Raw genomic sequence first — 72,089 nt, 5'->3', positions numbered from 1 at the left:
GCAAACAGGGTGAAGTGACTTGCTAGGAAGTATCTGAAGCTAGATATGAAATCAGGAAAATGAGTCTTCCTGATTCCAGGCCTGGTGCTCTATCCGCTGTGCCACCTAGCTTCCCTTAGGAATTATTAAGGAAATACTAAAGATTTTTAAGTAAAAGAACAAAGGGATCAAATCTCTATATATAAAAGCGGGAACTCTCAGGTTACCTAGTTGCCTGTCCAGTTTTCCTTTTACCTTACCAAATTGCCTCTCAATATTTTCTTACCTCCAGAGGTCCTTGTCCCTGGAACAAGTTCACTTATTCTTTCCCAGGACCATGTTCACTTAACCAGTTGCGGAGCAGTGGTGTGGAAGATTTTTCTTCATAATGTTAAGTTTTATTACAGGTTAGGAACTGCAGGTCCCACACCTTTGCTCCTGAGTCTGCCTGGCACCCAAGTTGTCACCTAGTTGAATGTCCACAAACTAATTTTTCTGTGTCCTTTCCAGGGTATAGGGTTATGACCATTTCTGTGTTCTTACACCCCAGGTAAACTACTTAGCACTCCTACTCCTACCCAAGCCAGTATCTACCAGCTAGGGCCAGGCTTATGCATAGGTAGGTGGCAGCTGCCAACATATTATGATTTCTGAGATTTCAGGAAATCCTTCATACCCCTCAAATTCCTCTCTCACCAGAGACAGCACTTAAAAGCAGGCAATTTAGCTCATTGCCTTTAGAGGGGCAGTGTGACAAAAATCTACTGGATGTAGATAGAGTCAAGGAGACCTAAGTTGGAATCCCATCTTAGATACTTACTGCTTACTTAGCCTCCATGAGCCATATTCTTCATTTATAAAAGGGGGACAATAATAGGACTTACCTCATGAGGTTTTTGTCAAGTTCAAATCAGCTATCATTTGTAGGAAGTTGTATACATAACACATTTTGTAAAACTTTAAAGTATATAAATGTGAACTATTTTTGTTACTTAAGGTGCACTGCACAGAGGGGGCATGATGGATGTTTTTTATATGTCCTGTTATTTAGTCATTTCATTCATGTCCAATTCTTTGTGACCTCATTTGGGGTTTTCTTGAAACAGATACTGGAGTGGCTTGCTATTTCTTTCTCCAGTTCATTTTACAGATGAGGATGCGAAGCCAACAGAGTTAAGTGACTTACCCAGGGTCACACAGCTAGTAAGTGTCTTGAGGCCAGATTTGAACTCAGGAAGATGAGTCTTTCTGACTCCAGGTCACGATTTTCAGACATTGCTTTCAAACCCTAAAATAGCTTAAACTCAACATGTCCCAAATTAAACTTACCTTTCCCTTCAACTCTCCTCTCTTCCTTAATTTCCCATTGTTTTCAAGAGAAACCACATCTTCCCAGGCACCCATCTTCCCAATTGAGGTGTCCTTCTTGACTCCTTACTCCTTTTCACTGCCCCATATCCAATCTGTCACCCAGAGCTTTGCAACGTCTCTCATTCATGTCACCTTCTGTCTTCTGACACTACCATGACCCTGGTGCCTGAACTATTGCAAATAGGCTACTGGTTGGTCTCCCTGTCTCAAGGCTCTCCCCTACTCCAGTACACCCTCTGCTCAGTTTTCGAATTGATCCATGGTCTGACCATGTCATTCTGTATCATGACCACCCTCAACCCCCCATTCAATAAACTCCAGTTTGTTCAATAAATTCCAGCCTCTCCAATGGTTCCATATTTTGTTCAAGATCAAATACAAAATACTGTTTGTCTTTTAAATACTTTCATAACCTGGCCCCTTCCTACCTCTCTAGTCTTTTTTACACTTTTCTCCCCTCCATGTACTCTCTGATTCAGTCACACTAGCTTCCTCAACGTTCCTTACACAAGACACTCCATCTCCTGACTATGTATTTTTACTAAATGTCTGCCATACCTGGAATGTTCTCATCCCTATCTCTTGCCTTCCTTTAAGTCTCAGCTAATGCCCCACTTTCTAATGATCCCTCTGAGACCATCTCCAACTTATCCTGTATATATTTTGGTTTTATGTAGTTGTTTGCATGTTGTCTAGCCCATCATTTTGTAAGCTCCCCTAAGGAAGGGGCTATTTTTTACCTTTCTTTGTAACCCAATGCTTAGCACAGTGCCTGGCACATGTAGGTGTAAATAAGTATTTGCTGACATGTTGACATTAATTCAGGACACACAACTAGCTTATTCAGACTCTATCCACCCCTTCTTTCCCCAGCACTAACCAACGCTTACAACTTCCAATGGTATAGCTTTATCCTGTTTCTTCCTGGGTTTCTTTCTCTGTCAAATAAAATTAATAACATCTGCCCTACTAATGGGATTACTAATGCCTATTATGCCTACCCCAGGATATTCTCAACAAATGAGAACTAGAAAGCATCCCTACCTCCCAGTAAACATAAGATGAAAAAGTAGTTTACCTAAAGATAGCTTTAATTCTAGTTAAAATGCAAATACCCCCTCCCTACTCCCAAAGAGATTGATTTAAGTTTTTCTTAACTCAATTAGCTTAAAAGGGCCAAGATCTCCCTCTGCAGCCTGGGCATCTCCAGTCGTCCTGATCTATATCTTACCACTGGACCCAGATGGCTCTGGAGGAGACAATGAGGCTGGTGATTTTGGACAGCCCTCCCCCACTCAAATCCAATTCAGTTGAAGTCATGTCATCATCTTCCTCATGACATGGGTCCTCTCCAAGAATGAAGGACAAACCATGTCTATTAGTGTGAATATATATCTCAGACATTTTCTGGAGAAAGGATTTCTGAGAGGACAGGAGAAAGCCTCAGCCACTGGATCTGTTGAATAAGAAGTAGGGGAGAGGGGCTAGTTGAGATGCTAGATTCATTGGCTCACTTTCTTAGTTTTTCCAGGGTCTTGCTGATAACTACTTTGTCCCTATGATATGGAAGAACTGAATCCTGGGATTATTTAGATATTAAAGTCTCCTAGAGGTCCTAGGGAAAGCATTCTAGGCCCTATCTGTTCCCCTTTCTTAAATAAGTTAAAAATAATAGCCACATGTACATCTCCCCACTGGTAATTTAATAGGTGCAGCATATGCACCTTTTTCCATTGAGGTGGCAGGCACTCCCTTTTTCTGCAGGCCAGCCTTCAACTTAGCAAACCCTGACACATACAATTGCTACCAAGAGCTTCACATCCTGTCACCCATCTTTTACTAAGATGAAATCAGCCTCCAACCTTTGCAGAGCCCTGGCTGTAAATTATTTGGCACATAAGCAATATGTCCTTTGTAACAAATCCCTGAGCTGGTTAATTTGATTAATAAACAATCAGAACTGCTTCTGGTTGCAATAAATTAAAACTTCATCCTTATTCACGACTGCCACCTATCACCATCACAGGCTTCCCCTGGCCCCTACAGTCACTGACAAAGGCTCATACATCCCCTATCACCCAGTGCTGGTGAATTTCAGGGGGCATTTATTTGGTAGATAAAGGAAAAGCCAAGTCCGATTCTAAACATGGGCAGAGAAGACCATCCATGTGGCATATCATGAGCTATGTCTAAAAGGCTCCTCTGCCTCCGAAATCTTTACTTCCACTTACCTTGCTGGGATGCTTGCAATTTCCAACCATTTGGTCATATGTAGTATGTATCCCGAAGACCCCAGTTACAATGCATATAAAGTGAGATAAGATCACTGAAGGGTGTTAGCAGGCAGAGAGCTGACCTCTGTCAGGAAGAGTCAGAAAGACTTGGGTTCAAGTCTGGCTTTTGCCACATACTGGCTGTGTGACCCTGGGCAAGTCACTTAAACTCTCAGGGATCTATCCAGGCAGTTTTCTAAGATTATAAATTGCAGAGAAGAGGCAGATCTGCATTGGTAAAGGTATAGTGAACAAAATGGAAACCTGGATTCAAATCTCTGCTCTGACACATGGTACTTGCATGACCCTTCTGAAAGTCATCTAATTTGTACAAGCCTCAATTTAATCATCTATGAAATAATGATAGTATATTCACTATTACATACCTTGGAAGGCTGTTGTAAGGATATTGCTTTTGCAAACTTTAAAGCCCTGAGTCAATGTGAGCTGTTATTAAGCTCATTATTATTAATTATTATGAAGTTAAGCCAAATTTTTTTTGGCTTTTCAACTTAATTTTTTTTTTTTTACTAAATTAAGTCACCAGCAAAGAAAAACCCACTAACACGCTCCCATTGATCTCTTTAATCAGAACGGCTAGCTGTCACCTTGGAGAGCAAAGATCGGGACTCTGAAGGAACTGGACACAATCAAGGAAAAAGTGAGCATATACAAGGCAGGGAAATTTGGAGAGTGGGAAAGGAGGGAAGGATCTCCAATGTGAGGCCTCCTCTGGTTGCCCTGGATGCTAGCACCTTCTCCTCTCACGTTACTGCGCAAAAATATCTTGTGCCTGACACATGGTAGAAGCTTAAAAAATACTAGTTGATTGATTGTAATTCTTGTTTTCTGGAGGGGGGAAGGCAGGGCAATTGGGGTTAAGTGACTTGCCCAAGGTCACACAGCTAGTAAGCGTGTCAAGTGCCTGAGGCTGGTTTTGAACTAAGGTCCTCCTGAATCCAGGGCCAGTGCTCTACTCACTGCGCCATCTAGCTGCCCCTGTAATTCTTTATGTAAGAGTTTTTCCCCTATTAGAATGTAAGCTCCTTGAGGGCAGGACCTGTTTTTCCCTTTATTTATAGCCCCAGCACTTAGGCCAGTGACTGGCACTTAATACTTCCTTAATAAATGCTTGTTGATTGATTACTCTGAAAAATGGGATTGGTAATACAGAGTTGTTCTGGTTGAGCTTACCTTTCCTCTCCTCAGGCTCCTGGTCAGATCCACGTGATGTGGTGGAGTTTTCCCCTGGGCTATATCTTCCATGTCTATGGAATGGCTTCTCATCCTTTGCCCTTTCAGGTATTCCTTCAGCAGCCAATCTGGAGGGGCTGGTCTCTGAGTTTCTGCTTTCTGTGACTTCAGCCCAGCCGGACAGGATTGAGCCCGAGGAACCACTGGCTCGGTGAGAACTGCAGCTGCATTCAGGATGCTGCCCACCCCCACCCCCCAGCCCCCCCAAGATATGATCACATCTGGGGGCCAAGGAACGTCAGCCCTGTCTCTCTCACCCCGATCCAAAATTGAGTATCATGTGAGGTCTTTCCTGATTCTCCCAGATGTTAGTGTTATCCACAAGCCTCTAAATTACTTTGTATTTATTGGTATATATTTACCTGTGTACCTGTTCACCCTCCCCATCCCACCCCTCCCCACCCCCATTTAAAATGGAAGGTCCCTGAGGGCATAGACTTTCATTTTATTTTTCTGTCTTCACTGCCTAGCGCAGTACCTGACACTTAGGAGGAGCTCAGGAAATGCTCATTGAATGGAGGCAATACCATTCCACTGGACAGCTGACCAGAATGACCAATCCAAGATCATTTTTGGGGGCAGCCAGAGAGTGATCCGGCTGCCCCGGATGAAGACAGCTGACATCAAGGTGGACACAGAAGGCTAAATACTGAGGAAATCATCCAATTTATACTTCCTTCTCAGCAACCCGCCTCAGGTGAAAAGAACTCAGACCATAGGAGCGCTAGCACCCTAAGCTTTTCATCTCCTACTGGGCATAACGTATCCCCTGAGGAAAGACTGCTAGTGGCCAAGCCGGGCATCTTTCTCTACTCCAAAGCAACCACTTCCATCTGTACTAGTACAAGGCATCTTCCACCTCCTGCTGCCAGCTGAATCTCCCAGCTGGCATACAGAGAACTTTCAGTGAAAAAAAGAACAACCCTCCCTTTGACTGCAGGCCTCCCATCTCCTGTGGCATCTGTCATTTGAGAGTAGATCATTATTCAATGCTGAACATTCTCATACCTGATCATACCCTTCACACCCCAGTGACTGAACTACAGATCATTAGCTAAACCCTACTCCTCAACCCCTACCACCTGATTCCTCATTCTCACCCCTCCCACACCTCAAATTTCATCCTAACTCCACCCAGCCTTTCACCTTGCCCTCTGGAATGCCTATTCCATATGCAACAAACTTCCCTTAAAATCTTTTTCTGTCCCATACCTTCCATCTACTAGCTGTTACTGACACTTGGCTTCCTCCTGATGACACAGATTCCCTGGTCACTCTTTCAAGTACAGGCTGTACTTTCACTCACTCTCCTTGGCTCACCGGTTGAGGTAGGGGAGTTGGAATACTCCTTGCTTTGCATTGCCATTTCCAGGTTCTCCCCCATCCTCCATCACTCAGTAACCTTTCTTCCTGTGAGGTTCATGCTATTTATATCTACCACCCAATCAAAATCCCAATAGCTGTTGTCTGCAGACTCACAGGTCACTCTCCTTCCTTCCTCAATGGATTTGATAAAAAAGATAGATTTCTAGGGGGGTGCTGAGTAATATTTTTTAAAAGGGCGCAGGCCAAATAAGTTTGAAAACCTCTGCCAATAAATTCCAGTGGCTACTGACTCCAGGAGCAAATACAAAATGCTCTGTTTGGCATTCAAAGCCTTTCATAACCTATAGCCTTCCTGCTTTTCCAGTCTAAGTACTGTTTGATCCAGTGACATGGGCCTCCTGGTCTTTCTCCGTGCCTAGAACACTCTCTTTCCCTGTGGTGCTAATCGTGATTAAAGATCTTTCTCCAACCCCCCACCCCGACCACACACGACCACACACCACCCCACCCCCCCCAACCCCCTCCACCCCCACCCCACCTCCCCCCCCTTGCCCCCCACCCCCAGCCCATTTAATAGGCCTCAGGTGGATCTAGTTGAGGTAAGCTTGATTAGGGGAGGCTTGTTTGTAGGCAGGCCCATACCCTTTGCTGATTAGGTGCTAAACTCCAGGCCCCTACCCTTTTGCTAAGTAGGTACTAACTCTCAGGGCCCTAAACAGGGTATATATACCCTGAGGGTAGCCATTAAGCTCAGACTAGAGACTAGAGAGCTTCAGAGACTAGAGACGGAGGAGGAGGAGAAAAGAACTGCGAGACAGGATGGAGAAGGAGAGACGAAAGACAGAGAGAGAACTAGAAGGGCTCTGAGAACTGCAAGGGCTTTCAGAACTTCAAGAGGAGAGAATGCAGGCAAGCAGACAGTTAGGATTCATCAGTGAGTGTTGATGGGAAGGCCCTAGTTTAGGGGAAGGTTACAGGACAGCTTGGCCCCTTGCTGTGATACTGTTTTAATTTCCTTGTTCTTATAGTGAAGTGGACTTACTGGTTTTGGAATACAATTGTTGCTATGTTGAATTGGGGTTATTGGTTTTGGAATTTGATCCTCTGGTGTCTGAACAAATGTTTTACTTCTTCTGTCTTCTATACAGAGAGTCTCTTATACTTTGCTACTCTGAACTATACAAGCATGTTTATGGCCACCATCTTGCTTTACTGATACACTCCTCCACTGATAACACTGAATCTTGCTTTACTGATACACTACTCTACTCTGCCTATTGACCTCACTTGCTTCTTTTAAGTCCCAATTTAAATTCCACCTGCTACAGGACGCCTTCCCCAACTTCTAATTCTTGTGCATTCCTTTTGTTAATTATTTCCTATTTATCTTGTATATAGCTTGTTGTGTGCATATGTATTACACACACACACACACACACACACATATGCATATATTTGCATGTTGTCTACCTCATTATTAGATTGTAAGTGCCTTGAGAACAAGGACTGTCTTTTGCCTCTTTTTGTATCCTCAGTTCTTTAGCACAATGCCTGGCACATAGCAGGCACTTAAATATTTGTTGATTGATTGATTTCTTTTAAAAAGCACTTAGCACAGTGCTTGGCATGTAGTAGGCACTATAAAAATGCTTCTTCCTTCTGCCTTTCCTCTTCCCCCCTCCCTTGACTTCTGTTGTTCTTTGTATAACCTAAGGAACAATTTAAATTTTTTCTTTTAAATAATAAAAATCTGCTTTCTTTAAGTTTAGATGATAGGAGTTTCAAGGGAAAATGGTTCTAAATAAACCAGAGTTTTTCTGATTTCAGCTCCTTCCTAAACCCATCCCTCCTTTACAAAATTTCTCTTACAATCAGTACCAGCCTTTACACAGGTTCAAAACCTAAAAATAATTTTTAACTCTTTCCTCTTACCTTCTGCCCCCATATCTAACCAGTCACCAACTGTAAATTTTACCTCCAAAGAATCCTATACCTGTACTCTTTTCTCCATTCACTGATATCATAGTTCAGGACCTTATCAGCTCTTGCCTGAACTATTGTAATAACATTTTTATGGCTCTTCCTATCTCTTCACTTCTTCTCCAATATATCCCTTACGCAGGTGCTAAAATAGTTTTCCTGAGGTACTCATCACGTCACCTCCCTGCTCAAAAACCTTCAATGGCTCCCTGTTGCTTCTTGGACAAAGTACAAGTTCAGCTTAGTTTTTAAGACCCTCCACAATTGAGTTCCAACCTGTCCTTTTAGACTTGTTTCACATTATCCCTCTTTGCCAAGTTGAATTGCTAGCTGTCTGCTGAACTTGGCATTCCATTTTCAGCCTCTGTGTACTTGCACAAATGGGCTTGAACAGTAGTCTCTAAGGACCCTCCCAGTCGGTCAACAAGTATTAATTGCTTATTATTCCAGTTCTAAATCTATGCTCCTATGCTCATCCTCTATAAACTAGGTCAGCTACCAAATCACTGGATCCTAGGATTTGCACCTAAAAGGACCTTAAAAGTCACCTAGACCTTTCTAATGTCTCTCCAACCCCACTTGCCTCAGTCTCTCCTCACTCTAGTCTAAACCTTAACCTAGACTCTCATCCCCTGATTGCACCAGCATCTCAGCTGTTCTCCCTGAGTCTAGTGTCTCTTATCAATTCCATATTCCATTTTGACCACTTAAACACTGGTTTCACCTGTTTCTCTGCTCAGAAATGGCTCCCTATTGTCTATTTGTCCACTAGATTTGAAGAGCGTATGAAGAGCAGGTAGAAAGCTGGCCTTGGGATCCAACCTCAGACATCTCCTAGCACTATGACTCTGGGCAAAGTTAATCTAATTTCTTGAAACTTTGTTTTCTCTTTTGAAAAATGGGGATAATAACATTTCCTTACATATATCTTACCTCAAAATGCTGTACAAATGCTATTGTTACTAAGTTGTAGCATGGTGGAAAGAGAATTTGGCTAGATGTCAGCCTAGAACTGGGATCTCATTTTGTCTCTACTGCTATTTGGTTATGCGGACAAATCATTTAATTCTCTGGGCTTCTGTTTTCTCACTTAAAAGGTGAGCTTTAAGAGGCAGTTGTGGCACAGTGGATAGAAAGCCTGCCTAAAAGTCAGAAAGACCTGCTTTCAAGTTTTGGCTCTGACACCTGATACCATTAGCATTATACCAAAAGTTGCTTAACCCTTCAATGCCCCAGGAAACATAAATTGTACATCAGGTGCTGACAGTATTGGGAAAAAGGGGCTTCTTCACCGGGTCTCCTTTAAATCCCTAAAATCATGGATCTAGTCCAAAGTTGGGTCTAAGGTAACCTTCTGTTCTATAATGCTAAATGCTTCTTCTGCCATGTTTGAAGACCCTGAATCATCTGCTGTACCCTACATCGAAGGTGGACATTAAGGAAACTGTTCTCTAGCACTGACTTTAACTATAGCTAGACAAATCTTGACTTTGAATTGTATCCATACCATGTTCATTATTCCTGCCTCTGTGTCTTTGTTCATGAGAGTGGTGACCTTGCCCAAGAATAACTTCCTGGTTGTACATGCCAGCAAACTGAAGGGGCGGGGGAGTGGGGGAGGCATTACTAGCCAAAGGGAACATGGCAGAGGTGGGTTTAGAATCAAGGTCTCCTTTCTCCTGATTCAGTGTACTCTTCTTTAGGGGCTCTGGAAAGAGCCTTGAATTTGGAAGGAGGAATTTAGAATCACAGGACTTGACTCTACTACTTACCACTTGTGTGGCCTTGGCCAAGTCCCCTAACTTCCTGGGCTTCAGCTTTCTCCTCTAAAACATAAGAGTGCTGGATTATATGACCTCTAAAGTCTTTTCCAGCTCTAGATCTATGATTGTATGTTCAGGGGCATATTTGTCTCTGTTAAGGGAAGTCTCGCCTATCAAGAAATGGCATTTTCATGATCCATTAAAATTAGATTTCTACAGAACATGGATAATTCCATAAGCCTGGGAATCAGGCCCCCTTAGCAATAAGTATAGATTTATACAATGTAATAAAAAAATAGCAACATGTACCTCTTCTATGCAAATAAGGCAACAAAATAAGGGGGGTGATTTCAGACAGCATTTAACCCAAACCATCACTTAAGTAGAGAGCAGAGCATAGATCAGGATGGAAGGCTCTAGAGTCTTCCTTCCCTTGGATTCGGCCTGATTGCAAGGTTGGGCAACGTCATCCCCATATTTCAGATCACAAGCTGGTATGCTCTCGTTGCCCATGGCAACCCAGCTGCACCAGAACGTTAGCATTTGTAAACGTGTGGAGGCTTAAAATTATATTGTTGATTCCGTCTGGAGGGCGATAGTCTGATTTGTACACAGCTCTGAATAAATTACTCATTATCCTTTACAACCATCGAGAGAGAGAGAGAGAGAGAGAAGGAGGGAGGGAGAGGAGCGGAGTGAGGGAGAGGAGGGAGGGAGCTCTTCTTTCTCCTTTCTCTTCCTCTCTTTTTTTTAGAGACAGCAAATTGTGTCAGCAGGTGTGAAATGAATGTTAACCATAACAACCAGACCTGAGTAATCAACATCCCTGCGACTAGCCTGAGAAACATACAGAATATCACTGAAGAACACAGGAGACAGGCAGGCAAAGTCTAACATCAGATGGATTATTCCAAGAAGAACATTAGGAATAGTGGTTGAATTAATAATAATTGCTCCCATTTACATAGGGCTTTGCAATTGGCAGAGTGCTTTCCTCCCAGTACCTCTATGGGGTAGTACAAGTCTTATTATCCTTAGTCCAATGATAAGGAAACTGATGTTTATAGGATTGGAGAATTAGGGATGGAAAGGACCCTAGAAATCACTGGTGTGATATATGGGTTATATATCTATTAGCATTTACCATATTATGAATTAAAATGTTTTAATATTATCATGAAAATAGTTTTGGCCTCAAGGAGCCCCTAAAAGGTTTCAAGGACTCCTGGGGGTTTCCAGATCACTCTTTGAAGAACCAGTGCTCTAAACAAAATTTAGCATTTTCTTCAATTAGGAATATAGGCAGTAAACCACAGCAGTGTCAGGCTTCCCCAGATTTCCAAAGAGGCTGCATGACACAAAGAGTTTCAGAACCACTGGACTAGATGAACTATGTATAAAGTCCCTTCTGTGGGCCTATAATCATTTGGAAGAGTGATTATACTTGTTCTGTTTTACTTCAGAGTGCAGACTAGAATGGGTTGGCTTAAACATGAGCTTCAGGTCCCTGAAGGTCTTTACAAAAGCTGTACAATTAGTTCTCAGAAATGCTATACAAAGAATAACCCCTGAGGACCCTTCCAGCTCTAGAGTTCTATAAGCCTAAATTCTGTGGAGTATCATGGGATTCATTTGGAGTCAGATATTTCAAAACACCCAGGTTTACTACAAGAACTTCCTCCAAGATGTTTACAGAATCAATCAACTAACAAGCATTTATTAAGCACCTACTATATGCAAGATACTATGTTAAATGCTGGGGATATGAAGGCTTAGGGTTTGGGATTGGACCTGTGATTTCATTGATATAGGCAATTTCCAGATGAGGAAATTCCATTCACCAGTGCAGATTGGCATTTTCTTTGAAACTTGTTATTTTTGAGTATCTTTTCTGCAACTCGGAGGCAACCAGGTGGCTGGAGGCAGCTGGGTGACACAGTGGACAGAGGAGTCAGGAAGATTTGAGTTAAAATCAGGCCTCAGACACTTACTCACTATATTACCCTGGGCAAGTCACTCAACCTTTATTTTGCCTTAATCTACTGGAGAAGGAAATGGCAAACCACTCCTGTATCTTTCCCAAGAAAATTCCATGGACAGTAGGGTCCGTGGGGTTATGAAGACTCATACATGACTCAATGACTGAACAACAAGGACAACATGCAACTTATCATCTTTGAGATTTACTTAGAGCACTGAGAAGTTAAGTGACTTGTCTACGCTCACATAGCCAGTTATGTGCCAGAGGAGGGATTCAACCCAAGTCTTCCCGGATAGTTTTCTATCAACTATGCCACGCTGCTTGTCAGCTATAAAAAGACAAAGTGAGACGGTACCTGTCTTTGAGGAGCTTACGTTCTAATGGGAGCAATAACAGGTAAAATATCACAGGACTGGCACACACACAGAGTGCCTCTGACAGAGTCTCCTCCCTTGGAAGAGGCTAAGTAAGAGCTGGCTCGGGGAGAGTCCTAATAACATAATGGAAGCATTTTTGATTGATACTGGACATTCTGTAGTTGTTTCCTACCAGTTAACCACAAGGTGAAGACAGGGCTCTTTGGTTGTGGAAGCATTCAGAAAGGACGAGGGATAGAAAGCCTTGACCATTCTTCCCTTTGGTTGTGCTCTGATGGTTTTGATACCATTGCGGTAGCATCCAGTGAGAGACACAATGATGCAAGGGAAGAGTCCTTGTTTCTTGTCACCTCTGAAACCATGTGGCCCCTTGAAAAAGGACCTCTGGTTTTTGCCTGCTTAGCTCTTGAACAGGGATCCAGAGCACACTCACCATACATTTATAGATATATATGAGACACATACAGAGCAGACACAAGGCAGCCTTGCATGGGAATGTGCTAGCAGATGGAGGAGAAAGGAGGGAGGAGAAGGGGTGGAAAAAGGCCTCCTATAAAAGGTGGTGCTTGAGCTGAGTCTTGAATTATAACTCCATCCATGAGGCAGGGCTGAGGAGTAATGAAATATAGGCATGGGGGAGCAGCCAGGGCACAGTCACAGAGAGAGGAGGCAGAGAAGCATGTGTGAGTCACAACAAGTAGTAGATTTTAATTAGACTATAGAATGCAGGAACAGGAAAAACATGCTAAAATACTGGAGAGATAGGAAGAGACCAGATCACAGAGGACTTCAGTGCCAAACAGAGGGTTTTATATTGTACCTTAGAAGTAATATGGAGCTATTGGAGTTTATTGAGTAAGGTGGGGAGGAACATGGTCAGACTAGTGCTTTAAGAAAACCACTTTGGCAGGTGCATGGAGAATGGATTAGAAGCAGAGAGAATCCTGAAGCAAAGAAATCAGTTAGGGTATTGTAATGGGTGATAGGGGGTGTAAGAGGTGATAAGGAGTTGAACTAGGGACTATCAAAAACCCTGTGGTAGAGGAGGGTTTGATAGAGTTGGAACATGATAACATCATGCCTCCTCTCAGAAGAAATAAAAATCTTTTTATGGATCCATCCTTCAGCAGTTGCCTCTACTAAAATGATTCATTCCCCTTTCCTGCTTGGATCATGAGTCTCATGCACTTTCCAATCTCCTCTATCATCTCTTTGCTTCTAGTCGCGAGATCCTAGACCTCAATTTCCAATGTGTGCCTGATTCTTGTCCACTGTGTAAACCACCAACATCTCTTCGTGGCTTGGTAGGTCACTAGCCTCTTAAATACAAAGGATAAGGGTAGGTGGGTGCAGATGGATCTGGAGGGATGCACTTTATTTTGAAATTGGCCTTGACTTTTCAAAGAGGGGTTAAATTGGACAAGACTCCACAGGACCACATCTCTGCTATCTGTATTCTTTCTTTGTCACAGCTGAAGGCCGGGCACTAGCTAATTAGTACAACAGACCTGCAATTGACACTTGATTCTTGACTTAATGGTTTATTTGTTGTAATTAGAAGCTTTTAGTGCATCAAAAAAGTCACTCTTATCTTCAACTACAGGTCTGCTGTCATCTGACACTTTAATTCAAGGTAACTAACCAATTCAATTCTTTCAACAGATTTTTACAGGGAAATGCACATTTCTGTTTTCAAGGCATTGCTAGGGAAATGCAAATGATCATAACAGGTTATCGCTGCTGGGGACTAGAGTTACAATCCAGCGAATGACGGGGTAGCTGTGATGAAAGAGGGGTGGACCTGAAGCCGGATGAATTGTATTCCACGCTTATCTCTGCCAAGCTTGGTCAAGTCATTTAACCTCAACTTTCTCTACCAGACCATAGAAACTTCACTCTAGAAGTTCACTTCACCTCTGAACTATTCTCACATTGGTAGTTCCCTCGCACCCCTCAGGCTTCTCCTTCTGATCATTTAAAGCAGGAGACCCTGACCAACCACATCTTCACTCCTCTTTAGGCTATGCCCCTGGCTTTCTGCCCCCTTTTTCAGTTCCCTTTGTGTCTTTTATATGTTGTCTCCCCCATTAGAATGTAAGCTCCTAGAGAACAAGCACTGTCTTTCTTTCCGCTTCTTTGCCTTCCTAGGCTTGGCACAGGGCCTGGCACGTAATAAGAACTTTATAGATGCTTGCTGATTTGACTTGACTTAACCTCTATGAGGTTTGTCCTCTTTAAAGATGAGGATAAAAATATTTAGGGAAACTCTGCAGAAGAGGATATGACACTTATAAGGAGAGAGACCCTCTCATTGCTTTGCCCATTCAAGACACACTTACACCAATCTTTGCTCCTCCACCCCCGAAAAACGAGGCCGTATAAGGACTCTATCTAGCTTCCCATCTCAAATTTTTGTTATTCATTTGTTTCAGTCATGTCTGACTCTTCATGGCCCCATTTGGGGTTTTCTTTGCAAAGATATTGGAGTGGTTTACCATTTCCCTCTCTAGCTCATTGTATAGATGAGGAAACTGAGACAAACAAGGCTAAGTGACTTGCTAGGTCACACAGCTAGTAAGTGTCTGAGGCTGGTTTTGAACTCAGGTCCTCCTGACTCCAGGGCCAGCACTCTATCCACTGTGCCCCCTAGCTTCTCATGTCAAATTGGCATAAGCTTAAATATGTGTTTTATGAAGCACAGCTTGGGAAACATAACATATAGGAGTGCTATGACTCAGTTAATGTAATTACAATTCATCAAAAAAGTCACTCTCATCTTTAGCTACAGGTCTACTCTATTCAGCTCTTTAATTCCAAGTAACTAATCAAATTAATCCATTTCAAAAAATTTTCTAGGGAAATCAGAAGGCCAGTAAAAGGTACAGCTGCGATTTACAGAAATATTAATTATTCAGACTTCAGATTGAGATTAAGGAACAGTCTCAATATTACAGTGATACCCAGTTTAGAGTCAAAATTCCTTTCAGGATTTTGCAAGACCAAATGGGCTTTTGATCTCAGCTGTCTCGGAAGAATGGAAGCACTTTTAATTAGCACCAAGGACAATAACTAGGGTGAGGTTAAAGACTTAGTTGAAAACACTGGAGGCGATCATTCTTATACTAAAGCAGAGAAAGCTTGATGGAATGAAAGTGAGAAACAAGGACAGGCCCCCAACCATGTCTGACAAAAAGGAACTTAGGAAGAGAAAAACAAGAACCTCAAAGGTAGTGTTTCTAAGGTTTGTATTAGGTACTTTTGGCAAGGTTCTAAATACTTTGAAATATAAAAACTTATAGCTTGTGTTCTAAGAACTCTATCTACCACTTTCTTGGGACCTTCCAATAGGGCTGTTCATATACTGCTTTCTACCCACAATCTAACTAGCTTTAATTTTCCCTTTCTCAAGGGTCACAACTGTCAAAGATTTTTATCAATGCATATACTAGCCTTTTCTGTGGCAACACTTTGTCAAGAGAGACACTCCAATTACAAGCTTAAAAACTCCATAGCAACAGCCAGTTCAGCCTATGCACTGGAGGTACCAAGTCATCCCTATGCATCAATGTACAGCCCATGCCAACAGGGAACGTGGGAATGCTCTGTGAACAAATGGGACAAACAGGTCACTCCCTTTCTGCTGGGAAACAAGGTCTACTTCCTTGACAGCAGTAAACAATCCTCTGGTACCCCTCCCTTCCCCCCAGCACCTGTTTCCACAGTAAATGACTCTGCATCTCTCCTGTCCCCCAACATTTTACTGCATTCTGCAGAATTCAAGAAGCCAAGACTAGAGCCAGGTGATTCTGAAAGGCCTTTCCTTACCTCCGGTCATCAGAGGTCTCTAACCTGCCCAGTGCCGAACTTGATCGCATTTTGTTTCCTGAAGTCATGGTACAAGACTGGAACTCTTCACGGTCTCTCTAAGGGGCCCTAAAATCCAGTTGTACCTGAAACTCTGGAGCAAAAGCAAGCGAGCAGAAATCTGGAATGTGAAGGAGACCTGGTGGTTTGCTTGCTGCGGCCAGAGGAGAGGAGCCACACGGGCCTGTTGCTCTTTTTCTCTGCTCCGGTGTTGGTTGCGTTGCACCCTGTAATTGGAGTGGCGTTCCACAGTACCTCCCCAGAGACATCTTAGCATCACATGGGAAGGTAATTGATTCCCATGTGAACCTGGGGGAGGAAGGGGAAGAAATGCCAGGAGGAAGAAAAATGAACCCTTGTCCTCCAGTGCATATCACCTGATTCTCTAGCCTTGCTCACCCAGGGTTTAGTCAATGAAATCTTTGCATTGTCACAAAGAAGGCAGGTTGGATTCATCCAGCTTACTTCTAGAGAACAGAGCTAAAACAAGGAAGGAAGAAGGACCAGCATTTATTTAGGGCCTACTATGTTCCAGGCACTGTGCTAAGCATTTAACAGAGAGTATCTCATCTGATCATCACAACAACCCTGAAATGTAGGTGCAAATATTATTCCCATTTTATAATTGAAGAAACCGAGGCAACAGAGGTGAAGTGACTTGCCCAGGGTCACACAGCTAGTAAGTGCCTGAGGCTGGATTTGAACTCCAATCTTCCAAACTCCAGAACCAGAACTCTATCCATTGTGCCTAGTAACACTCAATTTTTAGGCTTTAGGCTAATCATTGTTCAGGTGAGAACCTAATTAATCAATTCTGGGATAGGTATTTGATGTTACTTTCATTTAAATAGATTGGCTTTGAAAGATACACCCTTCTAGACCCAGCTTCTTCCTACAACCTAGTTTTGCAATGCTAGTAACTGCCAACAGGTGCCTTGGGTTATGGCTTACAGGAGCTCATCCTACCTTTTCCATCTTATGCTTTTATATTACTGTATGCAATGTCTAGAACATACTCCTTCCCCACCTCCAACTCAAGTTATTGAAATCCTTCTTTTCTTTCAAGGTTGGGACCTGGAAGGGTCCCTATCTTACATGAAACTTTTCCTGATTCCTTCCAAAGGGAATTGACCCCTTCTTCAGTTGGTCAACAAGAATTTAATAAGTGCTTACTCTATATTGAGCTTCCAATCTCTCTTATCATTCTTTATGCTCTCCATTCTTGATTATACTCTAAATGGTATTCTAGTTCATTCAGGCATTTTTCTTATCTTATCTCTCTGATAGATTGTAAGTTTCTTGAAGGCAGGAACTCTCTATCCTTGTATCCCCCAGTACTAAGCATAATACCTTACACTTAATAGTTTCTTTCTTTCTCTGTCTCTCTGTCTCTCTGTCTCTCTGTCCCTCTGTCCCTCTGTCCCTCTCTCCCTCTGTCTCTCTCTCTCTCTCTCTCTCTCTCTCTATATATATATATATATATATACACATATATATATACATATATATATGAAACATATGTATGTGTATATAAATTAAACATTAATATAACATTAAACATTACTATAATATTAATATAACATGTACTGTTATGTTATATATAATATATAACACACATGTATTATTATATTTATATATTAGTTCAGTTGGCAAAATTAAGTAATTGAGCTGGGGGCAGGGTATCTAAATGTGTTTCTCCTGGGAAAGGACTATGAGAGTCTTATATATCCTGTGCAGCAGAAGAGGCTGGGGCTGCAGCACTGATAGTCATAAAGAGGAATTGCATTCTAAGAGGGAATGCTCAGCTATGTGGAAGTCTGTCCCTTGCATGAACACACCCTGATTGAGGATGTTCTTCTGCCAGAACAGCATGGGCCCTGATCCATGGATACCAGCATCAGTGTGACAGATGCTCTGGAGTCATCTGCTGACCTCACAGAAGAACCAGTTATGAAGACAAAGGATCCAACTGCACCTGAATAAGACTCCTGACTACAAGGTCCCAACAAATGGGTAACCAGGAAGGAGGTATCTATTTTATTCAAATCAACTCATTCCACTTTTGGAAAAGTCAGAGCTGTTAAGAAGTGTTTCTTGATGTCTAGCTGAAACCTGCCTCTTGGTATATCCCCTACCGATGACTCCTACCTCTGCCTTGTGCGCTCTGGGGCCAAATTGAACATGTCTAGTCCTTCTTCAATACTACAGGCGCCTTCAAAGCATCCATGACTCTTCCATCTTGTCCCTTTCAAGTTAAACATCCCCGTTCCCTTCCACAAATCTTTGCATGGCATAGTCTCCATTCTCATCACCATCCTGATCAAACAACCTTCGCACCCACTCCAGTTTCCTCTAATTTGAAGGGTCTCTGGCCTGTCACCAGGTATCTCCTCTTCTCCTAGATAGCATGCTCTTAACCTCTTGCCATGGAACTCACCAGTGAACTACTGTGGTATCACTGTAGTAGGCCAGGCCGGACTCAGGCTGGCTTAGTAATTCAGGTTAGAGATTAGAACAAAATGAGACCATTTAACACATAACAAAAGATGGCATATTTAGCTAGGGTATGGAAAGAATAATCAGCAAAGATGCAACCTTGCTCTAGTAGAGTGAGTTAGTTCAATGAGCTATGGAAAATCCATCAAGTCTGAGAGGCACTGATTTTTCTCAAAGACTGGCCTCTTTTATGCCCTTAGGGAACCAGGAAGCCATATCAACCAATGGAACCTTAGCCCTGTGCTCACCAAGTCTCAGAGACGGCTTCTTTGCTTTTTAGAGAAAAAAAAAACTTAGCCTAACCTACATGGTAGGGGACTCTGATAATAAACTTTCCCTACGGCCTTCTACCCATTATGTGGGCTTGAACACCATACCTACCTGTACAACTCTCCTCCCAGTATCCACTTCTAGGATCTAGTCTGTTTAGTCTCTGAAACCAGGCTGTCTTGAATCTGCCCTGTCCTATCGCTGCATGAAACCAGAAAAAAGGCTGAAGCTCAAAATAGTTTGGACCTGTATCAGGGATCTCTATAACTCTTATCAGAAGCAGCCAGCGGGATAAGGCTTGCTCCCCTACAAAAAAGGGAGAGCTGTGCTTCTAGCTCCCACTAGGGAACTAAACCCTGCCCCCAGTGACATCTGAGGGTAAGCCTAGCGTCCAAGGCTGAAGTATCAACATATCCCCTGCCTTTCCTGCTGACTCCAGGCTACTATTAATGACCTAGCAACACTGCTGCAGACAGCAGCTATCCAAGGCCTTCTGGCCTTGGAGATCCCATGAGCCTGTAAACACCATCATCTGGATATCATTCCAGATTATATCATCAGTTACCATGAGTTCCAGTCCTGTCTTCCTATGGGAGAGTAGAAATCTTCAGTTGGAAACCTGGAGATTGATGCAAGAAGTTTTCTCACAATCATACCCCATACATATACTCAACTGCACCCGCCTTCAAGAAACTTAAAATCTATCAGAGAGATAAGAAAAATGCCCGAATGAACTAGAATACCATTTAGAATATAATTAAGGATGGAGGGCATAAAGAATGATAAGAGAGATAGGAAGCTCAGTATCGAGTAAGCACTTATTAAATTCTTGTTGACCAACTGAAGAGGGAGTCAATTCCAAGGAATCAGGAAAGGTTTCATGTAAGGTATGGCCCCTTCCAGGTCCCAGCCTTGAAAGAAAAGAAGGATTTCAATAACTGGAGTTGGAGGTGGGGAAAGGAGTATATTTTAGGCATTGCCTATACATGCAACCCATGTGTCTTATCTGAAAATTCAATCCGTTATTGATCAATCGGCTATTGTTTCCGTGTTTCATTTACTGATTACAGACACTTGGAGGGAGTGGGACACTTCTTTTTCTGATTTCAGGGTATTGCACTTTTTCACTCTCCCCTCCTGATTTGGAAATGTCCTCATTTTTCCTCCGATTAGATTATCTAATTTTATATACTGGTTTGTACCCTGTTAATCATTTTCTTTTAATTAATTGGTCTTATTTGATTTTTTTTAATGCATAAAAATCTGTCTCCTCCTGTATTCAGGGTCCAGTGCCAAAGCTGAGGAGGTATGCAATTGGCATGTATCACTTAATAAATCGACGTGCTCAGAAGCTCAAACGTTTGTTTCCTCAGTCATTTCATCTTTCATCTACCACACACTTCAGGGATGAGGTTCAGTTATTCCCCTAATGCTAAGGGAGTTCTGATTTGTCGCCTCATCCACTTCACAAACTAAGAATAACTCACATTGGTACAGCGCATTAAAGTGTGCAAAGCACTTTCTTCACAACAACCCTGTGTGGGGAGTATTGTAAACATTGTTATTCCTATGGAGAAACTGAGGCCAGTAAGTGTCAGAGCCAGAGGTCAGGTCTTTCCTGACTCCAAGTCATTTCCTCTGCACCATACTGCTTTTAAGAGGAATTTCCAAAGGTTCTTACTGTCCCTAGCCCAGGCAGTCACCAGGAGTCAAGAGCTCTTTAAAGCTAATCGGATCAGTCTTTCAATTCCTTATAGGTAATTTTCCCCTTCAAATTAAAGTTGCTGGGGGAAAGGACTTAATGATTGCTTTTCAGTGAGCCTTAAGGAGTCAGCATTAGCCCTTGAGGAGGTGGAGTGACTGATTAACCCTCTAGACCATTAAAATAACCAGTAACTATTGGTCTCAAGAAAACCCTTGAAGTGTTCGGGTCTCTTTATTTTCCTGTTCCCTCCACAGCATGGCATATTTTAAAATCCAAGTGAACAAAATAAAAACCATAATTATGTTAGTTTCCTAGAGCTTGAATACAGCTCTAAAGTCATCTACCACAATTCACTACTTGATAGATGATTCCATCCAACAACATCCCCAGCTGATGCTCATCAAGCCTTTACTTATATGCTTTCGGGGACAAGTCAGAGTGGACTGACTAAGAGCATCTCACTCCCTCAGCCACCAGAATGGAAGGAAGAGGTAAATGCACTGGTATGAGGCAATCGAACTCTTTACAAGGTAGAAGGAAAAGAGATGAAGAAAGTAAAGTCAAAATACAAACTTAAGAAACCTAGTCTTCTACCTGGGAAAGGGTATAATACCTTGGGTTCTGGAAGACCATGTTGCAGGAGCAGAAACCCTAGCAGATCCTCCTAGGCTGGAAACACCGAGTATCGGCCTGGGGAATCAACAAATTTTGTCTGTTGAACAAAGAGAAGACTAGCAAAGTTTAGAAGGTTCATCACCAGAAGACTGCCCACTAGGTGATTATTTTTTTTCCAGTCAAGGCAATTCACTTACAAAGACAGGGAAGGATCTCTTATTGCATTAGTAGATGGAGCATCCAAATGATTAAGCTCATATACTCTAAAAGTGCTAAAATATTCACCTATTGAACAAAGAAAACAGCTATACACACCAGCACCCACTTCTACCTACATATCTCTCCATCTTGGCTTTGCTTTTTTTTTTTACTAGCTTACGTTCTCCACCAGATAACATAAATTTCTTTGGATGCCTGGCCAATACCAGGCCAATCTGGCCATTATGACAATTTTGATTAATGCTTATTCAATTAAACTCAAGCCAACAAGCATTTATTGAGTGCTTCATACGTGCCAGGCACTATGCTAGGAACTAGTTACCAAAGACAAAGATGAAAACAGTCCCTGCCCTCAAAGAGCATATATCATATTGGATGCTACTTTTCTAGCCAAGCTGACTGGACAACCATCCATACTGACCATAACATAATTTACATGTCAGATGTAACTATAATGGGATCATGGATTTTCAGGCTATTGATGGGGCTATACTGTGAGCTTTGGTTAGCTATGAATACAAAATATCAAATAGGATACTAATTAACATAATTTGTTTTTAAGAGTCCTAACAAGTGAATTTGAAGGGAAACAGGTTTAAGATGTTTGTTTTTTGTTTTGGTAGAGATACGTAAGACATACTATTGTTTTGAGATTTGTCAGAACACTCACTACAAGTGAGGATATAGACAAGTCTATTTACACATTAAACAGGAAAAATCTGATTTTAAATCTACCTTCAATGCAATGTTATTGAGGGAAGGATCTCACTAGTTCATCTCAGATTTGGCAGTATCATAATGTAGAGCAGATACCTGCTAGATGTCTGGATCTTAAGGGGTTAGTGGAATAACTTTTCCATCTCCACATGTCCCCCAAAATGTCACTGTATTAGAGAGCAACTTTCCATTTTCAAATGGGGTAGGATCTTTTCTGTCAATCTTGTGACCTCCTATTAATCATTTGGACTGGACTGAGAAGGGAGCTTGGGATCAGACTCCAATCAGACTTATAAATGACTTCTTTCTAGTAGAACTTCTGATACAAATAGACATTGTCAACCTGGGGAATTAGGATAGACTTGAAGTATATCCTTAGTCTCCTTAGAAGGAGGGTACATGTCTAGAAGTATATACCTGTTTAGACAAGAAATAGAAAACAAGGCTGTTGGAAGTTTGGATCGATCTTGACTTTGCTTTCTGTGTGTCTCTTTCTTGTCTCCTAGCACTGCATCTATTTCTCCTTTCCCTTCTGGTGGCTGAGGGAGTATGACTCTGGTCATTCCAGTGACATGTCCTATTCCTTCCTTCTGGAAGGCAACAAGGGAAGTTGCCCCTATGGGTTGCTCCTATTACTCTCTTCCCTTTTGAAGAAAGAAGAGAATGGCAAGCTCTTAATTAGGCTACTTTTCTCTTGACCAGACACAAGGGAATAGAATTGCCCAGCCTCACTTATTGCTTAGTGTCCTAGATCTTTGCTCTGACTTGGAAATTAGTCAAGAAGTAGAGACCTCATTTTGTTTCACTCACATTCTCTCTCTCTCTCTCTCTCTCTCTCTCTTCTTCACTCTCTCCTCCTCCTCCTCTTCCTCCTCTTCCTTCTTCTCCTTCTTCTTCTGTCTCTGTCTCCTTCCTACTATATCATCATCCAGGTGGTGCCTGATAACTATGGGTGTTCAAGAGTCTATCCTAAGACCTGTTCTCTTCTCCCTCTATACAACTTCACTTGATGATCTCATCAACTCCCAGCTCCCGTGGATTCAATTATCATCTCTCTGCTGGGAGGCTAGGTGGTGTAGAGAAGAGCACTAATGAGCATGACAAGGAGATGTTTTGCCTTAGAAAGTATTTGTGCAAGAGATTCTATGTAAAGTACCAGAAAACTTGCAAGCTAAAAACATTGATGCACATTTCAAAATTGTGCCTCTGTCCCCACACAATTGTACTTCCTATAAAAGCAGTTCATTTCCATTTGGAGGTAGAGCAGTACAAAAGGCCATAGCTGTGTGAAGGTCCAGTCACAGCTTTAACAGAGATTACCATCTAACTTTCTTGGCTTTAATGGCTCCAAAGTCATGGAGGATATCATCAAAATGAACACATATGGGGTAGTATCAAAGAATCACAATTTGAGAGTAGGAAGGCCTCTCATTGGTCCACTAGTCCAACCAAAAGAAACCACCACTATAACATTTTTTAAATTTTGCTTAGAATTTTATTTTTCCCCAGTTACATGTAAAAACAAATTTTAATATTCGTTTTTAAACTATGAGTTACAAATTCTCTCCCTTCCTCCCTTACCAACTCCCCTTATTGAGAAAGCAAGCAATTAGATATAGGTTATACATGTGCAATCATGCAAAACATATCCACAATAGTCATACTGTGAAAGAAAACATAGACAAGAAAAAAAAACTAAAAAAAAATAAAGTTTTTTTTTTAAAAGTAGGCTTCAATCTATAATCAGACACCATCAGTCCTTCCTCTGGGGATGGATAGCATTTTTCATCATAAGTCCTTCAGAGTTGTCTTGGATCATTGTTTGCTGAGAATAGCTAAGTCATTCACAGCTGGTCATCTTACAATATTGCTTTCACTTTGTACACAGTACATTTCACTTTGCATTAACCCATGTAAGTCTCTCCAGATTTTTCCTGCTTATCATTTCTTACAGTACAATAGTATTCCATCATAATCACATACCACAATTGTTCAGCCTTTCCACAGTTGATGGGCATACCCTCAACTTCTAATTGTTTATCCCAGAAAAGAGCTGATAGAAATATTTTTTATGTATAGGTCCTTTCCTTTCCGTTTTTTGTCTCTTTTGGGATACAAACCTAGTAGTGGTATTTCTAGGTCAAAGGATATTCGTGGTTTTATAGGCCTTTGGGCATGGTTCCAGATTGCTCTACAGCATGGTTGAATCAGTTCACAGCTCCACCAACAATGCATTAATGTCTCATTTTTCCCACATCCCCTCCAACCTTTGTCATTTACTTTTTCTATCCTATTAGCCAATCTAATAGGTATTAGGTAGCATCTTAGAATTGTTTTAATTTGCATTTCTCTAATCAATAGTGAGTTAGAGTGTTTTTTTTCATCTTGCTGTAGATAGCTTTGATTACTTCAACTGATCATATCCTTTAATCATTTATCAGTTGGGGAATGGCTCCTATTTTTATAAATTTGACTCAGCTCTCTGTATGTTTGAGAAGTGAGGCCTTTATCAGAGAAACTTACTTCAAAATTTTTTTCACAGTTACTATTGCTAACTGTATTTCCCTCCATCCTATTCTCCCCATTTATTCTATTTTTCTCTCTCTCCTTTCATCTGGCCCTCCTCAAAAGTGTTTTGTTTCTGACTACCCCTTCCCCAATCTGCTCTCCCTTCCATCACCCCCTCACCCCTTTTCTTACCCCCTTCCCCTCCTACTTCCCTGTAGGAGAAGATAGATTTCTATACACAATTGAGTGTGTATGTTATTCCCTCTTTGAGCCAGTTCTGATAAGAGTAAGGTTAACTTACTCCCCTCACCTCACCCCTCTTCCCCTCCACTGTAAAAGCTTTATCTTGCCTCTTTTATGTGAGACAATTTACCTCATTCTACCTCTCCCTTTCACTGTAACATATTTAACAAGCAATCATTCAATGCTCTGTTTGAAGACCTCCAAATGGATTAAGCAATCTGTCACCTCCTCAGGCAGCTCACACCATTTCTGCAGAGCTCCAAATATTGGGAGAGGATCAGCTAAGTGGTGCTTAGATAGAGTAGATAGAGTGCCAGGCTTAGAGTCAGCAAGACTCATCTTCCTGAGTTCAAATCTGTCCTCAGGTACTAGCTGTGTGACCTTGAGAAAGTCACTTAACCCAGTTTACCTCAGTTTCCTCATCTGTAAAATAAGTTGGAGAAGGAAATGTCAAACCACCCCAGGATCTTTGCCAAGAAAACCCCAAATGGGGATCACAAAGAGTCGGACATGACTGAAATGACTGAACAATAGTTATTGGGAAGTTTTTCCTTAAATCAAACCAAGCAAGACAGATCCAATCCTCTTTTACATTATATCTCTTTCAACAATCTCTTGACAACAGTTATCGTGGCTCTGAAGGCCTCCCTTCTTGCCCCTAGTCTTTTTTCTCCATCTTAAACATTTCTAGCTCTTTCAACTGTCTGCCAAAGTCTGTCCAAGTTCATGTTCATTGTTTCTATGACACTATCTATCCATCTCATCCTCTACCATCCCTTTTCCTTTTCCTTTCAGTCTTTCCCAACATCAGGGTCTTTTTCAATGAATCTCATTTTCTCATAACCTGGCCAAAGTATTTAAGCTTCAACTTCAATATTTGATCTTTCAGTGAATGGCTTGATTTTGTAAAGATATTGCCTAATTTGATTTTATTGCCATTCAAAAGACTCTCAAAAGTTTTTCCCAGCACAACTCAAAAGCATTGATTCTGTGGTGCTCAGCTTTCCTCATAGCCTACTTCTCACAGTCATACATTGCTACTGGAAAAACCGTAGCTTTGACCAAATGGACATTTGTCAGAAAGATGATGTCTCTGCTTTTTAGTATGCTGTCTAGATTTGCCATAGTTGTCCTTCCAAGGAGCAAGTATCTTTTAATTTCGTGGCTGTGGTTGCCACCTGCAGTAATCTTTGAGCCCAAGAATATAAAATTTGACACTTCTTCCATTTCTTTTCCCTCTGTTTGCCAGGAAGTGAGGGAACCAGTTGCCAAGATCTTAGTTTTTTGAATGTTAAGCTTCAATCCAACTTTCACAGTCTTCTCTTTCACCCTCATCAAGAGACTTCTTAACTCTTCATGTTCTGCCATCAGAGTGGTATCCACATATCTGAGATTGTTGATAGTTCTCCCAGCAACCTTAATTCCAACTTTTGATTCATTCAGCCTGACATTTCACATGGTGTACTCTGCATATTAGTTAAATAAATGAGGTGTTGTGATCCACGCAATCAAAGGCTTTAGTGTAATCAATGAAGCACAAGTAGATGTTTTTATGGAACTCCCTTGCGTTCTCCATAATTCAGCAAATGTTGGCAATTTGGTTCTAGTTCCTCTGCCTCTTTGAAAACCAGCCTGCTCATCTGCTAATTCTCAGTTCATGTACAGCTGAAGTCTAGCTTTCAGAATCTCAAGCATAACCTTTCTGATGTGTGAAATGTTTGGCAAATTGAACATTTCTTGGCATTACCCTTTTTTAAGATAGGGGTATAAACTGATCTTTCCCAATCCAGTGGCCACTGTTAGGTTTTCCAAATTTGCTGGCATATTGAGCACAGCACTTTAGCAGCAGCATCTTTTAGGATTTGAAATAGCTCCGCTAGAATCCCGTCATCTCCACTAGCCTTCTTAGCAATGTTGCCTAAGGCCCACTTGACTTCATTCCCCAAGATGTCTGGCTCTAGATCAGTAGCCATGCCATCATGATCATCAGTGATGTTAAGATCTTTCTTGTATGATTCTTCCGTGTAGTCTTGCCGCCTCTTCTTAATCTTTTCTGCTTCTGTTCAGTATTGTACATCAGCTTCATGATGGCATGATTGCATGAATTCTATATGATGGATGATGCTCTTGTACTTTCCCAGTCACTACTGAAGTGAAGCAGGGCTATGTGCTTGCTCCCATGCTATTTAGCATGTTGTTTCAGCAATGTTATCAGATGCCTTCGATGAGGACAAAAACAGCATCAAGGTCAGATACTGCACTGATGGATTTAAATTGTAAAGGTTACAAGCCAAGACTAAAGTGGAGGGAGAGTTGGTGAATGAATTTTTGTTTGTAGATGATTATGCACTCAATGTGGCCTCTGAGGCTGAGATACAACAGAGCATAGATCAATTCTTTGCCTCTTATATTAATTTTGACCTGACAATTAACATAAAGAAAACAGAGGTTGTCCGCCAGCCAGCAGCCAGCACCACACCATCCATACATGAGACTATCAGGTGCAGAGAATGAAGAGATTTTGAATGCTGTGGATAAGTTCACTTACCTTGGCAGTATACTTTCCAGGGATGTACACATAGAAGATGAAGTGACACACACAGTGCCACAGCTAGCTCAGTATTTGGGAGGCTCCAAAGGAAAGTGTGGGAGAGAAGAAGTATTAGACTGACGACCAAACTGAAGGTCTACAGAGCCATTGTGTTGACCTCATTGTTGTTTACCTATGAAACTTGGACAGTATGTTAGCATCATGCCAGGGAACTGAATTGCTTCCATTTGAATTGTCTTAGGAAGATTCTGAAGATCAGCTGGCAGGATAAGATACCAGACACTGAAGTCCTTTCTCAAGCTGAACTGCCAAGCATACAAACTCTACTGCAGAGAGTGCAACTCCAATGGGCCAGCTATGTTGTTCAAATGCCAAATGTACTTTTGCTTAAAAGACTGTTTTATAGAGAACTCACACAAAGCAAATGCTCACACAGAGGTCAGAAGAAGCAGTACAAGGATACTCTCAACTTTGGAAATGATTCTGAGACTCGGGAGATACTGGCACAAAACCAGCATAGTGTGTCCACATCAAAGAAGGCACTGTGCTCCATGAGCAAATGAGCAAAGCAGAATTTTAGTAGCACAAAAGAAAAAACAGATTCACAAATTTAGAGATATCTCCATTCCAAATATTCATGTAGATTATTTGAACTTGACCTGTGGTAGCGCCTTCCAAGCTCATATTAGTCTGATTGGCCACAGCCAGACACACTGTATCTTGACCCCAACATAATGATGTCATTTTGGTCTTCTTTGTGTATGGACAACAATCAACCAACCGTTTTTGTCTTTTATTCTGCCTATTTTTGCATGAAACATTTCTTTGATATCTCTAACTTTTTTTTAACAGATCTCTTGTCTTTCTCATTCTATTTCCTTCTATTTCTTTGCATTGTTCATTTAAGAAAACATCATCTCTTCTTGCTTTTCTCTGGAATTCTGCATTTAGTTGGGTATAGCTTTCCCTTTCTCCCTTAGTTTCACCTTCCTTCTTTCTTCTCCTATTTATAAAACCTCATCAGACAGCCATTTTGTTTTCTTGCTCTTCTTTTTCTGTGGAATGTTTTTTGTTGCTGCTTCCCTTAAAATATTGCAAACCTCTGTCCATAGTTCTTCAAGGCACTCTATCTACCAGATCTAATCCCTTAAATCTATTCATCATCTCTACTTCATATTCGTAAGGGATGTTATTTAGATCATACATAAATAGTTTAACGGTTTTCCCTACTTTTTTCAATTTAAGTCTGAATTTTGCAACAAGAAGTTCATGAGCCACACTTGGCTCCAGGTCTTGTTTTAACTGGATGAATAGAGCTTTGGCTGAAAATTGTGTGTGTGTGTGTGTGTGTGTGTGTGTGTGTGTGTGTGTGTGCGCGCAATCAATCTAATGTCTATATTCAGCATCTGGTGATGTCCATGTGTAGAGTTGCCTTTTGGGTTGTTGAAAAAGAGTGTTTGTTATGACCAGTGAGTTATCTTGACAACTCTCTTAGTCTCGGTCCTGTTTAATTTTGTACTCCGAGGCCAAACTTGCCTGTTTATTCCAGCTACCTTTTGACTTCCTACTTTAGCATCCCAATCCCCTATGATGAATGTGACATCTTTTTGCTGTTATTTCTAAAAGATGTTATAGAGCTTCATAGAACTGATCAGCTCTGGCTTCTTCAGCATCAATGGTTGGAGCATGGATTTGTATGATTGTGATGATGAATGATTTGCCTCGTATTCAAACAGATATCATTGTCATTTTTGAGATTATACCTCAGTACTGATTTTCTCACCCTTTCATTGACTATGAGGGCTACTCCGTTTCTTCTAAGGGATTCTTGCCTATAGTTGTATGTGTAAGTATCCCTCAGATGAGGGGATTTTAGAATTCTAGAACTTTAAGGTGGTGCCTTTATGGGTGATGGCAAGATCAAGGGTATGACCATTTCTGTATGTGGCTGGGGTGAAGGTGGAAGAATAGGTCATGGGAAGTAAATAGGTTGAGGAACTGAGTGGTTGGGGTGTTTGAAGGAGAGTCAATAAGTATGTTGAAATCCCTTAGTATGGGGGCAGGTGTTGGGGAGGAGAGAAAGATCATAAGCTGGGTACTGACCTCATTGAGGAAGGAGATATCTGTAGACAAGAGCTACCAAGAAATTGGCTAGAAGATGCAGCTTGTATGGACCTCAAAGGAGGAGAGCATACTGAGTGATGGAGGTTGGGGGAGAACCTGTTAGTGGCAATAAGGAGCAAGAAGTATTCTAACTCTCCCACCTTGACCAGTAAGCCAAGAGGAATGAGTAAAGGTACAGCAAGTACTAGAAAGGGTGGCCAGGGAGGCTATATCATCCAGGTGAAGGCAGGTTTCTGTGAATGCTATAATATGGAAGGAGTGGAACAGGAAAAGATTTAAGATGAAGAAAAGCTTGTTGCCTATGGAACAGGCATTCCAGAAGGCACAAAAGAAAGGATGGGTGGTGTTTGGGACTTTGATGTGGAAGAGTTGAGGAAGATAGGAATAAAGAATTGGGTGGGGGGATAGGAAATGGGATTCAGATGATGACCTACATGAGTTCAGAATCACTAGGATGTATAGGATATGAATAAGTGTGAATATGTTCATTATTGAGTAGAAAATGTCACTCTTCTCACCAGATGATGCTGGATATCAGACATGAGCCATATTCAGAATGATGGAAGGCATATGATCATATGGGAAGCCTTATTTCACCTCCCTTCATCCCTCCAAAGCTGGAAGTTAAGCATCAGAAGATGCAGCAAGAGATGGAAATTGAACCCATGCATCAGGAAACAGAAGTCCTGCTACCCACCAACTTTCCTCTTCTTCTTTCCTCGTATTATTTTTATGTTTGGTTCCTGTCCTCCTAGCACAGGGTGAATGTAAATACTAAATATTGAGTGTTTCTCTTTTGGCCAGGAACCCTGAGGGTCTTCCTCTCCCAGTTTGATTTTTTTTTTTGAGTTTTGATTCAAGGGGCTATCCCTTGATTAACTTCTTAAAGAGACCTATTCACTGAATGGGCCCTACCTCACTCTAAGTGAGAACCTGAAAAGACCTTAGCCTGAAAGGGCCAAGGTCTCCCAACACATCCTGAGCCATCTCCAGTTGTCCTGGTGAATATCAGGCCACTGGACCCAGATGCCTCTGGAGGAGAAAGTGAAGCTGACGACCTTGCACAGCCCTCCCTCACTCAAATCCAAGTCAACTGCAAGTCGTGTCATCATTTCCCTGATGTCATGGTCCTGAGAACGAAGGACAGACCTCAAAGGCTCCATACTATATTAGCTGACAAAGATAGAGTAGTTGTTGATTTCATGTAAGAACCTAGATTCAGAGCTAGAAGGGTGCTCATATGCCATTGAGTCCAAACCCATTTTACAGATGAGAAAAGAAACTCAGAGAAGTTAAATTAATTACCAGAGAACTAAGTGGCACAGTGAATAGAAAGAAGATGGACACTGAGTCAGGAATAGCAGAGTTTAAACCCCTTTTCAGACACTTACTGGCTGTGAGACCCTGGGTAAGAAACTTGGCTTCTAATTTCCTCAGTTTCCCTCATCACCTACCTTCCGGGGGTATTACGAGGATTAAAAATGAGGTTGTATTTGTATAACTCTCTACTATATAAATGCTAGCTAGTGTAATTATTACTATTGTGCCAAGCCAAATAAATAGTAAGCCGCAAAGCCAGCATTTGAATCCGTCATCTCTGACTTTAAATTCAATCCTCTTTGCATTGAACCATGGGAGAACTCTATGCCTGATGCTCGAAGCATTCTACAGAATTTCAAAGTGCCAAGATCTTGGTTATATTTCATAGCTAAACTGTTGGCAGTGGTTTTAAATTCAGTCAATTCAATATTTGTGAGGGCAGAATTATAAAGGAATTCGACATCCAATGAAGCCCCTTGCAAAACCACTTCCTGGACTTATGTCAACTATGAGAAAAAAAAAGTTTCTTTTGCCTGTATTTAAAAGTAAATTGTGCAGAAAAAACAAACATTTTTCCTCCTTCATTTTCTTTATTGCTTCTTTGATGGAAATGTCATGGGAATGCCCAATTCTTTTGCAATTGTCTTAATATATATGAGATTCTTTCAGCTACAGGTTCACATAATACTTTCAACACGGTCTTCGATCTAAGATTTTTAAGGTTGGCAAGACTGTGATATCTTAAGACTGTAATGCTCAACTAACTTCACTGGCGTGGTTTATAAATTTATTCCAGCTTACCAGTGCACAGAAAAATAAAAAAATTTGGTGGAGAAAACCTCAGGCCAAGGAAATCCTTTTTGGATTTGCCAAGATATTGCCAACAGTATTGTCTAGCACCTTAGCGCTTCTGCAACTGGTAAGCCTAAGAATCTCTGAGCTTTTGTTTGAAAAAGCCAACATATTCTAAGAGCTATCTATGCATGTTAACATTTCCCAGAAGCTAGTAAAACTTGAAAAAAAAATGTAAAAAGATTTTGTTCTGTTCCTGAAACTGCAAGAGCTGCATTATTCAAACAGGCTCAATTGATGCCTCAGAGATTAAGACTAACCAGGGGCACATGGCGCAGATCTGGCAAATGTATTTTGAAGCATGTTTTCTTGATTTGCTTGAATTTTTTTTCTGCTTTGTCATACCCTTAGCCTCTTGCATTTTAATGTAATCTTCATCCAATCACAATTGATGAAGAATTTGTGATCCCAAACCCTTCTAGTCTTTTCATGAGCACAAACGTATTTCATATTATTCTATTTCTTTCTACCAGTAATGCTGTCACACCATAATAACAAATTTATATAGCATTTATATACTGTCTACAATGTGCCAGGCACTGTGCTATGTGCTTTATAAATATTATCTCATTTGATCCTCACAACAACTCTGGAGATAGGTACTATTATTATTGTGATTTTACAGTTGAGGAAACTGAGGCAAGCGTAGGTTAAGTGACTGGCCCAGAGTCACACAGTGTCTGATTTCAACTTAGGTCTTCCTGACTCCAGGTCCAGTGCTCTATCAGCTATACCACCTAGCTGCCTCATAATATCAGCTCATTTGGCTCTCCTGGATTGGTGGGCAACATCAGGGTGCATAGTCAAATAACAAATTAAAAATATTTTTATTTCTTGGTCTTACAAATGATTTCAGAATGCCCAGAAATCCATTAAGTTAATTTAGTTCATTCTAATTTATACAAACCAAGGAAGTTCTTCTAAGTAATCTCTTTCAGTGTTGTATTGTGGTTTACCAGTTCCAAGATAGAAAGACTGACCCCACTATGAAGGCATTTAATTTTATCATTGTAACCCTATCAGATTGATTTTTGAACTAGAGAAAATCTAGTGAATTCTTGTGATCCATTATTAATGAATGAAAAATTTCTAGCCAGATTATTTTGGGAGGGATTTGATAAAAAGTTTTGTTTGCTGAACACATTGAAAAGAAAACAAAGTCCCATTTGCAATACATTGCCCGTTTCTTGTTTACTAAATTTCCATTGGAATGTCACTTGTAAAGCTATTTAGTCCACATAGCACTAGCCATCACCTTGATTTTCTTTGAAGAGGGCATCTTTGCCTTAGGATTCCACCCAAGTCAGTCATTAATATTTGCCCAGGATGGAGGAACTTTTAAGTTTACTGGAATATTAGGATATGGAACTACTTATAGGTGGCTGGCTATTGATTAAGCCAATCAGATCTGGATATCAGACATGAGCCATATTCAGAATGATGGAAGTCCTTCATGGAGATGATTCATTCTTGAAGCCTATGTAATACACATGGACTCCTTTTTCAGGGTTATCTGTGATTAACCATTTCTGCCACCACTATAATAACCAATGAGTACCTCTTACTCCATCTTCTCCTCCCTTCTTTCACTACCCATTTCCCCGTTCACTCAGGTGGACTTGATGTTTTAACAGTCCCCCCTTAATTATTTGGCATCCTCTGTTGGTTGGAGTTTGAAGATGAAGAAGGAAAATGCAGAGCAACATTACTTGTACATATGAACATCACAAATATATAATTTCTCTAATAAAGACAACGCACTACATTCCTGACCAAATATGTCACTTATGCACACTGTGTTCTGCTGAATGGAACTGTTTTGGCTTTTCTCTTCCTGTATAAAATACACAGCAACAAAGTATAACTTATAGGATGCTTTGCATCTGGCCATTTTTATTGGGAAGTATTCTATAAAAGGAAATTTTTATAAAGTCTATTTTTCTTCATGGTGTTGTGGCTTAGAAGGTTGTATTGTGATGAAGCATCATTATTCCTATGTGATGACATCACAAAAGGAATACATGCATGTCACAGAGAGGAGCAATTTTCTGTCATTGAAAATACCTTTTAAAAGTACCTTTTGTTGTAGTATTCTTTGCATGTGTTGCACCCACGATGTTCAGTCATTTCAGCTGTATTCAACTCTTCGTGATCCCATATGGGGTTTTCTTGGCAGAGATGCTGGAGTGGTTTGCTATTTCCTTCTCCAGCTCATTTTTGTAGGTCAGAAAACTGAGGCAAACAGGATGTTAAGTGACTTGCCCAGGGTCACCTAGCTAGCAAATGTCTGAGGCTGGGCTTAAACTCAGGTCTTCCTGACTCCTGACTCTAGATTAAGCACCATCCATTGTACCACCTAGCTGCCCCATCCACTGTATCTGATCCAGCGAAAAAGCTCTGTATTTGAAAGCTGGATCAGTTCTACCAACTACCTGTTTGCTGCTGTCTTCTCTGTCAAAAATAATGAAGGATCTTTAGACTGGAGGAATAGAACAAAAGTGGTGGATGGGAAATTGATACTCAATATAAACAAGGAGCTACTGAAAGAATACCTAACATATGAAATAAAGTCACCTAGCCCAGATGAACTATATCCTCAGGTACTGAAGGACCTGGAAGATGGAATTGCTGATTCACTGCAAGTGATATTTCAAAGATGTAGAAACTGGGAGAAATATTCTCAGCAGAGGGGCATATGTTCTAATTTTCGAAAAAGGGGTAGACAATGGAGTCTGTAAACTTCACAGCTAACTGAGGTTGACTTTGATTTCTGGCAAAATTCTAGAATATATTATTAAAGAAATGGTTAATGAATGTCTATAGAAAAGGAAGTAGTAACTGCAAAGACCCAATAAGGCTTCAGCAAGAACCATGCCAGATTCCCCTTGTTTCCTCTTTGGAAGGGACGATTTGACTGGTAAGACCCAAAAAGTGCCACAGCTGTAGCTTGCCTAGATTTTAGCATGCCTTCTTATAAAGTACCTCATACTGTTCTTATGGAAAAGATGTACAAATGTGAGCTAATAGTACAGTTAGATAGAGATAGAACCTGATTCAAAGAGGAGTCATCAGTGGTTCTATGTCATCTTGGAAGGAGGTATCCAGTGGAGTGGCCCAGGCATCTGTGATTCGACTTAATGCCATTTAACATTTTTATCACTGACTTGGATAAAAGCATAGAAAACACACTCGTCACATTTACAGATGACACAAAGCTGGTAGAGATAACCAACGTGCTCAGTGACAGAGTCAGATCCAAAAAGATTTTGACAAGCAGAATATCAGGCTGAATAAAGTAAGATGGAATTTAATAAGGATAAAAGTAAGGTCTGCTGTTTGGCTTCAAGTTGGGGAGAAATTTAGTTAGCCAGAAATTTATGTGAAAAAAGATCTTAGTGGAGAGTTTAGTGGACTGCAAGCTTAATACATATGTATATGTATATGTCAACAGTATGAAATGATACATTGGGACCCTGCGTTTTAATAAGTGAGCTTTCAGTTTGGGAAGGGCATTGATGATCTGGAAAGTACGTAGAGATGGTGAAGGGACTCAAGTCCATGGCATTCAAAGATTGGTTGAAGGAAGATAGGATGTTTAATCTAGAGAAGATGTGGGGATGCAGGGGGTTTAGGAAGGGCATTGATAATCTGGAAAGTATATAGAGATGGTGAAGGGCCTCAAGTTCATGATGTACAAAGACTGATTGAAGGAAAAGAAGATGTTTAATCTAGATGTGGGGATGCAGGAGGAGGGTGGGATGATTTGTTGTTCTTCATGACCCTGTGGACCAGACTAACCATGGAATTTTCCTGGCAAAGATACTGGTGTGGTTTGCCATTTCCTTCTCCAGTGGATTAAGCCAATCAGAGGTTAAGTGACTTGCCCAGGGTCACAGCTAGTAAGTATCTGAGGCTGGATTTGAAGTCAGATCTTCCTGACTCGAGGCCCAGCCCTCTATCCACTGAATCATCTAGCTGCCTGTGAAACGGTAATATTTGAAGGGCTGTCATATGAAAAAGATGGAAAAGATACATTGCCCCAGTAGGGCAGAATCAGGGTCATTGGGAGGATGTTTCAAAGATGAAAATTTAGGTCTGATGTCAGAATAAATTTCCTCCAATTAGAGGTCTCAAGCAGAGAATGAATCATAACTTGTTTTGGTATTTTAAAATGGGAATCCCTTTTGGATGAGGTCACTTTGAACTCTGAAATTCTGAGATTCTGTGAGACTTTGGAGGAGTCTTTGGAGAAGTCACTTCGTTTCATGGGACCTCCCCATTCCTTCATCTATAATATGAGTCAGATTGTCTGAGGCCTCTTTATCCTAAGATTCTGTGTTGCAAGTGGGTGGCAGCTTACCTTGCCTATCATCGCTGCTGATTCTGCCAGTGAGTAAGAGCTGCTTGATGCAGCAAGGTTTCATTTTTACTCCGCCTGCTAGAAAAGGAAGAACAGCCAGTTCTTCACAACTATGGAATTTGTTGCACCCCCTGACTCCCATCAGAGGACAGGAATATTGGGCTCCTTTTAGGACTCACAAAATCGCTAGGTAAATTTACTAAACAAAGAGAGTTATTGGGCTCATTTTGAAGGGCTTCTAGGTGGCTCGGTGGAAAGGTGCTGGGCCTGGAGTCAGGAAGACCTGAGTTCAAATCTTGTCTCTGAAACTGACTAGCTGTGTGACCCTGGGCAAATCACTTCAACTCTGTTTGCCTCAACTTCCTCAACTATAAAATAGGGATAAAAGCAGCACCTACCTCGAAGGGTTGATTTGAGGATTCAATGAGATAATGGCTTTAATGTGCTTAAGAACAGTGTCTGGCACATAAGTAGGTGATTAATGAACTCTTGTTTGCTTTATCAGTAAACACACTATAGGAGAAATCTTACCTCAGTGATATACATATAAATGAATCAAAATTACTCTTATATAACATAGATTAAAAATATTTAACACTAATCCTAAAGATATTAGGCTCATAATTATTTCTGTAAAGAGAAACACCAATGACCAACTTTCCTAAGTCCAGTTGGTTATTCAGGGACAAAGGCCACATAGTGAGGCCCCAAGTAAGAAAAAAAGAGAGTAAGAAAGTCAAGTCAATAAGCATTTATTAAGCTCCTTCTATGTGCCAGGCTTTGCACTAAGCACTGGGAATACAGAGAAAGGCAAAAAACAATCCTTACCCTCAAAGAGCTTACAATCTAGTGGGGTTTGAAACATCATGTAAACAGCTATGTACAAACAAGGAGTAAATTGGAAGTCACCTCAGAAGGGTTGGCACTAAAGGCAGGAAAGGGCACAGTTATGAAGGACCTTGAAAGCCAAAGAGAGCCGTCAAAGCTTAAAACTGCACTAAAACTTTTGGAACTCCCTCTATTTGATGTTGGAGATAACAGGGAGCCAATGGAGTTTATTGAATAAGACAGTGATACGGCGAGATCTACATTTTAGAAAGATACATCTGATAGCCTCTCCTGGAGTGGGGAGAGATCTGACAAGGAAGAGAGACCAACCAGGAGGTTATATTGCAATTGTTCAGGCATGAGGGGCCTGCATCAGAGTGTGATAATGTCAGAAAGAGAAAAGGGGTATACACATGAAAGATGTGAAGGTAGAATTGACAGGACTGATTGAGAATGAGGGAAGAATGACCAAGGGTAATGCCTAGGCTGTGACACTGGGTGCCCTCAAAAGTAATTGGGAAGTGTTGGCTAAGATGATGAGCTCAATTCTGGATGTGCTGAGTTTAAGCTATCTCTAGGATATCCAGTTTGAGTTGCCTAATAAGCAGGTGGCAATGGGAGGCTGAAGGACAATGCGGGATCAAGGCTAGATAAGCAGGTTTGAGAATCATCAGCTTTATTGTTGCTCACTTGTTTCAGTTGCGTCTGACTCTTCATGACCCCATTTGGGGTTTTCTTGGCAAAGATACAGGAGTGTTTTGGTTTGTGGTTTTTTTGCCATTATTCCCTTCTCCAGCTCATTTTACAGAAGTGGAAACTGAGACAAACAGAGCTAAGCGACTTGCCTAGGGTCATACAACTAGTACAGTGTCTGAGGCCAGATTTGAACTCAGGTCTTCCTGACTCCAGGCCCGGCACTCTATCTACTCCATCACTTTGCTGACCCTCTCCCCAATAATTAGAGCTGTGCAGAAACGGTATGAGCTGCTTGGGGAGGTGTTAAATTCCTCAAACCATTTGGAGGTCTTCAAACCCAGGGCTGGATAATTGCTTGTTAGGTTGTTATGGTGGGGATTTCTTTTGGGTATCAAAGGCTGGACTAGTGGACCAATAAGATGCCTGCCTACTCTCAAATTGTGATTCTTTGATACTACCCAGTATGTGTTCATTTTGATGATACCCTCCATGACCTTGGAGCCATTAAAGCCAGGAAAGCTATATGGTAATCTCTGTTAAAGCTGTGATTGGACCTGCTTATAGTAGCTATGACCTTTTGTACTGCCCTACCTTGAAATGCAAATGAACTACTGTTCTAGGAGGTACAATTGTGTGGGAGCAGAGGCACAATTTTCAAATGTACATCAATGTCTTTAGCTTGCATGTTTTCTGGTACTTTACATAGAATCTCCTGTCTATATGTTTTGTGAGGCAAAGCATCTCCTTGCCATGCTCACTAGTGCTCATCTCTGGTATTTAACACAAAAAAAAATCTGCAAAAATAACATGCTTCTAATGAGGCTTTGTAGGTCTGGCCACCATTTTTGAGGCTCTTCCCAGATTAGCTGGTAGGTACATGTATTTCCTGCATGTATGCGGAAAATAGTCACTTTCTTCCGTTACACCAAAGTTTGCACCAAATAAGAATTATTGTCTTCCTTTAAAAACACTAGTAGGATGAGGTAAACAGTCTATAATTTTGCTAAAGGAAAAACCAAATTAAGATTATATTTTTTAGTTTTTTTAGGTGACTTTAAAAATTTGATGAACTGTTAAATTCATTATTGCTTTGGACAAGGATTTATTAAACTACTATGTGCAAGGCATGGTGTTGGGTGCTACAGATACAAAGACCTTACATTTCAATTGCGGGGGAAAGGAATATGACCTGACCATAGATAAGCATAATACAAAGTAGGGAGAGGATGATAGGGACAAAGGAAAGAGCTAGACAAAGTACTCCAAAACAATCCGAGGAAAGAAAGAAGACTTTCAGTTAAGGGGGGGAATCAAAAAAGACTTCCTGCAGTAGGAAGCCCCTGAGATGAACCTTGATGGAGGAAGAGTTGTAAAAGGCAGGGGGTAAGGAGAAAGTACATTCTACGAATGAGGAGGCCTGCACAAATGCACAAACATGGGAGATGTTATATCAAATTCTGGGAACATTTAATCATCTGGTTTGACTGGAATATAGAGCACATGAAGGGGAGCAATGTGAAAGGGAGGGTAGAAAGGGGAAGTCAGGCTGTGGAAAACATTGACTACAAGGTTGAAAAGTTTGTATTTTATTGTAAAGGCAATAGGGAGCCCCTGAAGGTTTTTGAGGAGGTGAGTGACACATGAAGAATTTATGAATAACACAAGAACATTAAGACAACACATTCAAATTAACAACCATCTTATTATTTTTCAACATTGACAGAAGTATGAATCTGCCCCTGAGGCACCAGGTTGATGTCCACAGACAATTGTCTAAACTTATTTATTCTTCTTGTCATTATTGTAATTTTCATTAATGAAATTCTGAAGAATTTTTCTTTCTGGAAATAAGGGGGGAAAGTTTTATTCAATTTTTTGAATGCTAAAACAAGAGAAGCAAGTTATACCATTGTTTTAACAAAGTTGAGTATGTTAAAAAATGTAAGATTTACATAGTACTCTTACAGGTAGAGAACAACATGACTTAGAGAATGTAATTCCTATGTACGTAAGAGGGCATAATGATTGATTGGCAAGAGAAAGTTTAATATTTGGAAGATCAGCTTAGGCCATGTGGAGGATAGTGGCAATTATCTCAGGCTATTATCACTAACATTTTGTAGAGGAAAAGCGTTATTTTTCTGCCCAAACTGGCTAGCTTAATGAATTATTTTCCTCCCTTTGAAAAACAAGATTCAAGTAAAGAAAAATAAAAAAATCATTACTTATTTCATTATAAAAATTATTATATTTCAACTAATATGACTAACTTTAAAAAAGCTACAGATTTAATTCAAATGTTACCGCAATTGATTAAAAATTAATGCCATCAACAATGAGCTACATCATAGAAAGGTGCCCCTTATAAAAATAGTAACAATATCTACCATTTATATAGAATTTTAAGGTTGTAGCATAGAGTACATATTTGATCCTCAAAATAACCTTGTGAGGTAGGGGCAATTAACTACTTATATCATTGCAAATAAAGATGATAACATTTAAAATAATAAATTAGGGGTTATTGTTAACTATAAAATTATAAATAATAATATTTACAAGAAGAAATTATTATTATTTTACAGGAAAGTTTACAGGTTGATAATGGTTAAGGGATTAAGCCAGGGTCATACTACTAGAAAGTGTCTGAGGCAGTATTTGAAATCTGGCCTTCCTGACTCCAAGTCTAACACTCACACCCACTGTGCCTCCCTAGCTACCTTATAAAGTTAACTGTAAATAGTAAAATTTGATTATTTAGCATAATTTATCATGTCCTTGGTAGATAAGGAAAAAAACCTCTCTAGCCTTTCTTACAAGTTGCCTCTGTTCCAAATATGACCCCTTCTCCTCCCTTTTTCTGTAATCTTTTATGCCAGGAAACTTCTATCTGTTAAATGGCACCTGACTTCCTGAAACATCAGGGAAGTGAACCAATCAGATGTATCTGAATGAGAATTTCCCCTCTCCCTACAAACCCTCTGGGTCTTTTTTTAGGGATTGCTCCCCAAAAATGAACTACCATCTGCTGTCTAAGCATATGAATTGGCCCTAGCATGAGAGATCGGCTTACGGACCTAGTATGTATGTATTGGGGGAAAGGGGAATATGGTATCAGAAGGAAGTCAGCTGATAGCTTCAGTCTTGAAAGCATTGGCTCCAGTTTCCAGGGTAAGAGGTTGGCATCCTCCACTTGCTGGAAGAAATAGGCTCCCAGTTCCCCTCCCTCAATGATTAGCGGATGAGAACAGAGAGCTGAAACTGACAAACCCACATCGACAGAAGGTAGCTGAACCTCTTTCATCTCCAGATGACAACTCTGCTTATAGCCTTCCCTGTTCCCATCCTTGGATGTCCCCTTAAATCTCAAGCCTTCCCTTGGGTTAGGTTAAAACATGCAGATAATAAAAGTCTATTGTTTTTAGCATTGGTGGCCAGTCTGACTCTCTTGCAGATGCCTCTGTAATTCCCTTTTCTCTGCCCCCGCCACCAATGGACTTAGAGATCTAGTTTTTAAACATTTTAGGAAATGGCTTTCTAGCTCTAAAATAAAGCTGAATGAAATTAACAAAGTGAAGCATTTAAAGCAAACCAGCTAGGTCCAGCTTTTCTTTTTTTCTGGACTTCTGGCTATTGGTTAGTGCCCTTAAGATAGCTATGTCAATTATTCAGGTATCTATTAATGTACCTAGCGCTATGTTAGGCATTGGGTATACAAGGTAAGAAGCTGGCAAACCCTAGTTGAAGGTCATCAACGGTCTAAGTGCCCAGACAACTGGCTCTGGTCCCTTCCTGACTCTGAGTGAGGCAGCACGCATCTACTTCTTACTCCTTAGTCTGAGCTTGGGAAGGAGGAAGGACATGGGGGGAGGGAAGAGAACAAAGTAGGTCACTATTGCAGCTCCTTCTCCATTGGTCTGAATCCCTTGCCTTAATCCTATTCTTTTGTGTTGCTCAAAGTCATTCTACTATGCTCTTTCCATCTCTTTCCTCCCCCATTCTATCCCTTTTCTTGTCCTCCCTCTTTAGCTGCATCTCAGACTTCAGGGAGTACACAAGTCCCACCTTGGCCCCAGAGAAAGGAATTCCTGAGATGTAACTCCAGAGGAGAGAGCTAGAGGTGTGTGAGTAAGAGGAGAGAGCCAGAAGAATAATAGTTGATTTTTTACTATTTGAGGGATGGAAATAGTTTTGAAAAAGACTATGGACTTTAGGGATTCCTGGTGGTGTTGTTGTTCAGTCATTTCAGTCACATCTGACTCTTTATGACCCTATTTGGGGTTTTATTGTCAGAGATACTGGAGTGGTTTGACATTTCCTTCTCCAGCTCATTTTACAGATAAGGAAACTGAGGCAAATAAATTGAAGTGACTTGCCCACCATCACACAGCTAGTGTCTGAGGCTGGATTTAAAGGAAGATGAATCTTGCTGACTCCAGATTTGGCACTCTAACATTGCATGTTTTTTGCATTGTATAACCAAGTGCCTAACATGATGCTAGGTGCATAACATATACCTGATTGATTAATATAGCCATCTTAAGGGCACCAACCAATAACCAGGAAAAAAGGAAAAATGACCATGTAGCTCATTTCCTATATAGAAACATTATGATTAAGGCCTCTTTCAAGAGAAATATCAGTTCAGAGAACTGAGCATAGCAATGGAGGATGATCATAAAGTGGGATAATTCATATATGACAAAGACCCACTGGGTTGTGCTCTATCCAAGGAACCAAATTGTATCTTAGTATGTCTATCAACTTACCATTCTCTGGAACTTTCTCAAGGTATTTCTTGATTTCAGTTTCACTGAGAGAATTCAAAATCATTGCAAAATCTAAGTATTCCTTTCCATAATGTCTTTCATATGTACTCTGTTTCTTTGTACGTTCTTGGTTCCAAATGTGACTAAGCAGAATCGAAGGAACTGTTAAGACAGAGGAGAAAAAAAGTCAAGGGGAAGAAAGCCTGTGGGTAAGCAAAGAATCATTCACCATCTCTTGGCACTACACTGGAAAGCCATGAGTCCCCGTGATGGGCTGAATCTGTATTCTCAGTAATGTGAGGAACTAAGTTATCATTTTAAATGTCACCTCGTTAAATAGCCAAGCCAGGAAAATCTGGAGGGAGATAGGGCCACAGATTATCAGGTTTATCACTGGAGGAGAAATCTAGGTTTGAGTTTCTAGTCACTTGGGAATGCAATTGGGAAAGTATACGAGTACAGTAGATTGTAAGCTTCTTGAAAGTAGAGACAGATTGTTTTTACATGTAATTGGAAACAAAATATTAAAATTTTCAGAAAAAAAATTTTAAAAGCCTGCTTAATTTTTGTCTTTGTGTCCTTAGTACCTAAGAGTGTCTGGCACCTAAGACAATACTTAATAAATGCTCATTGAATCAAATTGAATCCTAAAAGCTGATATTTGGCAGACCAAAGCAGTCACAGAACCTAAGAAGCAATTCAGCTTGGAGTCAGAAGATGTGAATTTGGTTCCCAGCTCCACTGTTTTAGTAGTTTACGACCTTGAGCATTTTTGTTTTCTATATCTCAGTTTCTTCATCTGTAAAATGAGGCTGAAAATACTTCATCCTATTGCTTTGAGGCCCAAATGAAATAAGGTATATAAGAGCTCTTTATAAGTAGCTTGGTTTTGGAAGGTGCTTTGGTTCTTCTATTAGAATATGGTTGCATCCACAGATCTGAGGATTCACTTCAAACAAAGCAATGATGTCACACTGTGAAGATTTATCTGATTCTGCTTCTGGCTTCCATGGAGGAAGTTGTAGAAAGAACGGGTGAAGAGAAGACTTTCCTTGACTGAGAGGAATAATGAAATTATGTAGGTCATTTGGAGTGGTTTTCTCTAGTGAGAGAGACTAGAGGTTGAATTTGAGGAAGAGAAATTAAGGAAAATTTTAAGGACAAAAACAATCTCCTTCAACCAGATAATTCAATAGACCATTCTAGACAGAAATAAGAAATAGATGAGTAGTTTGGGAAATAAGTAACAATTCCGGATCAGAGTCATGATAGAGTAATGATAGGGTGCCTCATTTATCCAGACATCTGACTAATCGCTTTACCAAAAATAGAGCAACTAATAATTTCTTGAATTACCTTAGTGACAATTTCATCCTTTGAATGGCAGAGGAGCCAAAAAAAAGGAAATTTTATTATGGATCTCATTCTCACTAACAGAAAGTGGTTGCTAGGATGGAAATGATAGGACTCCCCCTTCTAGAGTTTGTAAAAGAGAAGTTCAGAGGGGGTGGAGCCAAGATGGCAGCTGGAAAGCAGGTTCTTGCTTAAGCTCTCCCCCAAATCCCTCCAAACACCTGTAAAAATGGCTCTGAACAAATTCTAGACCTGCGGAACCCATGAAATAGCAGAGGGAAACAGGTCTCCAGCCCAGGAGAGCCTGGATGGTCGCCGGGAAGGGTCTATCACATGGTGCTGGGAGAGGAGCACAGACCTGCGTGGGCCATGCCAGGACAGATCAGACATGGAGTCAGTGGGCAAAATGGGCCCTAGAGCCATGAATCATTGAGCTGTGGCAGTTACCAGACTTCTCAACCCATAAATGCCAAAGAGCAGATTAGTGGGAAACTGCAGAATCAAGCTGAGACCGGTCTGGCCACCATCCCTGGGGGTGGCGGAGGTGGTGCATCGCTAGTGGTGGCAGCAGCAGGAAGCTCCTGAGGCTACTGCTTCCCGAGTCCCTGGTTCACATGGTGGGAGGAATCTAGCAGCTCAGAGTGGGAGTGCAAGGAGCACTTTGTGGGCACAAAGGCAGGTTCTCTTGCTGTGCCCTGCTTGGATCTGCATTGCGGTCCTGGTTGGCAGTTCTTGGGGGAGGAGGAATGCTGCGGTGACACAGCCTGGGGTGACAGTGGAGTAGAAGTAGCTCTGAAAACAGCAGTGCTTGGACCCTAAAGCTTGGGACAAGCTTACTCTCTACTCTACAAGCAGTCATAACCTGACAAAAAGGTCAAGGGTCAAGTAGTTGGCTGGGAACATGAACAGACAGTGAAAATGAACTCAGACTCAAATGCATACTCAAACCCAAACTCTAGATTCCTTTTATGGTGACAAAGAAGATCTAAACATACAGCCAGAAGAAGTTAACAAAGTCAAAGAGCCCACATCAAAAGCCTCCGAGAAAAATATGAATTGATCTCAGAGGGCCGTGGAAGAGCTTAAAAAGGATTTGGAAAAGCAAGTTAGAGAAGTAGAGGAAAAATTGGGATGAGAAATGAGAGTGATGCAAGAAAACCATGAAAAACAAACGACTTGCTAAAGGAGACCCCAAAAATACTGAAGAAAATAACCCCTAAAAGAATAGACTAACCCAAATGTCGAAAGAGCTCCAAAAAGCCAATGAGGAGAATGCCTTGAAAGGCAGAATTAGCCAAATGGAAAAGGAGGTCCAAAAGACGACTGAAGAAAACACTACCTTAAAAATTAGACTGGAGCAAGTGGAAGCTAATTAATGACTTTATGAGAAATCAAGATATTATAAAACAGAACCAAAGGAACGAAAAAATAGAAGACAATGTGATATATCTCACTGGAAAAACCACTGACCTGGAGAATAGATCCAGGAGAGATCATTTAAAAATTATTGGACTACCTGAAAGCCATGATCAAAAAAAGAGCGTAGACATCATCTTTCAAGAAATTATCAAGGAAAACTGCCCTGATATTCTATAACCAGAAGGTAAAATAAAAATTGAAAGAATCCACTGATCATCTCTTGAAAAAAAATCCCCAAAAGAAAACTCGTAGGAATATTGTCACCAAATTCCAGAGTTTCCAGGTCAAGGAGAAAATAATGCAAGCAGCCAGAAACCAACAATTTAAATATTGTGGAAATACAATCAGAATAACACAAGATCTAGCAGCTTCTACATTAAGGGATAGAAGGGCTTGAAATATGATATTCCAGAGGTCAATGGAGCTAGGGTTAAAACCAAGAATCACCTACCCAGCAAAACTGAGTATCATACTCTAAGGCAAAATATGGATTTTCAATAAAATAGAGGACTTCCAAGCTTTCTCAATGGAAAGACCAGATCTGAATAGAAAATTTGACTTTCATATACAAGAATCAAGAGAAGCATGAAAAAGTAAACAAGAAAGAGAATTCATAAGGGACTTACTAAAGTTGAACTGTTATGTTTACATTCCTATGTGGAAAGACGACATGTGTAATTCATGAGACCTTTCTCAGTATTAGGGGAGTTGAAGGGAATATAGACAGAGGGCACAGGATGAGTTGAATATGAAGGGATGATATCTAAAAAATGAAATAAACTTAAGGAGTAAAAGAGGAATATATTGAGAGGAGAAAGGGAGAGAGAGAATGGGGTAAATTATCTCACATAAAAGTGGCAAGAAAAAGCAGTTCTGTAGGAAGGGAAGAGGGGGCAGGTGAGGGTGAATGAGTGAATCTTACTCTCATCGGATTCAACTTGAGGAGGGAATAACATACACACTGAATTGGGTGTCTTACTCCACAGGAAAGTAAGCGGAAGGGATAGGAAAGGGGGGATGATAGAAGGGAGGGCAGATGGGGGAGGAGGTAATCAAAGCAAACACTTTTGAAAAGGGACAGAGTCAAGGGGAAAACTGAATAAAGGGGGACAGGATAGGATGGAAGGAAATATAGTTAGCCTTTTACAACATGAGTACTGTGGAAGTGTTTTACATAATGATATATGTGTGTTCTATGTTGAATTGCTTGCCTTCCTAGGGAGGGTGGGTGGGACAGGAAGAGGGGATAGAATTTGGAACTCAAAGTTTTAAAAGCAGATGCTTAAAAAAAAGTTGTTTTTTGCATACAGCTGGAAAACAAGATATATAGGGAATGGGACATAGAAATCTAACCTGCCCTAGAAGAAAGTAAGGAGTGGGGTGAAAGAAGGGAGGTCTGACTGGGGAATGAGACAATTAGAATATATGCCATCTTGGAATGGGGGGAGGGAAGAAATGGGGAGAAAATTTGTAACTCTAAATCTTGTGGAAATCAGTGTTGAAAACTAAAATATTAAATAAAAATGATAAAAAAAATATAAAAAAGAGAAGTCCAGGAATAATCTGACATGTACCCTCTATTATAAGAAAGAACATTTTAAAGAGTTGGAGAAAGGAGGGGTAGGATTTTATGAACTACTAGTTCTATAGGTGAAGTCAGTCCAGAAAGTATGGGAAATGTTCAAGAATGAAATACTCAAGGCACAAAAGTTAACGGTTCCAATTTGGAGGGAAAATGGGATTTGTTGAAAAGAATGATGTGTACACATAGGGAACTCACCAACTAGTTTAATTTTTTTAAATGAATGTACAGAAGATGGAAACAAGGTCAGGTAATAAAAGATGAATTTTAAAAGTATGGCATGGTCCTATATGAAATGTTAAGGAGTGATAAAGTTCTGAATAAGCTGAGGCTGTGAGGAAGACTAAGGACAAACGTCAATAAGCATTTATTAAGAGCTTACTATTTGCCAGGCACTGTGTAAGTGTAGAAATTTTTTTAAAATGCAAAAGACACACCCCTGCCCTCAAGGAGCTCACCATCTAAAATGGGATGTACTACATACAAACAACTATGGACAAAGAAGCTAAATACAGGATATGAGACTGGAGTCAGCAAAAAGGTGAGAACTGGATAAGTAGATCTGAAGATTGTCAGCATAGAGATGATAATTGAATCCATAGGAGATGAGAGTTAAATAACAGGAAGAAAAGAGGAATGGGACAGGACCCTGTGGGACACTCACCCTTAGTGGCTGTGTGACCTGAATAAAGATCTAGCAAAGAAGACTGAGTAGGAGAGGTCAGATAGGTAGGAGAACCACCATTATGGAATATTATTCTGAAAACCTAGAAAGAAGAGAACATTAATATTATGGTGTCAAAAGCTAAAAAGAGATCAAGAAGGATGAGAACTGAGCCACTGGCTTGGCAATTAAGAGATCATTCATAGCTTTGGAAAGAGCAGTTTTGTTGTAATGATGAGATCAGAACCCAGGGTATAAAGAGTTGAGAAGAAAGAGAGAAAGTATTGTAGTTCTTCTCAAAGAGCTTAGCCACAAGAGGCAGAGGAGATTTGGTAGGATACTTACCTGAGATGGTAGAACCAACAACAAAGGCATTTTCTTTCTCACTATTTTGAGAGAAAAAGGGAGAATTTAAAAAAGGAATGGGGATGATGGGACATTGGTAGACAACAAAGAGGAAAGGGAGTGCTGTTCAATTTCTGTTTTGCTTAGCTTTTCTTTATCAAAAAATGATCTTTAAGCTTCCCACTATGACCTCATCAGACCTCACACCTAGAGTATTGTGTTCAATTCTGAGCACCACAATTTATGGGAGGCGTTGATAAGCCAGAGGGTGTCCAGAAAGGGTAGCAGGATTAGTGAAGAGCCTTAAGTCCATGTCACGTTAGGATTGATTAAAGAACTAAGAATATTTAACCTAGAGGAGATTCAAGGAGGACATACCAGCTATCTTCAAGTATTTGTTAGATTGTCATATGTAGGAGGGATTAGGCTTGTTCTATTTGGTCCCAGAGATCAAACCAGAGGTCAATGGTTGGAAGCTGCAGACTAGCTTAGGCTTGATGACGGGACAAACTTCCTAACAATTAGAACAATTAGTGGAGTGAGTGGGGAGGGCTGCCTTGAGGGATGGTAAGTGGCTCCTCCTCCTTAGAAACCTATAAGCATAAAGTGGATGAGTTTTGTCAGTTATGTCCCAATGGAGATTACTTTCATGTATGGTTTCAGCTAGATAGCTGTAAAGGTCCTCAAATTCTGTGATTCTGGGTGTCCCACCATGCCCAAACCAAATTAGCCTCTTTCTCAAAGTAATGCAAGGTTTTCTGTCTCAGCTTTTCATTGGAATGGGAAGATGGCTAATTATTAGGATATGAGTTTACTAAACCTCCCTCTAAAGTCAATAGAGGGGAGTGTGATGTCAGAAAGAACAAGAATATGAATAGTGTGTGTGGCCATCTTCTTCTACCTCTTCTTCTCCTTCTTTTTCAGTTCTTTTTTTTTCACATGAACAATTATTTTATTAGTGTTCAATGTGAACACATGTCCTTTAGATCATCCAGACATTTCCAGAATCTCATTATTCAGAATCCTAGATTCTACCAATAAATTATCAAAGACATCCAATACATGAAAGCTATCTGAATTGACATCCTAAAAATAAAAGGGAAAAATGCATCTGATGAATGAGAACAGAATCTGGAGCTTAAACATCATCAAACTGAATATTCCCCTCAGGGGAAGCTATCATAAAAGCCCAAAAGAATGGGAGGATTTTGAATAAAGTTTCCTCTGTTCATTTTTTTTCCCTATTAGAACAACCTTTTTCTCTGACCCAACACATATCATATCCTGTGGTAGTACTTGAGGATATGAGACTGATGCATAGAAATAGAGCAGGAAAAAATCCATTGCATTTAGAATTATGGCCTAATTCCGCAAAGATTAAGGTTGCTCATAACGTCTCAGTAGTGTTCAATCAGTGAAATACAATTTTTAAAAAAAAAACTGAAATATACCTTTTTTTTAACTGCATAGTGGTCTTAGTGACTTGAAGAAGTGATACTTAACACTGTATTCCTTTGGTTTTTCTGCTTCCTGCCTCTTCCCAAAGGCTCTAAAGTAAATAAGTTTTTTAATACTTGATAAGGGTATACAAAAATAGAAAACACAACCAAAATGTGTAATGCAGAGAAAACAGAGAGTTGACACATTTGATCCCTATTCCCCACCCCCAAATGCAGCTTTATTCTTGATGCCTGTCAATGGCTTTTGATGGGAAAGTTCTTCCAGAGCTGGGAAGATAAGCCTACAACACTATTTTAAACACCAAATCTATCCTTACCAGGTCCATAAGCAGCAGCTGGAATTGATGCATTACATCCGTATCTGCAAGTCAAGTCTTGTAATTCAGGTATCTTCACTGGGACTTGGAAATTACGCCTAAACTCAGTTTCTAGACGCCGAGGAAGTAATTTTTTCCAATCAAGAGGCACTTGTATAGTTTCTTTCAGTTTCATTACTAGAAAGAATGGAAAGTAACCAATTATACCTAATTAACTTAGTGGAATTAACACTTTAAGCCCATTTTCTCTGCCTTTCATTATTTCCTGCACTGAAACATGCTCCCCATATTTAGAGATAAAGGTAACATATCTGATTTACAAATACTGTATAACCAAGAATCAATCTGCAGCTCAGGTGGCACAGTGGATAGAGTGCCACACCTGGAGTCAGGAAGACCTAAGTTCAAATCTGACCACATACACTTACTAGCAGTGTGACCCTGAGCAAATCACTTGCCCCTGTTTGCCTCAGTTTCCTCATCTGTAAAATAAGCTGGAGAGGGAAATGGCGAACCACTATAGTAACTTTGCCAAGAAAACCCCAAATGGGGTCACAAAGAGTTGGACATGACTGAAATGACCAAACACGAAGGAGAAGCAATCTGCTGCTTTATTCGAAACACGGAAGCTGAGGCTGATTATCTTGATTGGTTAGGAACATGGTACTAATCAGGACAAGGTAACGGACTTATTTTCATATGTGTCAGTTCTTTTGCTCTACTATATGATTCTAAATTGCAGTCCTCAGCCTGGCCAGTTATACTACAAGTGTGCTCTATTGCTCAAAAACTAGAAAGTTTTCTCTCATTGGGGAAAATTTTTGTATAGTCACCTCCAAGCTGGGGAAGTTTGCTGTGAGACATATCTACATGTGAAAGGCATTATTTTAGAACAAAGATTTGAAGGTAATGGCTTCATAGCCAACTTTTCCTTAGCCTTTTTTGTTCTGGTCTTCTCCTTTCCTTTGCACTAGAAATCTAGAAATTTGGGGGGGGGGCTGTATTTTATTTTATTTTATTTATTTTTATTATATTTGTTATATTTGTTATTATATTTATATTTATTATATTTATTTTATTTTTTGTGAAATTCTAAGAATTCTTCAGAGTGAACTTTTCTAAAGGTCCAGCATGTCTAGGAGGGGGTACCCAGGCTCTATACTGTTTGTCTTAAGGTGAAATCTTGGTGCACTGCTCCCATTGCAGAGTCATTAGTCCTAGATGAAGACTGAGCCTAATTGCTGGTCAATTAGCCTACATACATTCCAGAGGAGAAACTGAGCAACCAGCCTCTCTGTATGAAGAGATGAGAACCCAGCATGTGTTTTCCCAAGGAAAACCAGAGTGCTTACACTTTTCTTTGTCCACGTAGTCTTCCCGGAAACTAGAGGTATACTGGTCTGCTATGGCTTTACGGATTTCTTTGATTGTAGCAGGAACTCTCCATGGAGAAGAACAATTTGGTTGCATTTCTGAAAGTTGCCGAGGTAGTTTCCAGATCATAAATTCCTATCAATACAAACAAAATTGTTAGAAATAGTCATCCTTTTTAATAAAAATGCAGCTGGTATTCCAATCAATATTTCACATATATATATGTAATTTATATTATTTATTATATAAATAAGCATATTTATTGCATTGTTTCAGTAATGTCCAACTCTCTGTAACCTCATTTGAGGTTTTCTTGGCAGAGATACTAGAGTGGTTTGCCATTTCCTTCTCTGGCTCATTTTATAGTTGAGGAAACTGAGGCAAACAGGGTTAAGTGACTTGCCCAGTGTCACACAGCTAGTAAGTGTCTGAGGCTGGATTTGAACTCAGGTCCTCCTGACTCCATGGCTGGTACTCTATCCACTGTATCACCTAACTGCCATGTGTGTGTGTGTGTGTATATATATATATATATGTATACATATAAGTATGTATATATGTATATGTATGTGTGTATGTAATATATACACACAAGTATATACATAGTATATATTCCAATAGGACTTCGTAAGCCAAATCCAAATATGAAAACAATCATTTATTCCATTATTACAAGGCATTGCCAATTTACTTGACTTTCTATTATCACATAGTTCTTTGGTTATTATATACACTAGAGCAGGACTTCTTAAACTTTTTCTACTGGTAACCTCTTGTTTCTTGTTTCAGCAGCATTCGCTGGCGTTTCGTGGCCTGGGGGTACGCACAGTGCAAAGTGTGCATTGTGTTCAGAACCAAGGCCGCAGTGAAGTTGTGTGATACAACACAGGCAAGCGCTGCCATAAAACCTCGGATTCATGATATGTTTGACTTCAAATTAATTTTTGGTCGTTGAGCATTCAGAAACCATTTACTTTTGCCAGACGTTTCTCAACCCACAGTTTCAGAAGCACTGCACCAGAGGAACAAGGATATGAGAGAGCTGAACTGGGAATCAGGAGAACTGGGTTTGATTCCCTCCCATCTCTGCCACTGACTTGCTATGTGACCCTGGACAAGTCACTTAGCCATTCTGAGCCTCCTCAGCATCCTTATCTGTGAAATGAGGAGTTTGGCCTGGATGATCATTAATTAAGCTCTCTTCAAGCTCTAACATTCTAGCCATTATTCACCATGAGGGTAAGAAAACATGACCAATAAGGCAAAATTTATGTGCATCCAAGACCAGGACCTCCTTAGTGGTTTCTAAAAAGAGTAGCCACCTTAGAGTGCAGGGGTGGGGAACCTGTGGCCTCGAGGCCACATGTGGCCTTCTAAGTCCTCGGGTACAGCCTTTTAACTAAGTCCAAGTTTCACAGAACGAATCTTTTTATTGAGGGGATTTGTTCTGCGAAGTTTGGATTTGGTCAAGGGGCCACACTTGAGGACCTAGAAGGTCACATGTGGTCTCGAGGCTGTAGGTTTCCCACCCTTGCCTTAGACCTATCACCAAGATTCGAATACTGAGGAGAAATTCTAAGTCATTCCAGTTCTGCCCTCCCATGCCAGAATAGCAAAGAGGCCCCAGGGATTTTCTACTGCACTGCACTACCCAGCCTTCATAGGCTACGTGGCCAGCCAGAACTTCAGTTTCCTCTTCTGTAAAACAACCTAGCTGCCTTTCCAGCTATAAATCTATGATCAAGGATGTTCTAAGTGAGAAGAGGAATAGGGGTTTCCAGCATTATATTAGTAACATAATATTAATCTTGGGGCGGCTAGGTGGCACAGTGAGTAGAGCACGGGCCCTGGAGTCAGGAGTACCTGAGTTCAAATCTGGCCTAGACACTTGACACATTTACTAGCTGTGTGACCTTGGGCAAGTCACTTAACCCCAATTGCCCTGCCTTCCTCCCTGCAAAAAAAAACCCATAATATTAATCTTAATAAAAATAAAAGATATTGAAATAGTAGGCATATTTTAAATTATTTTCTATGACCAAACAAGAAGTCCAAAATTCCATAAGTATTCAATTTGTTATCCATCCATCTCTTATAAATTCATATTTCTTTATTTTTCCTTCTATTATTTTTCATGTCATTATCATCTAGGATTCTTTGCTACGTAGGGAAGACTGCTGGAGTTCCTGATGGCCCCGTTTGGACTAGTAGGCTGGAAGGTTCCCCAGAGCTCCCCTGAGAAATGGGCATAAGCAGTACAAATAAGATTTCCCAGAGACATCTGCTCAGCATCCCTGAGCTATGCATGTGCCACCCCAGCTAGAAAGTCATCTTCTGTACATAGAAACCTTGTACATAGAGTTAGTTGCCCTTGACTTCTTGGCAGTGGTATAATGGAAGGAGGACTGAAGAGGAGCCAGAAGACTTGAGTTAGTTTGAATCACAGCTCCACCACCAACCAGCCATGCCACCATGGGCCAGTAATAACCCTTTTGATTCTGCTTCTTCATCGATAAAAATGGGAACGATAATGGGAACTTGTAAGCAGGGTTGTGCTGGTGAATGTTTGCAACCAGCTCTAGAAAAATAAAAAAGGTACAGCCAATACACTTTGATGTTTAATCTGCATTATTCACATTTTCTCCATCATTTTCTGAAGGCTTTAAGACAATTAGCAAAACAATAAATCAAGCCTTTATTTATAACCTAATTTCTCCAAAGTATAAATGCTAACACTGAAAAATTTAACCATCTAGTGAGCTAGTTCGACTACCTCCAGCACACCCCTCCCTCACAACACAGGTCATTTTGTGAATACAGCGCTTTGTAAAGTATAGAACACTATGTAAAAATGGGCCATTATCATCACAGAAACCTCAGTTCACATCTGTTTCAGTCCTTGGATATCCCCAGCCTCCAACCCCATCCCCCAGCTACTTACCTTTCACAGAGGTAGTGACTATAAATTTAGCTCAGTATCCAGGTAATTTCACTCCGGCTTAATTAGGAGGCCTTTACTTTGTAGTTCCCTTGATCACAAAAGACCCTCACTCATGATGTTCACTGTCAAGACATGTCATTGGATCACGGGTCTAAGCTAAAAAGGACCTCAGAGACCATCTCATCCAACGCCCTACTCCTTTTGCAGATGGAGGAAACAGATCTACAGGAGACTGTAAGGTCACAGGGTCAGCCCCAGAGACTGGATTTGAAGCCAGCTCTACTGATTCCAAGACCAGTGCTCTTTTCACTGTGGTATGGACAATCCAGCAAAGGGCACTGAGAAGGAATGGCCAGATGGCGCCAACTGCAGCGACCTCACACCTAGTGAGTGTGATTGAGCCAAACTAAAACATCTCCAGAGGGAAAGAAAGGGGGAGAACACATATTCCTAATGTGCTGGACTCTCTTTACTAATTTAACTTCTAGATTCTTTGGTATTTTCTCAGTTGTTATCCCTTCTTGACCTCTCTTATCATTTCTGACATTGCTGAACACTTTTTCTAACTTCCTGGATACTCTTTCTCTTCCTTTCATTGTCATGCCTCTGCTCTCTCCTGACTCTCTTCCTGTCTCTCTCAGTGTCCTTTGTTGAATCATCTAGTACCCAATGAAGAGAGAGCTGGTCCTGAAATACTCAGTGCTAGCATGCATTCAAATCCAGTCTTTGGGGCTGACTGTGTGACCCTATGCAAGTCACTTAACTTCCTGTGGACCCCAGAGGCTTTTCCAGCTTTAGATATAACCGACCTTGTCTCGCCTCCCACCAAGGCTCTGTATCAAAGGCCTTCTTTTCTCTTTCTACACTCCTACTTGGCTTCCTCATTAGCTCCCATGGGTCCAGTTACCACATTTATGCAGATGATACCCAAATCTACATATCCATCCTAGTCTCTTTTCTCCTAAGCTCTATTCTCACACATCACTAATTACCTATTGGACATTTCAACCCAGAGAGACAACCCATGGGTATCTCAAACTTCATATTCCAAAGTAGAACTCATTATCTTCCTCCCCTCCAAAAACAAAACCCCCTTTCCTTTGAACTCTCCTTTTTCTGGTAGGGGCACCAACATCCTTTCAATCACCCAGGTTCTCCTCCACTCCTCACTTTCCCTCATCTCATCAGACAATCAGGGTACTTCTGAAACATCTCACATATATTCCCTTCTCTCTGCTCCTATAACACCGCCCCCCGCCCAAGTCAGGCCCTTATCACCCCTTCCTTGATTATTGCAATAGCTTCCTAATTGTTCTTCCTGCCTCATCTCTCTCTTCTCCAATCCATGTTCCACACAGCTTCCTTACCCAAACCTCAGCCTTACTCTGCCTCAGTCCACACTATTCTCTGTCATCCCATTCTATGACACCATTCCATTATGACTTCTGGAATCCTTACTATTGTTAACAAATTCTTTACCTTAGATCACTTCCACTCCTCATCTTCTAAGGAATAAGAGAAATTTGGCTCTCTCTAGGTGCTAAGCCTAAAGTTTTGGTCTGACCAGGTCTCTCCTTTGAACTTTGAGGCATTAAGGATGACCTCACAACCCTTCTGAAATAAGTAAAAGTCATATATAAAGTCCAAGAGAGCCCTGACTCAGGACCAGGGTATTTTTCATAAGGCTTCGCTTTCAGAAAAGTTAAATGTTTCATCTGGCCTTTCTCCATCAAAGAAATCATCCTCATAGTCTTTGATTTCCAAATTTCTGAAGTTTTGAAGTCACAATCTAGCAACCTACTGTTCCCTTCTCCATTTTGCTTACCTGGGTTCATTCCCATAGCCTATATACCACTCCCCCTCAGTCTACACAAATTAAGAAGACCCATATAAAATCTACGAAATTCTAGACAATGCTTTCTCAATGTTATACATTTCAAATTGATTCAATAACTATTTATGGAGAGCCTACTCCATGTTAAACATTGCTAGACACTAGAGGAGATATAGCAAAGAATGTGAAGACAGGGATGGCATGAGCTGCTATTCAGAAGGAGTGACATGGTGTATACTCCAGTACAAAAAATTAGAGTGCAAAAGAAAATGTGAGGTGAGAGGGAGGAAAGGTTATTTATACCAAATTTCTCCAAGTAAACCCACACCTAAAACATCATAGTAACACTTATTAACCCTGGAATTTTATTATTAGGTGATTCCATTCACATTCGATCCAATGAGATGCTTCTCAAAACTATGGTCTTCACAATGGCATTTGAAGTTTCTTTGAGACCCATATATCTGCACATTTTCAGATTTATTATTGCTATACAAGAAAATTCTACTTATGTTTCTCTATATGTATTTACATCAGTCTTACCCTGCTAGGATGGGGATTCATGTTCCTAACTCCTGTGGTTGTTGCAGACCTTATCATTTCTTCTTTAGAGTATGGTTTCCAATCATACTCTTCACTGTATACTGTCCGGTTGCCAAAAGGATCATTGAGCTTGTATGAATATCCTAACCTTTTGAAATCATTATGACTGTAAGAAACACATTAGAAATTGTAAAAAGGGAATCTGATGCCATATGCTACAACAACGCATGCCAAGCACTTCTACCAGAAATATTCCTGGTAGAAAAACTAGTGGAAACTTCTAATTTTTAAAATAGGTTGGACCAGGTAGATGAGGCCAAATATAATTAACTCTGTAGAGTACCTCGAGAACAAACAATCTTATGAGGTGGCTGTTTGCAAAAATATGCCAGACTTGGAAAGGACAAAAAGAGGGGAGGGGGATATAGTCTAATAAATTCATTTTTGTATATTTAAAATACTGAACACAACAAACTGTTGAGAAAATTCAGATTATATCTAAAGAAAGCCAAACAACTAAGATATTTTAAAAAATAATCTCTCTGACCTCAGCTTCCTCATCTTTAAAATGGAAATAGTATTTGGGATAGCTTACCTCACAGGACTATTCTAAGTACCAAATGAGAAAACGTATGAGAACTGTGTACATAAATTAATTATGTTACATGTGGCAAAATCACGGGCTGAAGCAATTTTCTACAGGACCTTTAAGAAGATCCATTTAACCTCTCTTGAGGTCTTCTTACGGGTTAAATTTAGATTGAATCCCTGAGTAGTTTTTTTAATTCTCCTGGCAACCCCTTTGGGATAGCTCTAATGTTTCTATGTTTTACATGTATTACATATATGTAATAGTAAATATTTCCCATGATCATAGGATTATATCTTTTTAGCTGGACAAGTCCATAGTGATTACCAAGCCCAACCCTCTTCATTTTCAAAATGAGGAAACTGAGTTCCAGAGAGGGAAAGCAATTGGTCCAGGGCCAAACAAGTCGTGTAGCCAGCAGGGATTTAGATATGTCTTCTGGTTCCAAATACAAAACTTTTATGATATCTGATGCTATGTTGTGGCCATCCCACCATTGTTGTTATTTGTCTGTCTCTTCCACCTCCTGGAGGTGATGGAGATGTATGGATAGCTCTTCCTTCCATTTTTCCTTGCTGGTGGCACCTGTAACAGTTCTGGGCACACAGGAGATGTTCAGTGATGCTGTTATTGATTGATAACCAGCTTTTTTTTTTCATTTTGATGAAATGCAACACAACAAAATGAACTAGTTAGAAGTATTTGTATCAAAACATAACTCACCGAATAGGGTCAGGAACTTCTCCTCGTTTAGGGGTGTACATATGCATCATTGTCGTTTCATAGGAATCCCAACTGGTATCTCCCGCTGAAAGCATAACATAGCATTTTCAGATTTAATGAACATAGGGGTTAATCTCTGTTTGGATACTGTTTGAGAGCATCAATTCACCAAGGAAAAAGTTTTGGCATGAGAACAGTTTTGCTATAAAGGAACCTTTTCTAATGCAAATGTAGCCCCCTAACTATTAATAATAGACTCAGGATAGTTAAGAGAATACAGTAGAAAGTTTTTTCTTTGGTTGTTTGGGGGCTTATGCAAATATAGATAATGAATTAGAGATTGTAATTGGAAAGAATCTTAGATAGAAGTGATTTCTCTTGTATGAATTAAGTCAACTCTCTGGATAATACAAGCCATTAAATCCTGTTATTAAGAAAAAGATGGGATGTGGCCTTGGATCATCCAAATTATCTGTGCCATTGAAAGAAATTACTTTATAAGAATTTGGCCAGTTGTTTGACTCTCTAAGTTCTTTTGCCTCTATAGAAAGCCACAGAATTATAGAATAACAAAGCTGAAGGAGACCGCAGAAGCCATCTATAGTCTAGTCCATAGCTAAGCAAGTGTCCGCTCTACAACTTACCTGGTCCTCAGTCAAGTCATCATCCTGTCTTTCTATTTGAAACCCTCCAAGGAGAGGGAACACACTACCTCTCCCAAGGCAACCCAAATCACTTTTGAATAGGCAACTGTTAGGAACTATTTCCATTATCAGGCCCAAATCTGCCTTATAACCTCTGCCCTTTGTTCTTAGTCTTGCCCTTTAGGAAACAAGCAGGAACAAATATAATCACTTTTCCATATGACAATCCTTGAGGTGATTGAAGACAGCTATCATGTTCCCTTTAAGTCTTCCTTTCTCAAGGTTAAATATCCCAAGTTCCTTCCACCAATCCTCAGATGACATTTAGAGGATTCTCAAGACCCTTCACCATTCTAACGGCTTCTTCTGGACGTTCTCCAGCTAGGCTTTTCTCCAACATCTTTCTTAAAATGTAGAACCCAGAATTGAATACAATATTCCAGATGTGATCTGATCATAGCAAAGTACAACAGAACTTTGAATTCTCTAGTAATACTGCTGTACATATGTGTGTGTGTGTGTGTGTATCTTCTGCAGCCTAAGGTTGTATTAGCTCTTTGGGCTGCTATCTCACACTGCTGATTCACACTGAACTTGCAAGTCCACTATAACCTCCCTAAATCTTTTTCAGAAAAACTACTCTCTAACCACATATCCTTCCTCCCTCCCCCCATTTTGAAATTATGAGGTTGATTTTTTAAACTCAAATGTACATTACATTTGTCCCTATTAATTTTCATCTTTATAAATTATTTCCATCCCAGTATTATTCTAGACCAGGGGTGGCTGAATTCACCCACAGCCTATTTTTGTATGAACCACAAGCTAAGAATGGTTGGATCTGGCCCTCAAGCTGTAGTTTGCTGAGCCTTATAGCCAATCAAGATCACTTTGCTTTGTTAATTCAGTTTTATGTAATTTTCAGTTTAGAATTCTTTTCCTCTCTCCACCTTGAGAAGGCAAATAAAACAAAACACATTATAGATATGTATAGTCATCATGTAAAATAAACTCCTTCACTAGCCATATCTGAAAAAATACATATGCTTCAATTGGAACTCTGAGACCATCAGTTCTCCAGCATGTTTCATCATGAGTCCCATGGAATTGTGTTTGGTCATTGTGTGTTGACCAGATTTACCAAGTTTTTAAAGTTGATCTTCACAATACCACATTAGTGTATAAAATTGTTCTGAGTTCTGCTAATTTTACTTTGCATCAGTTCATACAAATCTCCCTAGGTCTTTCTAAAACTATCCCCCTTCATTATTTCCTGTAGCACAATAGCATTATTCCATCACATTCATACATCATAATTTGTTCAGCCATTTCTCAATTGATGATTATCCCCCCTCAGTTTATAAACCTTTGTCACCACAAAAGAGCTGCTATGAATATTTTTATAAATATGATTCCTTTTCCTCTTTCTTTGATTTCTTTGGGACACAGACCTAGTACTAGTATTTCTGGATCAATGGAGATGCATGACTTTAATAATTTTTTGGACATAGCTCCAAATTGCTGTCCAGAATGATTGGACTAGTTCAAAGCTCCAAGAACAATGTACCTATTTTCCCACAGGCCCTCCAGCACATATGATTTTTCCTTTTTTGTTATCTTAGCCAATTTGATGAGTATGAAATGGTACCTCAGTTGTTTTAATTTGCATTTCTCTAATTATTAGTGATTTAGAGCATTTTTCATATGACTATAGATAGCTTAGATTTCTTCCTCTGAAAACTACCTGTTCATATCCTTTGACCATTTATCAATTGGAGAATGACTTGTATTCTTATAAATTCTACTCAGTTCAGTGGAGTTGTGAACTGATCCAGCCATTCTGGAGAGCAATTTGGAACTATGCCCAAAGGACTATAAAAATGTTCATATCCTTTGACCCAGCAGTATGACTTCTAGGGCTGTATCCCAAAGAGAGTACACAAGTGGGAAAAGGACCCATATGTACAAAAATATTTATAGCGGCTCTTTTTTGTAGTAGCAAAGAACTGGAAATCAAGGGGATGCCCATCAACTGGGGAATGACTGAACAAGTTGTGGTATATGAATGTAATGGAATACTATTGTGCAATAAGAAAGGGGGAAGATACAGACTTCATAATAACCTGGAAAAACCTACACGACATAATGCTGAGTGAGCGGAGCAGAACTAGGAGAACATTATACACAACCACAGATACATGGATTCTGTGATGACTAATCTTGATAGACTTCGCTCTTCTCAGCAATACAAGGTTCAAAGACAGCTCCAAAGGACTCATGATGGAAAAAGCTATCTACATCCAGAGAAAGAACAATGGAGTCTGAATGCAGATTGAGGCAAACTATTTGCTCTCCTTTTTTTTCTTTTGTTTTTGATTTTGTTTTGTTTTTGGTTTTGTTTCTTCTTTCTCATGATTCATCCCATTGGTCATAATTCTTCATTACAACTTGACTGTCATGTAAATAAATTTAATGCAAAGTTATATGTAGAAGATATATCAGATTCCATGCTGTCTTGGGTATGGGGGCGAGGGGGCATGCAGAACTGAATGTTGTAAACTAAAAAATAAAAAAATCTTAATTTAAAAAAAAAAGAAAAAAATTCTACTCAGTTCTCTATATATTTTAGAAATGACACCTTTACCAGGAGACACTAGCTGTAAAATTGTTTCCCAGATTTCTGTTTCCCTTCCGATCTTGGTTGCATTGACTTTGTTTGCGCCAAGACTTTTCAATTTAATGCAATCAAAATCACCCATTTTGCATTTCACACTGTTCTCTATTTCTTATTTGGTCATAAATTATCTGACAGGTAAACTATTCCTTGCTCTCCCAGTTTGCTTATAGTATCAGCCTTTATATCTAAATCAGGTACCCATTTTGAGTTTATCTTGGTATAGGATTTAAGATGTTGGTCTATGCCTAGTTTCTGCCAGAAGCTGGTGTCTTTGGATTAATCAAATAGTATATTACCATAGTCATTGGCTATTGTGTCTTGCATACCTAATGTATTCCACTGATCCATCACTCTATTTCTTAGCCAGTACCAAGTAGCTCTGATAATCACTGCTTTATAATACAATCTAAGATCTGGTACAGCTAGGCCACCCTCCCTAGCAATTCTTTTCATTAGTTCCCTTGCTATTCTGGAACTTTTGTTTTTCCAGATGAATTTTGTTATTGCTTTTTTTTTCTATCTCTATAAAATAATGTTTTGGTAGTTTGTTTGCTATGGCACTGAATAAGTTGATTTAGGCAGAATTGTCATTTTGTTATATCAACTCAGCCTACCCATGAGCAACTGATATTTTTCCAATTGCAATTGTGTTCATATAGCTCCTGGGTTTGTTTTGGCAGGTAGACTCCCAAACATTTTATAATGTCTACAGTAACTTTACATAGAATTTCTCTTTCTATATTTTGCTGTTGAGCTTTATGAGTAATACACAGAAATGCTGATGATTTATGTGGATTTATTTTATAACCTGTAACTTTCCTAAATTTGTTTATTATTTCAAGTATTTTTTACTTGATTCTCTAGGATTCTCTAAGTATACCATCAGATCATCTGCAAAGATAATCTTTCTATTTCTTACCTAGTACCAAATTGTTGTGACAATTACATCTTTGAGATCTCATACTACTAGGCCTCCTTCTGATTTTCTTTTTTTCATTAAGTCCCCCGTAATTCTTTATTTTTTGGTTCTTCCAGATGAATTGTATCATTTTTTCTAGCTCTATAAAGTGATTCTTAGGTAGTTTGATTGGTATGGCACTGAATAAGCAATTTATGTAGTATTGTCACTTTTATCATATTAGATCCGTCTACCCATGCTTAATTATTATTTCTCCAAGTTTTAGATCTATATTTGTGTGAAGTGTTTTATAACTGTGTTCACATAGTTCCTGTGTGTGTCTTGGCAGGTACAGTCCCAAGTATTTTATACCATCTGTAGTTATTTTAAATGGAATTTCTCTATCTCTCCCCCTGCTGAGTTTTGTTGGTAATATACAGAAATGCTGATGCTTTGTGTGGGTTTACTTTAAACCCTGCAACTTTGCTAAAGTTGTTTTGGTTAATTTTTTAGTGAAGTTTCTAGAGTTCCCTAAGTAAACCTTTGTATCCTCTGCAAAAAAATGATAGTTTTGTTTCTTCTTTACCTATGCTTATTCCTTCAATATCTTTTTCTTATATTCTTGCTATATCTAACATTTCTATTACAATATTGCACAATAATTATAATAATGGACCTCCTACTGGTCTTATTAGAAAAGCTTCTAGCTTATCCCTTTATTGATAACGTGTACGCTTGATTTTTGATAGATACTACTTTATCATTTTAAGGAAAGCTCCATTTAGTCCTATGATTTCTAGTGGTTTTTAGAAGGAACGGGGCTTGTGTTTTATCAAAAGCTTTTTCTGCAGCTATTGAAATAATCATATGATTTTTGTTGCGTATGTTACTAATATGGTCAATTATGCTTAGAATTTTCCTAATATTGAGCTAGCTCTGCATTCCTGGTATAAGTCCAACCTGGTTATAGTGTACAATCTTTGTGATAGATTGCAGTAGTCTCTTTGCTAATATTTTATTTAAAAATTTTGTGACAAATATTCATTAAGAAAATTGGTCTATAATTTTCTTTCTCTGTTTTGTTCTACCTGGTATGGGAAGAGATATAGACTCTAATGTTTCCTTTCATTCTGCCATCTTGACTCACCTATCCACCAATATTACTTTGCATTCTGACTATAATCCAATGAGTTAACTACCCTTACCCCTCAATACTTAATTTACCTGGCCCTTTCAAATACATTCTCTTTGCATGATCCTTTGTTAGTAGTATATCTGCAAAGGTTCATTAGTGAAAACAGATTCTGAACCAAGCTTAAAGCAAGTAATGGTTTTGTTTTGACGGTGAGGGAGTGGAGGTAATGCAGATAAGGGGAGTTACATGAGTCAAGACCTAGTCACAGCTGGGAAGATAAGCCCAGGATGAAACAGAACAGTGGGCTGCTTTATGAAGGATCTACAGGATGACCTATATGAGAGTGGATCAGTATCAGAGGGGCAAGGATGGGTTGTAATTTATATTGCTGGAACAAGTACCCACATCAATAAGATCCCAGAACCATCAAAATACATAAAAGTAAGGTTGGAGAGGTAGAAAGTTGAAAAGGGGGAAGGAGATGGAAAAAGTAATTGATGGAGAGACTCATATAGTATTCCAGAGTTGTTACCTTTTTATATAGGAGGCTCTTCATCAGGAGAGTGATATGATAAAACATTGTTGGAAGGAGATCATTAGAGCTGGATCCACTGAAGAAGGGGATCAGCTGACTAATAGTCATTTAAAGAGCACTTTAAATTCCTTACATGCACTGTCTCATCCAGGGATGAGAAGTTGGGGTCATAGTTAATTCATAAAGAGAAAGAAAAAGGTGAACTTAGAGAAACTGAAAAGAATGGAGCAGCATGATTGATCGATGGATTGACTGATTATAAATAAAATAGGGGGTGATTGAGAGCAGAGTCAAAAATAATATCCAAGAGGGTGGTGTCATCATCTTTGGTGCCATCTGGTTGTAGAATAGTGAAAAGAGCCCTGGAATTTGGATTCAAAGCCACCTGTTCTCCCAAACACGAACTGTATGACCCTAGGAAGGTCAATTGGAACCCCCTGTGCCTGAGTTTCTTCACATGTAAAATTGGGAACTTTAGGATAGTGCAAATCCTAACATTTCCATTTTACTACAACCTCAAAAAGTTGTATTTAATAATTGCTCAGAAAGGACTGTGATGGTCAAACAACAATAAAGATACATTTTTTAAAATCGGGTGAAAATTGCTTTGTAAATATCGGAACACCAAAAAATGAGAGCTGGTACTATGATTATGAGGAAGCTGGTAAGGGTTATTTGAGGTACAATGGCTACTTAAAGACTGCTACAATGCCTACCAAAGAGAGGAGGCATCATGGTACAGTAGAAAAAGCTACAAAAATTAATTACTGATTTTGTATTTTATAATTGATTTCACTCTGTAATTGATTCTATTCTGTAACCCTATTCTGTATTCTATGTAACAAACCTAAGCCTTTTCTTGTCTCTGAGTGTAGAAGCTCATGAGTTCAAAAGTTCAGTCTTCCTCTCTTCACAGTTAGATGCCAAAATTTATTCTCCCTGTTGATCACATTTACTTAAAGAGAAACTCTGAGCTAAAGTTTGGAAGGTTCAATACCCTCAACAAAACATTCTAATTCTAAGGGAACTGTTATCCTAGGACCATCTGCAAATCACTTCGTGCCAAAGAAGCTTGTTATTCCTCATAATTTCATCTCCTCAGAAACTCCATGACATTTGTATGTTATGCCTGAGAGCATACGAGCTGACCTGGTCCCACTTAGCCTCTCATTGCCAAATTAAAGGTGATCTTATCTCATTCTCAGGCACCAGTGAATCTACTATCCCCTGGTTCACTCTCAATAGCCTTGGGATGCATAATCCATAAAGCATTGCTTTTAAGACAGAAGGGTGGTCCTAGTCCCATATGTGTGTAAACCCCTGCTCTTAATGTAACCAATCATGATCCCTCAACCCCCAAGATGTTAGCAACCCCATAACCAATGGTATGATTTCCTCATCTACTCTGTATGTTCTTTGTTCTATGTTTATAAAAAAGAAATGCATCTTCAATTCTTTCTCTTTTGGCTAAACCAAGGCAGTAACTAGACCTGCTTTATTGATAGATTTGTGCTCTGTTAATACACTATTATATTGCTTGGAGAAAATGTGCCTCAGTCTACCTTTTGTTGAATTTCACTCGCAACAAAGCACAGATGAGTTAAAGGACGTGAGTTCAAATTCTTCTTCTGCCTCTGCCTCTTATTACCCCACCTTTGTACAAATCACAGGATTTCCAGTTTCCTCATCTATGAAATGAGAGTTTTGGAGTAAATGACCTCTGAGGGTTACCTCAAGCTCTAAATTAAGGGTTCTTAACCTGAGGTTTGTGATATATAGATATATGCGTATGCATCTACTGTTTTTTGTTGTTTACTTGTTTTCAGTCGTGTCTGACTCTGTGACCCCATTTATGGTCTTCTTGGCAAAGATACTAGAATGGTTTGCCATTTCCTTCTCCAAGTTCATTTTACAGATGAGGAAACTGAGGTAGGCAGGGTTAAATGACTTGCCCAGGGATCACACAGCTATTAAATATCTGAAGCCAGATTTAAATTCAGGAAGATGAGTCTTCCTGACTTCAGGCCCAACACTCTATTCTTTGTGCCACCTAGCTGCATGTATATAATTGTATTTCAATATAATTGTTTTTGTTTGTAATCCTCATGCATTGCATTTTTATGCATTTTAAAACATTATTCTTCATAGAGGCAGAGGCCAAGACTGACAGACAGTCTTTAAAAAGCAGGGAGACTCATCTAAGCTCTCCCAAATTTCCCTCCAAACAACTTTAAAATGATGACTCAAAATGAATTCCGAAGTGGCAGAACCAACAAAAAGATAGGGTGAAGCAATTTTCCAGCCCCAGACAACTTAGAAGTTGGCAAGAAAGGTCTTTCTCACTGGGGTGAGAATGAAGCAGTCTAGCATAAGCCTTGGAGGCGACTGAATCAGCAGCAGTAGTGGCTTCTGGAACTCTCAGCCCACAGAAGTAAAATTTGGATGTAGGTGCCTTTGCTGGTACTGGGTTTAGGATTCTGTCCCATCACCCATACTCAATTCCTGGTCTTAGCCCCAGGGTGGGGAGGAGCACTAGACTACACACTAGAACTAGGGACCCTGGTCACAGTTCCAGGGTGAAAAGAGTGCCCGTGGTCATTCACAGACAGTGCACAGGCCAGGAGGGCAGTGGCTATTCCTCTCCTTAGATCATGCCTCCTTGGAAGTACAGAAAACTTATAGACCCCCAGAACTATCTCTGAAAACAGCAGCATGAAAAACATGAAGCTTGGGACAGTGCCCTCTCCGAGCAATTTTAACAATTTTAACAAAGTTAAAACAAACAAGAACTCGACCATCGAAAGTTACTATGGTGACAGGGAAGGTCAAAACACAAACTCAGAACAAAACAACAAAGTCAAAACAGTTACATGCAAAACCTCAAAGAAAAATTAATTGATCTCTGGCCCCCCTCCCAAAAAAAAAATTCCTGGAAGAGTTCAAAAAGAATTTTAAAAATTAAATAAGAGAGATAGATGGGAAAATTGGGGAAAGAAAGACAGTGAGAAAGAAGATCATGAAAAAAGAGGCAAAAGCTTGGTAAAGGAGGCACAAAAAATACTAAAGAAAATAACACCTTAAAAAACAGAATAAGCCAAATAGTAAAAAAGAGAGAGAGAGAAAGAGAGAGAGAAGACACACACACACACACACACACACACACACACACACACACACACAAAACACCAAAGAAGAAAAACTCCTTAAAAAGCAAAATTGGCCAAATGGAAAAGGAGATACAAAACTCACTGAAGAAAATAATTCTTTAAAAAATAGGAATTGGGCAAGTGGAAGCTAATGATTCCTTAAGAAATCAAGAAATAAACCAAATTCAAATAATGAAAAGTAGAAGAAAATGTAAAATATCTCATTGGAAAAACAACTTACCTGGAAAGTAGATCCAGGAGAGATAATTTAAGAATTATTGAACTATCTGAAAGCTATGATCAAAAAAAGAGCCTCGACATCATCTTTCAAGAAATTATCAAGGAAAATTGCCTTAACACTCAAGAACCAGAAAGTAAAACAGAAATTGAAAGACTCTACTGATCACATCCTGAAAGAGATCCCAAAATGAAAATTCCCAGGAATGTTATAGCCAAATTCTGGAGCTCCCAGGTCAAGGAGAGAATATTGCATATATCCAGAAGGAAACAATTCAAATTTAATGGAATCACAGTCAGGACCACACAAAATTTAGCAGCTTCTATATTAAAGGTTCAGAGGGCTGGAATATGATGTTCTGGAGAGCAAGAGTGCTAGAATTACAGCCAAGAATCACATACCCAACAAAGCTCAATATAATCCTTCAGGGGAAAGATAGATATTTAATAAAATAGAGGACTTTCAAGCATTCCTGATGAAAAATGAGAGCTAAATAGAAAATCTGACTTGCAAATTATGAGAAAGATTAATTTTAATACTGCATCCATTTGATTATTAATTTGTCATATTCTTTTCTAGCTAAGGAATGTCATCTCATTTCAATTCTTCTCAAGGCATTTGCTCATTAACTAGCTTGGGCTGGGCACCACCCAATTGGGAATCTGAGTTCTGTTTATAAATAGGATATAACTTGAGTTAGATCACACACACACACACACACACACACACACACACACACACACAACCAAAGGGAAGAGCTTCTGTCCTTGCTCCCTTCATTAGAGTTTAGGGAAGCCTGGCTCATGAAGGAGAAAATTAGGCAGAGAACTAAAGATTGAAATGGCTTCCCCTGCCCAGATTGCTGGAGGCTACTGAGTTTCATGATTAAGCTATGTACTCAGCAGGAGTTGTGGAGAACTCTTAGCCCATCTTCTCATGTCATATACACCAATCAGGGTTGCTTTTCTCTTCCTAGGGGAGTTCCCAGTAACTTGCTGTCAAGAAGAAAGACCTGGATTTATACCAGTGGGAGACTCTCTCTTAGCATCTTTGATTACCAAAATAAATCATTAACCATCAATTCATTATTGGCTAGCCTAATTAATAAATTGATTTTTAATACCCAGAAACTTTGTCTCTTGGAATTTTATATGCCACAAATACAAGACTCAAGAGAAACATAAAAAATAAACAGGTAAGAGAAATCATGAGGAATTCAAAGGTTAAAATGTTGAAATGATACTTGCAACTCTTAAGAGCTTTACCATCATTAAGGCACTTAGAAGGAGTATACATAGAGGGCATAGAGGGTATGGGTGTGAATTGACTATGATAAGATGTTATTTTAAAAAATAAAATTAAGGAGTGAGAAATAGGGATACACTAGGAGAAAGGCAAAAGGAGACGTATGGGATAAATTATCTCACATAAAAGAGAAATGAAAGAGTGTATACAGTGAAGGGGAAGATGAACCTGGAGTGAAGCAAGGCCATGTGTTTGCTCCCATGCTTTTTAGCATGATGTTTTCAGTGATGTTGTCAGACACCTTCATTAAGAATTAAAATGGCATCAAGGTCAACTATTACACTAACAGTAAATTATTCAACTTGAAAAGGCTACAAGCCAGGACTAAAGTGGAGGAAGAGTTGGTGATCTACTTTAACTTCTAGATGATTGTGTACTCAGTGTACCCTCTAAGGCTGAGGACAAAGTATGGATTGATTCTCTGCTGCTCATGCTAACTTTGGCCTAACACCACCAAAAATACAGAGGCTCTCCACCAGTCAACACCATGCCATCCACATGTGGAACCACTGGTTACAGCAAATGGAGAAATTTTGAATGCTTGTGGATAAGTTCACTAGGCTGCCTACCAAACTGAAGGTCTACAGAGCCACTGGGCTAACCTGATTGTTGTATGCCTATGAAACCCAGACAGCATACCAGCACCACACTAGAAAATTGAGCTACTTCCATTTAAATTGTCTTAGGAAGATTCTGAAGATCACCTGGTGAGAAAACGGACCAGACACTGAGGTCCTTTTTCAAGCTGAACCGCCAAGCATTCAGACTCTACAAATGAGAACACATCTCCTATAGGTTATCCACATTGTTCAAATACCAAACGTATGTTTGCCTAAAAAAGACTATTTTATGGAGAACTCACACAAGGCAGGTACTCACATGGTGGGAAGAAGAAGCAAAAGAAGGACACTCTCAAGGTCTCTGTAAAAGAACTTTGATTGTGATACATAGGAGACACTGGCATTGGATTGTCCAGCATGGCATGCCCACATCAAAGAAAACACTGTCTTCTATGACCAAAGCATAATTGCAGTAGCTCAAAAGAAATGTGAGATGCACAAATTTAGAGATGTTTTCATCCTAGATGACCGTAAGGACTGTTTGTACTCGACTTGTGGTAGAGCCTTCCAAGCTCATATTGTCTGGTCAGCCACAGCCAGACACACAGTATTATTTACCCCAACATCATGATGTCATTTTGGTCTTCTTTGAGCAAAAAGGACAAACAAGAACATCATCAGAATTGGCTCAAAGAGGGAATAACATACACACTCAGTTGGTATAGAAATCTATCTTACCCTACAAGGAAGTAGGAGGAGGGGAAGGAGATGAAAGAAGGGGGTGAGGCTGGTTAAAGGTAGGGTGGATTGGAGGAGACAGAGCTCAAAAGCAAAATACTTGTGAGGAGGTACAGAGTGAAAGGAGAGAGAGAGATAAATGGGGGAAATAGGATAGAGGGAAATATACAATAATCATAGTTGCGAAAAAAATTTACAGCAAGTTTCTCTGATAAAGGCCTAATTGCTCAAATGTGTAGATAACTGAGTCAAATTTATAAGAGTATAAGTCATTCCCCAATTGATAAATGGTCAAAGAATATGAATAAGCAGTTTTCGGATGAAGAAATCGAAGTTATCTCTACTCATGAGAAAAACGCTAGAGAGAAAGAAAATGACAAATGTTAAAGGGGATGTGGGAAAATTGGAACATTAAAGCACTGTTGGTGGAGTTGTGAACTGATCCAACCATTCTGGAGAGCAATTTGGAAAAATGTCCAAAGTATACTCTTTGACGCAGCAATACCACTACTAGATCTGTATTCCAAAGAGTTTTTTTTAAATGAAAAGGACCTATGTGTACAAAAATATTTTATAGCAGCCCTTTTTGTGGTGACAATGAATTGGAAATTGAGGGGGATGGCCATCATTGGGGAATGGCTAAACAAGTTGTGTGATGACTGTGATGAAATACTATTATGCTATAAGAAGTGACAAGCAAGATGCTTTCAGAAAAACCTAGAAAGACATGAATTGATGCAAAGCCAAGTGAGCAGAACCAAGAGAACAAGTGTACACAGTAACAACAATATTGTAAATGATTAACTGTGAATGACTTAGCTATTCTCAGGAATACAATGATCCAAGACAATTCCAAAGGACTTGTGATGAAAAATGCTATCCCAGCTCCAGAGAAAGAACTGATGAAGTCTTAATGCAGATCAAAGCATACTTTTTTTAACTTTATTTTTTCTTGGGGTTTTTTTGGTCTATATTTTCTTTTATAACATAAGCTAATATGGAAATATGTTTTACATGACTACATGTATAACTATGTCAAACTGCTTGCCTTCTCAAGGAAGGGGAAGGAAAACAAGAAAAAGAGGATTTGGAACTCAAAAATTTTTAAAAAATGAATGTTAATATATCTTTACATGTAATTTTAAAAAATAAAATATTAAATAATAAAGAAGTAGAAAAAACATAATTCTTTAAAAGGGACTATAAGATTTACCAGACTGCCAAAGAGGTTTATGACCCAAAAAATGGTTCCAAATAAATGCTCTAAATCTATGAACCTATGATAACTTACTTCCTAAGAGAGCACACAAAAAAACTGTCTAATTATGCTATATGCCAATAGTTTAAGGACCCTTTTTTTTTGGTGTAACTCCTTCTAGCCAATACAGTAACCACTCTATGAAGTGGGAGGCAGTCTCTGAGAACTGCTGTGACCATATCGAGACTTGTTCAATCCATCCATCCCTAGGCCTGAATTTAAAAGTGCCCAAAACTCGTGTAGAGGTTTTGAGAACCCAGGGTCCCATCCACATAAATGCATTCCCAGCCAAGTTCGGCTATACTTTTGCCCCAGCTCCTGACCTTCTATAAGCCTAGGGTGCAGAATCCTAGGATTCATCCGGAAGTCTTTAACTCTTTTTTTCATTTTCAAAAGAGATAAAGATCTCATGCCGGGCACTTTTTATTGAGCAGATGGATTTATTACACTATAATATGAAAGAAGCAGGTATTTGTTACCTCATCTAAGCATTGTTTGCTTTTCTTCTTAAAGGAGACAACACACTGGAAACTGGACATTCTGGCTTGATTCTCTTTTTCCTCAATTACTAGTCTAGTCCTTTCGGGTGTGAGGGGTGTTACACCTCTGGTGTGAGGGCTTGCTGAGCCCTTTTCAGGGCTGCTCATCCACCTTGGGTGTCCAACTGGTCACCTATTCTCACCTGTGGTTCTCCAAAAACTATACCATGCAGAGAAGCTACTGCCTGGTAAAAACCATCTAGGCTAGGTTGAGGATAATCTACAGGTCTCAAATTGATGAGTTAAGGGGATGTCTCCCCCAAGCATGTGAAGACTCCCCCAGCCCCCAGCAGAATAGGTGGATGAGAACAACTTGTTCCAACAGCCATACAAAAGAGGCTAAAGTAGGTGCTGTGGAGCACTTAAGAGCCTGGTCAGACATCAAAGACATCAAGGTCATCCACCGCATCCCCAGCCCACACAAGTTGTTCTGACTTTTGTCCTGCCACTGGACTTCAATGACTCTGTAAGATAGGTTGGGGCTGACAACTTTTTGCAGACTCTGCCTCACTTAAGTCCATTTCACATGCACGTCAAGACATCACCCCATGGCATCATTGGTCTTCTTTCAAAAACAAAGGACAAAATAAGAACTCGTCCTTTACTTTTCAAATCTCTCACCAGACAAATTTAACCATTCCTTTCTTCTTCTTTTAAGGCAGTAGCGGTTTCACCACTAGCCCAAGGGCTGGCTATGGCCAATGACACCATTGCACGAGAATCTTAAGAAAAGTATCCAGAGATTTCCACCACCACCCCCACTCCCAAGAGGATAAACTCCTCAGGGTCAAAGACTGCTTTGTTTTTGTGTTTCCTAGTTCCTAGCACTAG

At 39.9% G+C, this 72,089-nt stretch overlaps 1 protein-coding gene across 2 annotated transcripts; it reads right to left on the bottom strand.

The window, feature by feature from the left end:
* Positions 1-39,236: 39,236 nt before the first annotated feature.
* On the bottom strand, positions 39,237-71,130 carry TEX26 (testis expressed 26). Of its 2 annotated transcripts, XM_036746840.1 has the most exons (7): positions 71,043-71,130; positions 57,586-57,670; positions 56,274-56,439; positions 50,934-51,090; positions 49,582-49,758; positions 42,442-42,603; positions 39,237-39,513 (listed from the first exon to the last, which is right to left on the bottom strand). In XM_036746840.1, the coding sequence occupies exons 1-7, from the start codon at positions 71,128-71,130 to the stop codon at positions 39,452-39,454; spliced, it is 897 nt and encodes a 298-aa protein (XP_036602735.1). In that variant the 3' UTR covers positions 39,237-39,451. The 2 variants fall into 2 exon arrangements, with proteins under 2 accessions (XP_036602735.1, XP_036602736.1); XM_036746841.1 differs by lacking the exons at positions 56,274-56,439; positions 71,043-71,130 and having other exon boundaries at positions 57,586-57,654.
* Between the last annotated feature and the right edge of the window lie 959 nt (positions 71,131-72,089).

This window comes from Trichosurus vulpecula, chromosome 2, assembly GCF_011100635.1.
Source record: "Trichosurus vulpecula isolate mTriVul1 chromosome 2, mTriVul1.pri, whole genome shotgun sequence".
Taxonomy (NCBI): Eukaryota; Metazoa; Chordata; class Mammalia; order Diprotodontia; family Phalangeridae; genus Trichosurus; species Trichosurus vulpecula.
Note: the sequence above shows the minus strand (reverse complement) of the source record. Positions and strands in the feature narration are given on the sequence as shown.

Excerpts from the sequence above, each read along its gene's own strand:
- TEX26 (XM_036746840.1), bottom strand. The coding sequence starts at position 71,130 with ATGAGATCTTTATCTCTTTTGAAAATGAAAAAAAGAGTTAAAGACTTC. Across the intron at positions 56,440-57,585 it reads GAAGTTCCTGACCCTATTCG|TCATAATGATTTCAAAAGGT; the intron begins GTGAGTTATGTT and ends TGTTTCTTACAG. Across the intron at positions 42,604-49,581 it reads AGCTGCTGCTTATGGACCTG|TTCCTTCGATTCTGCTTAGT; the intron begins GTAAGGATAGAT and ends CTGTCTTAACAG.